Genomic DNA, 70,394 nt, shown 5'->3' on the forward strand with positions numbered 1-70,394 from the left:
AAAAGAGAGTTCTGCTTACACCATGGAAGGAGGGAAGACGTGAACTGAAATAATCAACAACCACCACCACGAATGCCCCAAGCCAGCCTGAATGGTGTAGCAGGCTGCTAACTTCACACACGGGCTGTATCCGGAACCTCGGCATGGCTGCGTCGGTGCCTACAACGCACATTCGCGTCGGGGTTTTTGATCAATAGTTTCAGGATCAGTAACAAATGCCCACCACTCCCCTCATTCTGGCTGGTCCAGAATTAATTACCATTTTAGAAGAGTGCAAATCAGAGCTGCGATCCTATTTTTTTTAAAGGGATTCTTTCCAAGTGCAGACACCCCGCCCCAGATTTAGCACGACCCTCTTCTACCCCTGGGGTGTCTGCGTCGCCCTTGAATGCTATGTTTGCCCTGAGAGAGCAGCCCAACCCTGTGCTCCCGCTGGGTTCAGCACAGACCTTCATCTCCCTGCCACAGGGTTCGGGAGAGCAGGAGAGACTCCGGGACATCCCAGGAGGACAGCTGAAACCACCCAGGGCAGCGGCGCCGCTTCCCACAGCTCCACCCGCGTTGAGTTTCTTGATACAAGGGAGCAGAGTATCGAAGACAGTCTTATCTGCTTTAAGCGTAAAAGGAAAAAAACGAAGGTTATTTTAAATTAGTATAGCTCAACGAATCTTAATTATTATTGTCAAGATTTTTTAATAACATATACAACTTATTTACCCACAAATTCTTTCTCCTGCCTATGCCGAATAGAATAAGAAATTACTTACTTTCACCAACATATTAGTCACTGCTTAATTATCGCTACAAAGCCTTATTAATATGTATGGTAAAGAGCTCGCTGGCAGGAATGCATTTTAATGAAGTCACTGAAAGGCAACAAGCAGTAATTTCTCGAAGGTTATGCCATGATTAACAATAGCAAACTGCCTGAGCAGCCCAGGGACAGGATGAGGTACGGAAGGAAAAAAATAAAATTCATTTAAATATTTTAATGATAAACTTAATTAGAGAGCGTTTAGGCATTTTGACTGAGCAGTTACAGCTTCGAGCAGCTTGCAGCTGCGCTTGAGGGCAATGGGGTCACTCCAAACGTCACCTGCCAGTGCCCGGCAGCGTTGTCCTGCAGGACACGTAACGCGCTGCATGAAGGGACGACGTTGAAACCGAGACATTTTGTGGCGGTGCTGCACTTAACAGCGGGCAAAGCCCCCGCGCGTTATTTTGAGGCTACAGTCGGGTCTGTAACATTCGATACCGCCCAACAACGTGTGATTTAGAGATCAAACACACATGCCGTGCATATAATCGGACTCATTTCCTAGCGCAGCCATTCGCTTTGCTCCTTGTGTTGCTTTCGTAACGCTTGCCCTTCCAAGGCGAAGCTCCCGCTTTCGCAGCGTCACCCCGGCCGCCCCTGAGGGCGCAGCCCCCGGGCACGCCATGGCGGGGCCCGAGAGGGGACCCGGGGCGGTGCGCGGCAGCACCTGAGGCGGGCACCGCCGGGGGACGCCTGGGACCCAGCGGGGCCCCGGCCAGCGCGCCTCCTTGGGAAGGCAGGGGAGGGGGCAGCCGGCGGTGCGACCTCGCTCCGGCTGCGGGCGGGAAGCCGCGGCGCGGCCAGGCCCGACCTCGGGGCACAGCAAGGCCCCGCCGGCCGGCCCAGCCCGCGCCCCCGGGGCAGAGGACGCCCGGGGCAGAGGACGCCCGGGGGCGGGCCGCCGCGCGGCTTGCGGAGCCGCCCCGAGGGGCGGGCCCGGCCCGGACGGCTGAGCGGCGGCTGCCCCAGTAAGGGTCGGCGGGGGCGCGGGGGAGGCCGCGGCGCGCGCGGGGAGAGGAGGGGGGAGCGGCGAGCGGCGGGCGGGCCGGGGAGGCGCGGGCCGGGGAGCCCCGCCGGAGCCCCCGCGCTTCCTGCCCCGGGAGCGGGCGCGGAGGGGCCGCCCGGCCCCGCGCCCCGCAGGCCCCGGCTGGGCCCGCGCCCGGCCCCGCGCCCGGCCCCGCGCCCGGCGGCTTCTCCTGCCCCGCTCGTCGCCGCCGCCTCAGGGGCCTCTCCTCCCCGGGCAGGGTGCGCGCCGCAGGGCGGGAAGCGGGGGGGTTCCCGCACGACCTCGGCCTGAGGTGTGGTGCCTGCTCAGCCCCGTCCGTCGAGGGAATCTGTGGTTCTAATTTTTGGCAGTAAATGCTGTTTTCTCTCCCGCCAGTTCGCAGGGTCATGTGGAACACCGTCACTTCGTGCTCCCTCGGCAGGCTGGCCCCCAACGCCGCGCCTCCGCTGCTCCCCAGGTTACAAACCTTGCATCGCGTGTTCGAAAGAAAGTATAAGGACTTGTGTCATGGTAAAGAACCCGCACACGTACTGCACAGTCAGGGGTTGAGGAGGACACGCGACGTGCTTCCCCGCCGTTTAGTAAGTAATAAAGCAAAATACAGGCGGTACGCAAAAACTTACCCCGTTTTAGATGGACGTATCCTGTCTGTGTATCGACACGTGTTTGAAGAAAATTTAAGGAACAGTGAGGCTGTTATTAAAAGGTAATGAACTGTTCTTGTGGTGTTCTAAAAATGTTGCAGCTTGTGAGATGATGTGAGAGTTCCTTAGAGGCACTTTTAGGAACTTTTAACACAGGAAGACCATTTTGACGCTTAAGCTAGTTTCCTTACTGCTATTTTCTTGGATAGCTTCTCTGTAGAGTGAATTTTGCAAGGATCAGCACTTAAAAATTTCAGCCCTCCCCAAGAGGTGCCTAAATGTTGACTGAAATGCCTAAACCTAGGTGCAGACTGTAGTTAAAATAGTGCCATGTGATGTTGTTTTGCGTATGTTGCCAAGAAGTATTTTTTCTAGACCTTCGTAAAATTTGTTTAATGTTTGAATGCAAAGACATAAACGGTGACTCACACGTTTACACATCCCTCCTGAAAGAATAGGTGACAGTTACTGCAATTAATCGTGATTCACTGATAAAAGCAGGAAAATGTATTTTATGTGTTTGTCCTTAAAGATCAGATGGCAAAAATTCAAAGGCCTTTGTTCAGAGGAATGATACATGAGCTGGAAGCAAAGCTACGGAAAACACACTGTGCCCTCCTGTGGCGGTATTTACGACATTGTTAAAAAGTCTTAGCTTTTTTCTCCTGAGGTTTTTCAATCTCTACAGTCTGCAGGAAGCCACAATAAGATAATGAAGTCACGTACAAAGTGGTGCGTAAATAGTTATGTCAAAGAGTATTTTTAGTGAAGGATGATGCATCTTGGCAAAAAATATTTTACTTTAAAGAAATTAAGAACCTGGTTTATTTAAGACCAAAATTATTCGAGATAACCACATTTGTTTACAGTTTTTTCAATTCTTTATCTGTACTTGCTGCTGCCCTGACAATAACCTTGGTAATCACTTCCTCTCTTGGTGCTTGTAGTGACACTGCAGTGTTCACTACTTTTAAAGTATGTCTTCTGTGCTGTAGAATGTGCATTTCTTCTAGATTTAGTAGTTTATTCTACTTACCAGTTACTGATTTTTGTCAGATAAACTTGTTGAGGAGAACTGAAGGAGGAAGCCCTTGACTGCATTCTTCCCTAGGGTAGTTGGAACATGGAGGCCAATGTCGATGCTGAATTACGACTAGCAGATTAGGATAGCCTTATTAATAGCTGCAAGGCTATAGGCCAATGTTGCTGGAGGGCAGTATCTCTCAAAGTCAGCTTTGGTCACTGATGATCAGCCTCAGGTTGCGCCAGGGGAGGTTCAGGCTGGATATTAGGAAAGATTTCTTTACTGAGAGAGTGGTAAAGCATCGGAACAGGCTGCCCAGGGAGGTGGTGGAGTCCCCATCCCTGGAGGTGTTCAAGGAACGTGTGGACGTGGCACTGCAGGACGTGGTTTAGTGGGCATGGGGGGGTTGGGTTGGTGGTTAGACTTGGTGATCTGACAGGTCTTTACCAACCTTAGTGATTCTGTGATTCTCAGTACTCTGCTCATGGGGTTGCTGGCAGAGATTAAGTACTGTTTTATATTGTGAAATACTGTGTGTTGGGTGTATATGGGCAACACCCAGGGGAGGGTACGGCCTTAATAATGTCTACTAGCTATGAACATAACCTACAGATAGAACATTTATATTATTTCACTCTTTTTTTGTCTTTATGAGACAATTTTTGAATAACGAAACTAAAATGCTTGCTTTAAATAACATACCTTTGCTTTTTATAACACTTGGTAAGCAACCATAATCTGAAAATGTGAATTCGTCTTCATTCTCATACCATTTATATGAAAACTGTGCAATACATTTAAGTACTGTGTTCAGTCTACTAAAGGGAAACTTGTAAGTGAAGGTGGTTTTCATGGATTGAAACTGTGTTTTTTAAATCAGATACTCGGAATTGCTAGAGGCGGTCAGTAAAGGAGGGGGAGAAGATGCCATCTTGCGTCATACTCAGAGAAACAAGAAGCTGTTTGTTCGTGAACGCCTGAAGTTGCTACTTGATGATGAGTCTTTTCTTGAGCTGTCTCCGCTGGCAGGCCTCAATATGCCGTACGGTGATGTCCCTGCCGCTGGGTGCCTTACTGGTAATTGCTAGCAAATGTAATGTTAGATGTAATGGGGAATTGATGAAGTTCATTTGTTTCATTGCTCATATCTTCAGGTATGATTCACATTAGGTCTAAAGATGGATATGGCTTGAGGATATTGTTTTGAGCAGCCCATGTTGGAGGTGCAGCCCAGAAGGAAGAAGGGTTTTGAATCAACATGATCCTTAATATAATTCAAGAGATGCTGTTTGGGTGCAGTGATGAGTAAGTGGTTGTAGGCAGTGTCCATTAGTTGTAGTCTGTGCTGCACACCTTCCTATACTAACCAGCCTTGCTCGCTGAAGTTAAGGTGTTTGTGCTTACTGGGAAAGAAAAAAGGATGCATGTAATCAGGTTTATGGGATATTTTAGTATCTTAAGAACATGCTTTCCTAGGAAGAGTGAACATCAGTTCTATCCAGTAGCAGCTCCCAATGTGGAAGAGTTCAGCCGCTGCTGTATTATTCTTCTGCGATCTTTGCTGGGTAATCTGGGAGAAGCTTTTAAAGAAAAGAAATTCTTTCATTTCTTCTAGAGTTAGTAATTTATTCTACTTACCAGTTACTGATTTTTGTCTCAAAAAATTGAGAATGATGTGTCAAATACACTGTTTGTTAAAGGAAAGGGGACAAAGTTACTGTGTGACACGTTTATTTTGTAATATTTTTCAAATTATCGACAAGTCTTCTCATGGCATTTTGAAGAGCAGTTTCAGTTTAAAAAGTAACTAGAACAATAGGGTATGAAATCCTATCCTTTGTCACAGATTGTTACACTTTTCAGTCGTATATAGCTAATTTTTAATTGCCTTCCCTGTTATATCAAGAGTTGGAAGTCAGACTGTGTATTTTTTTCTCTTATAAGTAAGTTTATTTCAAATTCTGTCTTCTGTCATTTAGATTTTTTAAAAATGTCATTGGCTTTCAGCTTGTTATTCCAGAGAAGCTATAGGTTTCTTCCCTGTGTGGTCTTTACAGCTTAATTTGCAGCTTCTTGATACAGCATTACTGAAAGAACATCCTAGCTATAATTTGGCCCCCTTGTTTCATCTGCGGTATTTCAGAGAGTCCTGATAAGTATCCGTGGTACCACTTACAGGAATTGGCAAGATCTGTGGGGTCTGGTGTGTCTTCATGGCAAATGATGCAACTGTAAAAGGAGGAACTATTTATCCAATTGGAGTGAAGAAGCAATTAAGAGCTCAAGAAATAGCCATGCAGAACAGATTGTTATCTGTGTACCTTACTGACAGCGGGGGAGCATTCCTACCACTACAGGTAATATTGGAACCACTTCATAGAAGAAAATACCTACGTTTATCTTAAATCATATTAATATTTAGCAATAAACCTCAGATTTATGTTGTGTTTTCTTGGCTGGCTGATTTTCATTGTCTGTTATACTTAAATTGAGTTTTGTCCACAAATCAGAGTCCAAGAGATCATTTGGAGATTTGTAACGGTGGTGACCACTTGGGCTAATCTGGCATCTAGCATCTAAACAAAGTTTAGAAACTTGAATATCAGTGGGGGGACAAAGTGCTGACCAAGCATGGGTATTCCTTAGTGTGCTGCAATGCTTTTCTGTCTTTAATAAACTAGTACAGTTTTGTTTGAGGTTTCTATTTGCAACTTCAGAATCTATAAAATTACTCTGTATTTTATTGTAATGTTTGTGATAGTAATGCAGTAGCCTCCATGGCCTTTAAAAATGCAGTTTTTAAAATTCTCGCTGTAAAAGGAGAATTTGCACAGGTTACTTTCCAATGTACAGAGGTTATATTATCACAGAGGCTATAGTTGTTCCCTCTGCAGACTGAAAGCAAACGCATAGAAAAAATTTTTACCTGACGTAAGGAATTGTATCAAAAACTAAGTAAAAAGGGAAACTGTGCTGAAGTCATTCCACAGATAAAGTATGAACAGGAGCTTCCCCTTCTCCATGTTTACAGTCTCGGTTTGTGTAGAATAAATTGGTTTCACAAAAAATTATGAAGCTTAACCTCTGCTTTCGAAACACACGGGTATTTTTGTGGAATTGCACAATGTGTAAGGGGAATAAATACTGTAGCGAATGCGGTGGATGAAAGTTTCAGGTATGATTGTTAGTGGTGACCTTCCCAGAGTTGGTTACAATGTGTTTGTGAATGAATGGAGGGAAGAGGAAGTATTGGCTTTCGTAGTTAATATTGAAACTCACTTTGTCTTTTCTCTGTCACGTTAGTCAGAGCTGTTTCCTGACAAGTCGCACGGTGGCAGAGTTTTCTACAATGAAGCAATAATGTCTGCCATGAGAATCCCGCAGGTACATTGTCATTTGGAGTGCGAGTAAGTGTAGTATATGTGGTCAGTAGAGTTCTGAAAAAAGTTTTGTTCTAATACAAGTTCTAGGAACAACTCTCAAACATGCAAAAAAATTCCTAAAGCTCACCTTTTCTGTTTGTGGGAAAGGGAGATTCAAATATATCTCACATAAGAGAATACTTCAGCCTTAAGGATCTTCTAAGTGTTTACCATCTGGTTGTGATGGAAAAGCATCAAATCACTAGGTTATTTCAGAGTAAACATTGAACTCTCTCAAAAGCAACCTTGTTCATGCTGGTATTTATATCTCTAGTTCATTGTTCCTCAAGCTACGATTTGGTCTCTTGAACATTTCTGAAATAAATGCAATGGGTTTGCCTTTCCATTCTCCCCTCTCCAGCTTCTTGGTTTGTTTTGGTTCTGCGTCCTTCAGGTGGCGGTGGTGTGCGGCTCCTGTGTGGCTGGAGGTGCCTATGTTCCAACCATGGCAGAAGAAGCTGTGATTATAGATAAAATCGGTACGCTGTTCCTCGCTGGCCCACCTCTGGTAAAAGCTGCTACAGGAGAATATGTCTCTCCCGAGGACCTAGGAGGAGCTAAACTTCACTCTAAGTACGTGAAATAGGTCTTAGAAATAGGAGAGAATTCAGCATACTTAACTTTAAAGAAACTGTCATTTTATCTTAAAATAATGTGAATGGAGCTACTCCAGTGTCAGAATACAATGTGGTCCTCAAGGACTGAAAAACATGCAGTGGAAAAAAACCCAGCAGAAATGGTACATGAATTATTATAAAGGTTGGTGGCATTCAGTTGTACACGTGGGAGTATCATGGGGCTAGATATAACTCTTTGAAATGAAAAAAGTAACATGGCATTGTAATTTCAGCTTTACTGCTGTCCACGGGAACTTTCCATTTCCACCGTGTGTGTATATATATACACACACACTCTGATAGAAATCTCACATAAGTACAGAGGTCAGGGTCAGGGCCAAAAGTGGAACCTGCTATTATGCTGCTTGCTTTCTTTCTCAGGTACGGGGTTTTTGTTAGATCAGCCAAATGGAAGTAAAATTAAGTGATGTTGTGGGGTGAAGCAGGGACTGGACAAATCTGGACTTGGTTCCCCATTCTTCCCCGTACGTTCTGAACAGCGTCAGGCAAGTCAGTTCCTCTGTGCCTCAGAGGGACCAGCCATAGAAGAGGGATGGTATCATTTCTTTTCCTAATCTAAACTTTGTCAGGATGCAAACATTAAAAAATAATGGTGAGTGTTCAGATACTGTGACGATGGGGAAAACGCCTAAGAAATTCTCTTTTCTTCCCTAAACTGATGTGTGGAGAGGTGGTATGACTTCTTCCCATTTGTCTGCTTCTGAAGACACAAGACTAGCTGCAGAGAAGAATCTGAATGCTTGTAGAAGTACCTGAAGCCAAGAAGAAAAATGGAAACCCTGCCTGCCTCTGCTGTTAATGAGGGCTTCATAGCAGGAGATGAGCAAACAGGAAAGAAACCTGATAGTAGTTATCTAACCACTTCCTTGATGCTACTTTTCTATGTCAGAAATTTCTGTAGTTGTCAAAATAGACATTTCCTTTTAGATAGGGGAAAAGGGTGGCTTTGTTTCTTTGTTCTTGGCATCTATGCTGTGTGTATGGTAACCAGATTCCATACCTTCCTCATAAAAACAAATACTAGTGTGACAGTCAGCTCACTGTGTTACACGTAATAAGTTACTGTCTTTATATCTGGGCTGGAAGGGCTTATTTTGAAATATTTTTTAAAGTTTGTTTTCCCTTTATTATATTGTTTGCAAGAACATCACCATGAAAATAAATTCAGAGGTCTCTTCTTTAATACAGGTAAACACAAAGGTCGCAGGGAAGAACTTCTTACTGTGAAATTGGTTTTGGGTTGGATTGCACAGAAATTCCACTGACTTATTGCTTCCAGCTCATTCATGCAAGAACAAAATCACACAATATTTTCGGGGAGTTTGGAGAGTCACAGTACAAATTAAGGTTTTTTCTTTAGTTTGGGTTTTCTATCAGAATTCAGATGTCATTAATTCAATACTAATTAATGTTGCTCTCTCTCCTAGAGTCAGTGGCTGTACTGACCATTTTGCATCTTCAGAAAAGGAAGCCTATGAATGTATTCGAAATGTTATCTCTACATTAAATTATGATCCACTGCCAGAGGAGGTCATAGAGCACGATGGTCCTCTGTATAGTTCTGATGAGCTCTTGGGATTGGCACCGCAAGATTATAGATGTACCCTTCCCGTAAAATTGGTAAGGTGACAGATACTGTATTCCTTCCTCCTTTCAGTCTGCTCTATCTAGTAGCTCCAGATTAACAGGCAACAGGCTGTTCTCTCTTGGAGAATCCTGAAGTACCTGAGATATTCTGTATTATTACCTAATCAGTTGTCACTCTGTCTCGAGTCTGCAACAAAGCAGAATGGCAGCAACAACTCTGTAGAATTATAGAAAGTATTTAAGCTGAAAACCTGCTAGAGATAAAATAATTACAGATTATGCCAGCTGATCCCCATCTGTTTCCATACACTGTTTGAGGTGCTGTTATGTCAGTATGTCTTGTACTGTGTTGGTTGCCTTGAGAATGTGCGCCCCTTTAGTGCCCTCTTTTCCCTTTCCCCTGCCTTTCCGCGCCCCCCCCAGTCGTCAAGACTTTATCTTGTAACTTAAATGCCTAATGAAAACACCGACTGAAAAAACAACAGAGCTCAAATTAAACTTGTTTGAGGCTGGGACAGACGCTAATACATAACCAGAGACATGCAGAACTGCCCACGTTATTTTCATTGTGGTGTTCTAGAAGAGATTTAGTTTCCAAGGATGTGAATCCAGTATCTTTTCCAGGGGTAAATTCCTACAGTTAAGGGGATTGACTGTAGAAAGCAGTGTGGCTTTGAAGGCAGCTTTTAAACTGTGTTTGAAAAAAGCATGAACAATATGCTGCTGAATGTTTCTTCTGCACATGAGCTGTAACTGCACATGCTGGGTTTTTTACAACATTTTGATGCACATGAACAACTGTGCTCTGCAACACTGAAATAATTTCGGAGTTGAACTTTGGCTCAAAATTTGTGGTTGGTAATCAAACATAAAAACAAATTTGATGAATTTGATGTTTCGTGCATGTTGAGTATTTAGCAGAGTGTAAGACATAAAAGGGCCTCTACGCTCATTTAGGTTGACTTCTTGCATTATGCAGGTATCCTTACTATTTGAACAGGGCATATCTTTTAGCAGAGCTATCCTATTTTCACTTAAATTTCTGTAGTAAAGACTGTATATTTCTTTGCAGATTCTGAGCCGTCTGATGGATGGAAGCAGATTCCAGGAATTCAAGGCTAATTATGGAACAACGTTAGTAACAGGATTTGGCCATGTGGAAGGGTAAGGCTATAAGATTTCACTATCAAAATGTACAGACATATTTGTCTAAATAGCTTTCATATCATTATCAGGTTTTACAGTATTCCAATAACAATGTTTATGAAGTTCGGAGTCAGGCAAGAATTAGTAATAAAATACTTTTAGAAAGCCTGATCTATCTCTGAGCTCTGAATTCATCGTACCTCAGGCCAAATAGCAGCAGAGAGTGATTACAAATGAGTGGTTTTCATGACTTTGAAATGATTTGTTTGCTTACAAAAACTACTAGCCAGACAGTTGGAATAGTGAAGTCTCAGCAGATTCCTTAAGAAATAAGAAACAGCATCTTTAAAAGTGTTCCTTCCCAAACTGAAAGCTATCATCCCTTCTCCCATGTGATGGAGATGAGATAATACCCCTACAATAAAATCTTGCATAATTCAGATCAGACTGTATTATTAACACATTCATGAAGCATACAACATCCCAGTCAAATCACATTTAAAATAAAAAAGGTAGTAAAATATATTTTTAGAGCTTCTTTAGGTTGAAAGTATAAACTTTTCAGATTGACTGTAACATTGTATGTTACAGGAATTAGATAGAGCCCAGACTCCTGGCATCTTGTATGTTGTCTTGCAGTGTAAACTCTTCGACAGGTCATCTATAGCTTTACCTGCCCTTTGGGTATTAATCCATGTTAATACTTCCATGCTTTACACAGAAGTGCTGTAAGACTGCTTGTTTGTTAGGTATGTGAGGGTCCTTGAATGAAATGACACGTGTAAGTGCATCCTTTTACATTCTGAGTTTCTGTAAAGGGCAGATCTCTGTGTGTGAACGGATATTTATGTTTCCATCCTTCGGAACATTATGAGCTACACAATTTCTGGGGTTCAAAAGTGAAAATGCTGATGTGTCTGTTTTGTAGGCACTTGGTGGGGATAGTGGCTAACAATGGGGAGCTGTCTCATGATGCTTCTCTCAAGGGTAGCCATTTCGTACAGCTGTGCAGTCAGCGGAGCATTCCCATCCTCTTCTTCCAAAATACTGCCCCACATACAGCAGAGCCAACAAGCATCTCACAGGTATGGCGGTTTTAGTTCAACAGGCTTAATTCAAGCAATTCCTAGTTCTTTTGTTTAAGATGACATTTTGAAAATTATTAATTGTTAGGAAAATAATTTTTTTAAACCACTTTTGATGGTTTAAATCAAGAAGCTTCATAATTACTTTGCTCTTAAATCTTTCCGTTAGCATTCTCACTTCGTTCTAATTTTAAGCAGGCCTCTATGCTTATCTAAAATGGTACTGTCCAGCTGGCATGCAAGCTGTAAAACTTGGAATTTATAGTTCTTTTTACATTGAAATACAGCCTATCTATTCTTCTGATACCACTGTGCTCCACAGAAAAAATAGATATTTCTCTTTTAGAAAAGTGAAGGCATTAAGGTACAGTATGTTTTGTCCTGGGCTACAGAGAGCCTCATAGTAAAACCTGCGTTAGCTTCTCTGAGCAGAGACTGTTTCTGCTGCCCTGTTCCTCCCAGCTGTCACCAGCACTTAAGACAAAGCCTGGCATAATTGCGTTGTATCTGAGCTTTGCTAATGCCTGAGAGAGCTGGGGTTGCACTGTATCGTAGGTTTGTGCACACTGGTTATAATTGTTTTGCTGATTTACGTTGTAAAATAAGTGCATAGTGGGCTATGGTTGTTAATGTTGCTGCCTTACTGTTGTGGAAGAAATGATCGCACAGAATTGTAAAGAAATAAATGTTTCGGAAATACAGGTTTGTTGGAAGCAGAGGGAAACTAGAAGAAAGACTTGAAAGATCTAAAATCTTTATTTTCATTTCAGGCAGAGGCTCACTCCAACAGATTAAAAGCCCAGGCCTCCATGATGGCTGCTGTTGCTTGTGCTGCTGTTCCCAAAATAACCATTGTAATTGGTGGCTGTTACGGGAGCGAAAGTTATATTATGGTACGGGTAGCATAAATGTTAATGGGTTTGGTGATAGACTTCTTACACTTCACCAAAATTTCACAGCACTTTGTTTTAAAAACAGTGTCAGCTGTTGTTACAGACATTTAATGCAATTTGTTATTTTAACTACTTTTAAAGTAAGAAATGCGTCATGAGATGTGATTACAGAAAATTGGGTCTGCATCTAAGAACCTAGAGCCAGTTCTAAAAAAACAGGTTATCCGAAAATGTCCCTACTCAGAGCCAATCCTGCCTTTCTCTCAGCACGTGCTGTTTGTTTTCAGTGATCAAGGAGCACGTCTCCTTTAGTTGTGCTACTGTGTGTGCCGTTCATGCTGCTATTAAGTGCGATAGGGCTCTTCATTTGCTCAGAATTAAACATGTTAAGTGCTTGGAGGAAAAATTAAATCATAAAATAGCAATATTGCTGGCAGTGGGGATTGTGATGGTTGCTACCACAGGGTGTCTGGACTGGTACAGGAGCTGTAGCTGTAATGGTAAAGGAGCTGTATCATTAATGCTTTACAAATTAAACTGTATTACGTTCTGCCTTGAACTTGATTGTGTCACTCGAGTCATCTTTTTGTGATTAATTTCAGTGACTTTGTACTGTGCATTTTTTTGTAGTGCGGGAGATCGTTCAGTCCAAACTTTCTGTTCTTGTGGCCTAATGCAAGAGTTGCTATTGTGGATTCAAGACATTTCTCCACGGTCCCACAAGCTGGGGACAATGACTGTACAGGAGATGAATCAGAGCTAAAACATCTGAAAGAAAAGTAAGGATATTAAATATAAACCCTTGCAGTTACACTGGGATTTAATTAGTTAAATTACCTACTTCTATTCCTCTTATAGATCAACACATCCCAAACAAATAAAGCAAACCTGAATCTACTGAAAAAATATTTTAAATTTCCATGTAATTCCATGTCTGCTCTTAGGATCTTCTCAAGGAAACACAAATGTTTGGCTTGACTTAAAAAAAAAAAAAAAAAACAACCCCAAAAAAACAACGCCGAAACCATACAACGCAAAATCAAGATATTCTGCTGTATATTAAACAATGGCAATCTTCTGAATGTGGAGGATGGTCTGTACTGTGGAATGATCAGATCTGTTATGTATTATTTACTGGATTCTAATTACTTTTAACAGTAGTACTGCATATTCACTTGAGACTGAAGTATATGCCTTTTTAATCTATGATTTTGTTTTACTGGCCTGATGTTTTTTATTGCATTTTTGTGCTTCTAAGCTTGTTTAATACTCTGTCTTCTCCAGGCTAGAGGAAGAAAGCAGTGCATTTTACTCTTCTGCCAGACTCTGGGATGATGGTGTAATTCTACCTCAAAATACTAGGAAGGTAGGGTTTTTGCTTATACATTCTTTACAGTACACTTTATCCTCGGATCTCAAAAGGATCTTGCAGCGAATGCGCAAGCCTGTGACTTGCTTAAGGTCAGTGGCCTGCTGATTCCCAGAACTGGGTCTCCCACTTCTCACGCCATTTTCTGTGGCATTTAACTTTGCACTTCTCATCTTTTCTCTTCCCTGTTAGTCTAGCCAGAAAGTTTCTGTTGAATTCTGGTTACGTTCTGATACTTGACTACAGCATTTCCTCATTGAACCTCTTAATTGACTTTACCATTTGATTCTGTATCTGAATCCTTTCTTTTTCGGTGTCGCATAATCACCCATATCTTCACTCTTTTAAGTTCAGGCTCTTCACTGTTCATATTGTTTCCATTCTTTCGTCCTAGGATGTTTCTTTTTGCTACTTTCTTTTCGTGCTTCTGATTTGCTGCTTACGTTTGGGATGCCCCCTGCCTTTTTATTTATTTTTTAAGTTGGCAGACATCCACTCCATTAGATTCTCCCTGAAAGCTGCTGCCTTTGTTCTTCTATTTTTCCTTGTTATGTTGTTTATTAGCAATACTTAAAATGTTCTTTGCACTTCTGAAGCTTGTTTACTTAAGGACAACAATTACAGCCTGCTATCAATTAATCCTTCTAAAAATGCTACATATTTATGGTACTACGTAAAGGTTAAATATTTTCTGTGGAGTTTATGGGAGCTTTGATAATGAGAGAGCACCAAGAAGTATTTTCTAGTACTAGAGCCCAGAGACTACCTCTTTAGGAACTACAAATGAAAACAAAGTATGTGACAGTTGAAATGAATCACTGTTACTCTCAGGTAATTTTCACCAGCACACCACAATTCATGTGTGCATGTTTAGCTGTTTGTTTGGTTTTTTTTTAAATATTGTTTTGCTACTTTATCCCAGTTCTTGCTAACAGATGGAATTTATGTTTAGCTTTGTCTGAACTGACAGCATGTGCTCATTCAGATCCTTAATGTGCTTTTTTTTAATAGCCTTTAAAAGACAATGTGTGCTCCAGGAGCAGTGGAATACGCACAGTGAAATTAGGAAAATGCTTACCATGACTCTTGATTTCCAACAAGATACACAAAAGGTTTTGGCAAAGGAGACTATTATATGCACCACATGATAAAAGTTAACAAAATCTTAATGGAGAATTATCTTGTTTTTAGAGACCAGAACTCTGTGTTTTCAGTCCGTGTTGTCACAAGACACCAAGAAAGATGACTTCTTAGAAAAAGATGGAGGTGGAAGAGCAGGATGTTCTGCTAATTTTTGATATGCGATTGGGAATCCTAGGAGCATAGCTATGTAATAACAGGACTGGATTATTACATGATATATTTTCATCGGAGTTTTACAGCAAAACAGCTTCCCAGTGTTCCAAAAGTAATTCTCTTGTCACCACAATGACTTTAAAATGGTTTAGGGGTCTCTGTATGCGATGCATAAACTTTGGGATCCTGAGGACATTTCTTCCCCTGCCCCAGCGGAACATTACACTGACATCTGTTTCCCCTAGTGCTACAGCCGACAACGGTTCATTTTAAATGTTCATTGTTTTGCAGACTAGTAGGAAGAACAAATACATTACAGAATGAGTGCATAACTACTAAGTTTTACTAATTTTTTTTTTTCGGAGACCCATGGCTCATATTGTCTTTTGTTTTTAATTAGGTAATTGCACAGTGCTTAGAGATTATAGAACAGCAGAAGTACCAGGTCGTATCTCCGTGTCAATATCCTGTCATCAGAATGTGACTGCAGCCACTGTCAAATAATCAGCCTTTTAAAGTTAGCACCGTGTACTAGAAATCTTTAATGCCAATGATTTTCTCATTCTTTGATACCATTAATAAAAATGCTAAACCATTGCAGACAAACAAGAACCCTGGATTTTAAGTCTATTAGCAGTAAGTTTGTATTTTGAACCATTAGTTGAAAATTTATTTTGTGAGAAGGAAGGATTAAGCTGAGAGTCTATAGCACACCAAGGGAGCAAATTCATCCCAAGCCATAACAATTGCTTGATTTTTTCCACATCCATGTTTTAGTATGAAATCCAGAACTCAAGAAACTGCACTTTGACAAAAGAAATGGGAAAGAGAAAACACATAAGCTCGTGCGTGCAGTTTTCAACCTTAGTGAAGGACAAAGTGCTGCCTGCCACACAGCCTGGGGCCTGCCAGTTCCGATTTCCAAGGCAGCTGTGGAAAGACTCCACTCGGAGTGCTCTGGGGATACTGAAAGAGTGACCAGGAGGTGATTTAAATTCGCAATACTTCAGTATAGGCTAAAAATCGCCTCTTCTCAAGGCGTGTAACAGAGCACAGAGGCTGTTCTACAGAACGTTACCGTGCGTACTGTGCTGTTTTGTGCCTCTTTAACTGTCGCAGCTGCAAAGTTTAATTTTGGAAAAAACAGAAAACCTCCTCCCCACCACTGCAAACTTGTGATGTTTTAACTGTATAGTTCTTAGCGCTGTACATCTTGAAATTGTGCCAAAGGGTGTATTTGAAAAATACCTGGTTAAGTATTTTGAAGAATCATCAACAAAACTGAAATGCTCATTCTTAATTAAGTAGCCATAGAAATACAAAGTGATGTTGAAGGAATTTAGGTCATTGTAAACGGAGACGGCACCTTCTCAGAGCTGGAAGAAACCTAACGTGACACATTGCAGGCAGCGGTCACGCTCGTTTGAAGTATCCGTGGAAAGTCACAGGGATGTTCGCCTCTACTTCGGCCCTGGCAACCTCGCTCATGTCTTTGGCGTTCAGGATCAGGAGGTAAGCGGGCTTCGGCCCCGCTCCCGGGCTGACCACGATGCTCAGCACAACCCCTGGTAGGTGAGAAAAACAGCAAGTCTGTCCCAGGTGTGCGCTTGCTGTACCCTTCCCTTGGGCTGGTCGAGGTAAGGGTCGCCGCTCGCACACAGGACACCAGTAGATCCCGTTATTAGTGCATGATCAGCGGTTCTGAGGTAGACCGAGATTATTTACTTATTTCTCATGCTGTTTTGGGTTCTTGCCATCATCAGCTTGCCCGCCTGCGGTGCTGTGGCACAGTAGCTCTTACAGACTTTCTTTTTAAAACCCTGAGAAATGCTTTTATTCTAAAAGGGACTGTGAAAAGCTATTGCAGGGGCTGATGACAAACGTCACTGACTGGAATATATATCAAATTTGTCCATTAATCTTTTCAACGTTGTGAATTACTTCATAAATTTATAAATTACTTTCTAATTCTGCTTCTGAGGTTTAATGCGACAAGATACCCATTTCTGGATCCTGGTATCCCTGCGTGGAACGGATGGGACGTCCTAGCTCTTAGGCTGGTTGTTCATTTGTGTACTCTGTGGGTCAGTCATTGCAGGAGAACATGGGAACAACCACAGTCCCTGACAGCAGCAAACACAGCCTTGGGGAAGGTGACAGAAACGTGGAGCCCACTGTTAACTCAGCTTTTGGAGAGTGCTTCTGCACGGGCTCAAGTCCCAGGAGGTGAGAGAGACTTCAACATATTCCTAAAATGCACATTGTCTACTTCAGTTAAAGAAAGCTTTTAAGAACAAGCTTAAAACCTTTTTGTTTCACCGGGACTTAAGCCCCTGCATAAGCACTTTCCTGAACTGGAAACAGATAATACGAAGTTTCACTCTGAAATATGAAATATTTTGGCTATGAAATACGAAACTCTTACTATAAACCAGTGAGAGTTGGCTCTTAAATTCAGCAGAGCCAAGACTTCTCCCAGCTTCACCTAATCCTTCTGGGAGATGAGGAATTCAGGGAATAAGTGTACACCCTCTCACCTTCAAAAGTAGGTACAGGGCTGGGGATGGGTGAAGAAACGCATACAGTGCTTGGCATGAATACAACTACATGTCCTCGAGTGACAAAGCCTGAATTCACTCCTCTCCTGCAGGAGGAGGATGGGTTAGAAATAGAAAACATGCTTGGTTTAAGAGAGGTTTAGTTTTACAAAGTTCTGCCACCTGGAATTCTTTAAATATTGCAATTCCTGATGGAAAAAGGCTAGGAAATGAGGACAACAAATCATCTAAACCTAGAGGGTCTTTGCACAGCCTTGCAGACAGCCCCCAAGGTCAGCAGACACAAGCTTTTCAAATCACGATGCCATTGACCAAAATAAAATCAGCATTACCATCATCTTCCTCCAGGGCATCTGGACTGGAAACGAAGATCGGCTCCGATGGGTACGAATCCGGCTCCTGCCACACCCAGGTCTCCTTTGTTTTAACATTCAGCTTGCAAAGCTAAAGGTGGGGAAAAAACCAAAACCCCCACGTCTCAGAAATACTCTTTCTTATCCTTAAACCGAAAGCTCATGGTGGCTCACCCGTTTGTTGATAATTACCCTGTCTGGGACAAAGTGATTCAGCCCCAGCCCATACGTGTATGTGTAAGGTTTCCCACAGTATTTCTTGTAATTGATCTGTGGAAATTCAAAGGCTACAATAAAAAAAAAAAACAAACATATATGCGTGAGGATTAGTGGGATGCGGAGTGCAGGGGGTGCTCGCGTTGCTGCCGGCTGTGCTTCGGGGTTGTGATCTTACCGTGGCGTGGCCCTGAGAAAATAACTTCTGGCTCCAGCCAGATGGTCTCGTCGCTGCGCAGGGTTGCCGTAGCTGTTGTGTAGGGGAGGGTGACCAAGTTCTTGCCCGTGTCAGCCTGGGACAAAGGAAAATACCCAAGAGAAATGGAGAAACAGATTTCTTAGTCTGTTTGCAGAGATCCACGCAAACTGCATTGAACAGCGAAGGCAGCGATGTGCAGCAGAGCCTCATCCATGAGCTGGGGCTGGAGGATTTAACTACATGCGCTCAGGGTGCGGCTGCTCCCTCTGCCGCTCCCGGCAGCGGCACCCTCCGGGATTAACTGCTGCCCCACAGTCTCTGCTTTGAACACTAACGTACAGAAAATAAAATAGAATAACATTAATCAAATAAAGAAAATGTTTCTCTGAAGACCCATACTTTAAGTTCCCCCCCTCCCATTAAAATATTTAATTTAAATTAAATGGGGTCAGGCAGAGCACTAGTGATGCTCAGCCATAAGCCTTGTAGAGGAGTGAGGCAGACAGCGGCACAGAGCCGCACCAGTACCTTGTCGATATTCAGGGGCAGCACGTATCTGCGAGCTTCGGGCTGCGGGGCTTTCTCTGCGTGTCGCTTCACTTCATCCCAGTTTGCTCGTAAGTTGGCTAAGTAGAGGTAATTGTAAACAAACTCGAACCTGCAGAAAAACGGCATCACAGACAGAAACAAAGGTGGCATTTGCAAGTGTGGGGTGGTCCCATGCAGCTGTTTTTTTCCTAAAATTCAATGGAGTACGACGAGTCCTGGTCCAGCTCCTTGGCAGAAGGGAGCTGTGCGTGCGCACCACTTCCCCGGGAGGAAAACCCGGCAACTGCTCGTGTTCACCGCAAGCGCCCTGCGGCAGCGGCCAGGATAAGCTCAGCTCAGGATGTCCTGGCTACGCGGCCAGTGTCACATTTGAAAAGCAGCGTTCAAACCTCAACCAGATCCTGCTCATGGCAGCCCCAGGAGCTGAAATAGCATTGACCCTTGGGTAGTCACTAACATTTATTAAAGGCAAATTAAAAATAAAAATCAAATTTTTCTTGGAAAACGAGTTTCAAACAGGCTGTCTGCACCTCTGGGTGACTTCCACGCTGTCTAGTCTACGTGTCTCCACGTGTGACTATTTAGCTGGGTTGGAGGGAGTGGGTGTGAGTGCCAGAGGTGATTCCATCGGGAAAGGGACGTGCCAGCGCAGGGACCGGCGTGTCTGGTGCTGGGGCTCTGCTGGCCCCCACCAGCTCGTGCAGGGGGACGCATGATGCCGCGGGGACCCTCAGCCGCCTCCAGACTTGGCACTGCCGACTCACCCCTTCCAGGTGCAGAGGTCGACAATCAGAAATCCGTTATCTTCGTAGGTGTTAATGTGATGGAAGAGGTTGAAGGCCGAGGTGCGGTACTTGATGTTGAGGAGCCTGCCCTTCTTTTTCTCTGCCACGTGAAGCCAGACCTGAAAAGCAAGCAGCTGCTTGGTGTAGGCTCAGAGAAATGAAGGTGAAACGGATACGATGGGCCTCCCAGTGCAGGGCTGGCCACCCAGTACAGCCCAGTTCGGTACAACCTGCTGCTTACCCCCATGGTTTCGTTGGACTCGAAGCAGTCCATGTAGTTGGCTCCCCAAAGGCTCCAGGAGGAGAGGAACTTGAGGAGGTTGATTTTCACCGGTGTTTCAACAAACACTATGTAGTTTGAGGTCAGCCCAAAGCTGTTTGGAAACGTATGGGGAGCACATGAAGCTCGTTGTAGTTAATTCGGACAAAAACCATGTAGCCGTTTGTCTTAAGCACTGAATATAGCACGCAGATCATCGCTTAAAACGACAGGAATATAAGCATCCCCGGTTTGGTAAATGACCTAATTTTAGTTGCTGGTTACATGCAAGAACAAGCCCCATGTGCCGTTTCTGTGGAGCACGCAACGCCAGCGATGCTGTACACGCGTACCCCACCTTTGTGTGCTGGCAGAAATAAAAGGCGACCCTGTGAGCATCCACTTGCTCGTTGGAGCGGCTGCTTTGCCGCGGGACCACGCTGCGTGGCAGGCGTGAGCGGCATCTCCCGATCCGGCCAGCAGACCTACGCTGTCGGTCTACGGACCCCACGAAACGTTACCTGTGAACGTAAGAGGGCTTAAACCTGTCGCTGCAAGGGAACTGCACCACCACCTGCGACTTGTTCATCGGGTCTTCCTTGTCTGGAATGGGACAGTCGAAGGGTTATGGAGGGGTTCACCCACGTTTAGTCTGTATTTGTAGCATTTACCCAGCAAGTGTCTGCCTTCACCACAAAGGCAGTTCATGATTTAGAAACCACGTAAATAATTGTTTTAAAGGTAACATTTCTGTTACTTAAAAAAGCTAATAAAATCTAAAAAGGATTTAAAAAAAGTAACTTGATGACAAAATTCATTTGAAGGATTAAAAAAAATTATTTATGGGACAAGATTTTCTCAGTTTGCTCAGAGGCGGGATTAACTGACCTGCCTGAAGCGGAGGAATCCGTATGATGTTGTAAGCGATCGCAAAGTTTTTTCCAAAGCAATTGCCGATGTTGTAAACCGTCCCGTCGTTTTCAATGTGGGGGTGAGCCGTTGCCCCATTGATGGAGACGTATTTACAGAGATCCACCTGGAGCAGAAGATGCAGAAAGTCAGGAGCTTTCTTGGCAGGAGATGGGAAGTCACCAGCTCTGCAAGGTGTCTCAGGTCAATACGACCTTGCTCCAGGCACGGGAAGTTCTTCTCTAAGGCCATATCACCGTCTGTTTTGTGAAAAGGAGAAGAAGAGCAGCAAAGCCAAGCCATTGGAGACGGTCAGGTGAGCTGACGTAGTTACAGGGAGAGTTTCGGGATCCTGGGGTCCAAAAGGAAAGGCTCCACAGGCTGGACGTTGGTAACACAGCAAAGAAAAACATCGAAACACGCGTTCTGCCTTACATCAGCTCTGCAGGCTGAATGTTGCTCGGCTCCGATGTCAACGAAGGCAGCAGTAAAGCTCTGGTAGGAGCCCTCCGGTGACGGTCCCCTCTGGGCAGGCTGCAACGTAGCTCCGGTTTGCCAACCCCAACCCAAGCACGAGGATACGGACCACGGGCCCCCATCACCTTCTAGTTCAATACTACTCAGAGCAGCAGCAGTGGGTTCATCTACAAGCTCGTTCCGACTCTGCTCCCATTAACCCTCACAGCTGGCTTCGTTTCTGCGTCATCTCCCTGACAAACCCCAACTCTTGTCTTGTTGTAAGAGGCTGTTATTAAACATTCCCGTTGTAGTTATACACCTCCACGTATTTAGAAACACAGTACAAAGACCCACCTGCTTAATTGTCTCTAACGTATCTGGGTTAATTTTGGTTATAAAGTTGGTCTCAGTACAGGCATAGTAATCTTCGCCGACGGGGTAGACGTTAACGAGGGCGTTATCAGTGACCTCCACGCCTTTGAAGTACGAAAAAAACCTGAGCAGAGAAAATGGACAGGCAGTCAGTGGCTTCTTGGAAGTGGAAGCACCCTAGGACATCGCTGCAACGTCTACAATGCCGAGGTACCTGGAAAAGATGTTCTTGCATGGGTCTGGGTACGCGTAGGTGCCAAATTCTGTTATCACGATCCTTTTCTCGGTCATCGCTCTCACGTAAGCATCAGTCCTGACAAACCTGGGGAGGGCGAGAAGGCACATTGAAGGTGTAGCCTTAAAAAAGCAATGGGCCATGTAATTATAATATGAATATTCTTGCAACGAGCCTCATGAGCCCTCTGAAAGCCTGACGTTGCATCTGGAGCACGTGGGCTCCAGCAACTGCCCCCACCCCGGCAGCACCGGGAAGGGACGGCCGGCGGAGAGCTGAAGCTGACAAGAAACACAGCGCTTTGAATGTTCTGCACCAAACACCTGAAAGCCGACAGCTCGGCAGCTGCTAGCTGAAAACATCTCATTTTTCAGAGATGTTGTAATTCGGTCACTGGCTGCAGCTACATCCAGCCCTCCCTCCCCTCCCCTTCCAGACGTTTTGTAATCTGTACAAAAAGTTGCATTTCTGCTAACTATGAGCAAGTTTCAGTTATTTTCAGCTGGTTTTAGTGATCTCACCGTTAGAGCTCTTCCAATAACCGCATGGACTTGAAATAACTGGAGCCTCCCACGTGCTGGGCAGCAAAGCCCGTCCCCAGCGCTTACAGTCGAGCAAATCCTTCCTTATATTTTTTTTTTTTGCTTGGAAAATTGCCACGTACCTTCGGTGATAGGTAACGTGCCCCTCCTTGAAGTCAAACTTGTGGAGGAGAGCCTGGCCATCAAAGAGGTGATAGAAGGGCTCCGCGCCCACCTCGAACAAGCCGGGACCACATCTCAGGAGGCTTCCTCGCAGCCAGGTGGGAATCCTGCCTGCGGAAGACGCAGCGTTGGTACGTGTGCAGCCCATGGCAAATCAGACCAAGTAATAACACACGATCTCTTTGAACTATGCTTTTTTCTTCCTCTACAGACCGACCAGACAAAGACGGTGAGTATTGATATGTCCCCCATCCAATCTGCACTTCCTCTACCCCAAAATACGCCAGCCCCGCTAGGTCCTTTACCTGTGACCCTGTGCTCCAGCCCTCGTAAAGCCCCCGAGATCTGGTGCCTCACGAGCCCCCGAGAACACAAGCTGGGCAGGAGGAGATCAGGGAGCCCACACCAACCTGTGACGTGGGTGGTCACCGGAGAGGACAGCTCCTCCACGGTCTCGAAGAGCTTCTTGTAGCCTCCGGCGGGATGCTCGACTCTGAAAGGGCCAGCAGACCTGGGGTTAGCCCGGTTTTGGGGTAGCTTTGGAACCCCCCCTGCCGAGAGAGGGGGGTTTGTTTCTGGATGGACTGATCTGCGACTTGCGAATAACTTGAGAGCTCAGGAGGGAGAAGCACCAGCCTTCGTGGGGGGAAAGGCTTCGACAGCTCTGACCAGCTACCGCAGCCGCCGGCAAACCATCTGGACCCCAAGCCTGCGCGCACGATGGAGGTATAGGGAATCCCAACGGGACAGCCTGTGCTGCAGCTCTGCAGGCAAACACCCTCACCCGACAAATAAACTCAGGATATCCTGAATCGTCAGGAAGCAAAATCCAACTTGTCTCTCCCAGGTCTTGGATAAGCAATTTTTTTCCTTTTTTTCCTTTAAGCAAAGCATACTTGAGGGCGTAGCCGAGAATTATTCGCTAGGTTCCAATTTTGATCTACTGCGGAGCCCGTGAAGACACACTAGCCACGGGCTGCGCGGGGCACTGTCCTTCCCCTCCAAAGTACGGACTACCCTCTGGTTCCCAGGGGTGAGCCTGTCCCCCCGGACCAGAATCGCGCCTCGGCACGGGACGTACCAGCACGGACACCCACACACAGAGAACCCCCCCTCCTCCTCCCCTCCGGGCTGCGCTGACCCCCAGCCTCGCAGCACCCCCCCAGCCAACGCTGCACCGTGACGGTGATCGGTGACTTGCTCCTGCAAGAGGAAAGCCCGTAGGAATACTCACTGGCTGTACATTCTCTCCCCGACAAAGGACCTGAGCCTCCGGCAGCCAAGTGCGCAGCGAGAGCCGTGCGCTGGGTATTTATGGGGCGCTGAGCCCTGCTGAGCGGAGCCCCGCGCCTGAAACTGCCCCCACCAATGAGCGCACCCCGGGAACAGAGCCGGCTTTCACCACCGAAATCCTCCCTGGGCTTTGAGAGGTTTTGTCTTGCCATTCACACAAAAAAGGGCTTTGAATGTTTTTCTGAGACCTAAATTCTTATCAAGCAGAAGTGATTACAAAGGAAAAAAAAAAAAAACCAAACCAGAAAGGAGTGAAACGGAGCGCGCTGGGCGCTTGGCACGGCCACTCGGCGCTTCACCGGTGGGCACAACGCTGGCCCTGTGCCACGGGGAGACCTTCCCAAGTTGGGTCTCTTCTCCCAAGTGATAGGACAAGAGGAAATGGCCTCAAGTTGCACCAGGGGAGGTTCAGGCTGGATATTAGGAGAAATGTCTTTCCTGAGAGAGTGGTGAAGCACTGGAAGAGGCTGCCCAGGGAGGTGGTGGAGTCACCATCCCTGGAGGTGTTCAAGGAAGGTGTGGACGTGGCACTGTGGGACATGGTTTAGTGGGCATGGTGAGGTTGGGGTGGTGGTTGGACTCGATGATCTTACCGGTCTTTTCCAACCATGGTGATTCTGTGATTCTGTGAAAACAAGGATCAGTGCTTCCCCTAGAAATGACACACTAGACATACTAAGAAATAAGATGTCAGTCTCAAATATTATCATTCTAACATCCCATATGCATCAGCCACCAGCTTCTTCCTCTGTCCTGGGCTTCTGTGGAAGACTGTCTTTGCAAGCTTCAACGCGTTGGTACAAGTACAGCAAGACTAAACCCCTGCCCACCAGCCAGGAGGGCATCCGGGAGCGTCATCGCCCACAATGGCTGCTCTTAGTGTCACTGCACATGGCCGTCTGCTTACAGCCATCGTTTCCCCTCTCCCTCTTGCTTTACTTCAGTGTGTTTCAGCATGGCAGCAGATGCCAGCAGCTCCAGGCGCTGCATAAGGCAGATTTCTGAAGTCTAATGCACGTAAAGTAGTATTTTTACACGGGGTGTTAACAACCCTACACAGTCAGAAAGACGTCAGGCTTGATCATCATTTCTTTTATATGCAGCACAGCAGCTGCTGTCAGAGACGGCCCGAAGATCGCTTTAAAAAACCTCCTCTAGTAAGGGTAGATGTTTATGAAAACAATGGTGCTGTAAGGAGTAATTTTAAAGATTAACGAGATTAGAAAGATTACTGCTCTCCCCCTCACGAGTAGCCTGTGGTACAGGATGAAGACATTTCATAGTACCCCGTACCTTTGGGCACTCGTCCCATACAAACACAAGTGATCAAAACAGCGGTGAAAGGAGAAAATTAGACATTAAACAGTCCCCATGTTAGATCTGCTACTACAAGCATTAAGTGAAAGGTTGGCTTCCTTCTCTTGTGGTCTGTCTTTCCTTCTCTTCTGTCTTTCTTTCTCCTCTTTACAAGACAGGATATTTCCTTTTGGACTGAGGGTTTATCTAAGGCTTCTAACCGAAAAATAAGATACTGAGTTGAGCCTTCGTGAGCTCTTTGACTGAGGCCTCCCATTAACCTTTCATATTAAACAACCTTAATTATACGGTAATTTGGCTGTGGAAGCAGCCTAGCAATAAATAGATTCGATATAAACTTCAGTGCAAACTCAATGCCTCTTAGCAGTGCAAATAACAGGGAGATTTTTAATTAACCCCAAGATAAGGACTCAAAACAGTGTCCTAATCTTCGACGTCATGAAAATTCAGTGTTTCCATGGTGACAGCCTCTTCCCAGGCCCCATCCTCCTCCAGCGGCTCGGGAGGCAGAGATCCAAAAAGGTCCCTGGCCCCACGCAGCAGCAGCCAAGTTTTCCTCCTGCACCTTCCCAGCACTGCGCACGCTCCCGCCCTGCGGACTTGGTGGCGAGAGTTAGAAGGCGGATGGCCACCACGGGCAGCCTCCACCCAGCCCCTGCGGCTCCCCTCCCTTTTCACTCACCGTTGCCCGGATGGCATCTGCCTGCCAGGACCCCCTCCCCAGGAGCCGGGGCCAGAGGTGATGAGCCAGCTCGGCTGCTCGGATAGCTTTGGTCTTGATGCTTTAGACTGGGACGGGAAGATAAAATTGAAAGAGCACGACGCTATTATATTTTGTGCTGCTGAGCTTGGAGGTGTTCAAGACTCAGCATGGCCCTGAGTAACCCAGTTTAGTGAGACCCATTTTAAACAGGGTTTGGACTAAATCAGACTAGATATAAGGAAGAAATTTTTTACGATGAGGGTAGCGGAACACTGGCACACATTGCCCAGAGAGGTGGTAGATGCTCCATCCCTGGAAACATTCAAGGTCGGGTTGGACGGGGCTCTGAGCAACGTGGTCTGGTTGGAGATGTCCCTGCTCATGGCAGGAGGGTTGGACTAGATGACCTTTAAAGCTCCCTCCCACCCCAAACCATTCTATGATTCTATGATAAAAGAGCTCCAAAGGTCCCTTTCCCACCAAAATTATGACCCTGTGATTTTCAGTCTTTCCCCCCCTCCCCTTAAAGTATTAATTTTGCCACTTCTATCTGTCTGCTGCCCACATGCAGTTAAATTTGGAGCACACAGTTGCATCATGACTCAACGCTGAGATTCACCATTAACATTTTATCTGCGTAACCTCCTGGCTGTTTTCTACCAGTTGCTTTCTTGGAATCACCAGGTGCCTCTGCACACCAGCCAGCACTAGACCAGGTGGCTTCTGGTTTGATGCCAACACCAAGAACAGCGTAAGACAGCACCTTTGTACTCAGCCCCGGTGAGGCCGCACCTCAAATGCTGTGTTCAGTGTTGGGCTCCTCACTCCAAGAAGGACATTGAGGTGCTGGAGCGTGTCCAGAGAAGGGCGACGGAGCTGGTGAGGGGTCTGGAGCACAAGTCTGATGAGGAGCGGCTGAGGGAGCTGGGGTTGTTCAGTCTGGAGGAGAGAAGGCTGAGGGGAGACCTCATCGCTCTCTGCAACTCCCTGAAAGGGGGTTGTGGGGAGGTGGGTGTTGGTCTCTTCTCCCAAGTGACAAGTGATAGGACAAGAGGAGATGGCCTCAAGTTGCGCCAGGGGAGGTTCAGGCTGGATATTAGGAAAACCAACTTCACCAAAAGGGTTGTCAGACACTGGAAGAGGCTGCCCAGGGAGGTGGTGGAGTCACCATCCCTGAAGGTATTTAAAAGACGTGTGGATGAGGCACTTAGGGACATGGTTTAGTGGTGGACTTAGCAGGCTTAGACTTGATGGTTAGACAGTTGGACTTGATGATCTTAAAGGTCTTTTCCAACCTAAACGATTCTATGATTCTATAACCTACCAAAGTATTATAAAACTGTTCTTCCTCACAACTAATACAACTAAAAAGGAGTTATTGGCACTGATTAGCAAAAAAGATGTTGCTAAGCTCAAGTAGCAGCATCTCATCCTGCCTTTCTCTGCAGGAAAGGGAGGCAACAACTTGATTTACCTCCGATTGCCAGCAGCCCGGGTGGTATTGCAGATGGCAATCACAAACAACAGCTCTAAAACACTTCAGCGAAAGAGAAGAGTTTTGGATCTGCGTATGCAAAACAGTCAGTACATATTCAAAACTCAAACAGCCAAACGTGACTGCACCTGCATCGGCCACGTGATGAGCGAACAGCTGCTGATTTGCCCAAGACAGTATTTAGGAGAGCTAACCGGTGTTGGAAATCGCATCTCTGCTGAACATGTTTTTAAATAACGTAGTCCATTTCAAGCGAACTAAAATACTCAAACCAAAATAGGAGTTTTTTTTTAAAAAAAGTCTAAATGGTTTATATGAGCTTGATTCCTGCATAATGGAAGTTAAAAAGCCACAGTACGCACAGCCTTTTGTAAGTGAGAAACTGGAAACGGAGAACCAGACCCTAAGCCCTCACCCAGCCCACCACCTCAGGGCCGAGAAAGGGAGCAAATCCCGGTAAAACCCTTGCCTTAGTCCCCAGCGCCGAATCCTCACGAGCACCACGTATGGGTCGGTGCTGGACCGGGACAACGCGTTCTCCTCTCGAGTCAGCATAAGACAACCGTGAATCCTACTTGCAGTGCCAGTTTTCAGAACAAAACTCTACTGCGGGGAACAGGCAGTTCCGCTACACCACGTTGTACACAGCTGAGAGATTACAGGCAATAGCGAATTCCCTTCGGATGAACTGCTCCCCATGCGGAATTGTAGTTTTTTCAATGTAATACTTAAAGGAAAAAAAAATATAAAAGTCTTCCAGTAAAAACTTTCACTCAAGAGAAAATGATAACTCAAAGAAAGGTTTAGATTAAAATTAGATTTGTATCTGTCATTCATTTGGAACGTTTTCATTGTCCCACAGCTAGTCGATTTGTCTATTTATTCACATTTTTGTTAAGTTCTGTCAAAGCCTTAGAAGGGAACATTAAATAACACGGATCAAGAACTCTGAATAATGAGGGCAGCCCTTTGAAAGCTAAATCCTAAGAAATGTGAGCTTCTCGCCTAGTAAGTCGCTTAACTGGAACACATAAATAAATAAAGCATTTCTGCAACACTTAACAGGTTGGGAATAACTAGAAGCAAGTTTAGGCAGGTACGGGATTTTTCAGAGTAGTTGATTACAGGCGTTACAGAGGATGAACATCTGTCACCTGCTACGCAAGCGTCAAGTTACCTACGGGACGCTAAAGCATTGCTAATCTTGGCCAAAACTGGGCTAATCATGGTTTCTCATTTACAAAGCCTTCCTCCTCATGCCGAAAAGAGCAATACGATGTATTGCAAAATAGGTATTGTGCCAGATATACCCCCGTTATCAGAAAGAAAATCTCTGCACCAACCCCCCACCCCTCTAAAGCTAACATCAGACTAGTTTAGTATATATGTAATTTTGTGTGTGTATAGATATGTGTACAATTAAGTGTCAGATGCAGAATAGAAAGGTGCTTTTGCCTCCTTTTTCCAGGGAGAACAACCTGAGAGAACTGAAGTACAGCCTCATGGTTGCAGACCATAGCAGTTATGTACGAAGATGTCAAATATAAAAGTGCCGATCCTCAACCAAGACCCTCCTTTGCAACACCAAAGCATCTGATGCAGCGTACGAACTCCTACAAGGTTGTTACGGAGCCTCCCCTTGAGATGCCAAAAAAACTCCCAAAGCAGGTAACAAGATGAGTAGTTGAGATTTGCTTTAATTTTAATTTTGATGACTGGTTTTATGACAATTACGGTAACAGGCTGTGTGTGCAGGCACAACGGCAATTCAGTTTCACAGAACGGGCAAGACATGAGAAAACAAAATGGATATGCCTACACTGCACAGCTCGGAACTGTGTAAGGTAACCGAGCAAGATAACGGACGACCAAACAGCTGGCACAAGGGAAAAGCACTCATCCCTCTCAAATATCCAATTCCATAAAGCACACAACTGCTTAATAAAAAACCCCTTAAAGTGAAAACAAAGTTGGACTTCAAACATACCTTCTCCTGCGGTCTGATGCTTGCAGTGCATCCCTTCTATTCTTCTGCAAATACAGCCAAAATAAGCAGATGGTTTAAGATTTATCTAGAAGCAATATTACAACTGAAACGTAACACAGACACAAATTCCTCACAAAAAGAAATTTCGACTCTGTTCCAAGTGCAGAACGGTTTCAGCGTATGGCACATTGATTGCGGTATCATGAGCTTAAAGAAACCTTTAACTGAAAAGCGCCGTGAAAGCATTGTGCAGCGAGAAGTCCACCTGGATAGCAGCTAAGGTTAGGCGAGGGACAGGCCACAGCTCGGACTGTGGGCCTGAGAAGCGATCAGACCGATTTGAGACGCCCAGGCACAGCAACACGCGAGACCCTGAATTGCCTATAAATGGCTAACAAAGTCCTGTGCAACCAACACTTACCTCAAGGAGATATACGTTGTTCCTTACTTTGGCACAGTATTGGAATACACAAAAAATACTGGATACTAGCAAGAGAATTTACAGAAATTGTATTTTACATGGTGGCCTCATTTCCTCCAAGGACCTTCACCTGCTCTGTATCAAATCAATTTAGTCAGTTCAGCTGCGTTACTTATCAAGCGACCTGCCCATGGACACAGCTACACCCTCCCCAGCAGCGTTTCTAACACCCCTCGTCACGTTCTCCTCTCCTCGGAAGGAGATGACAAGGTGATGGGAGAGCTGCGTTCAGGCTGAGAGGCAGATCCGCTCGTGCTCCTACCTGCAGGACCTGTTCTACAAAAACCTTACCCTACACATAACTTGAAATCATCGCAGTACGTAATGGTCCTGTTTCCAGATTACAAGCAGCATTACCCATAGGACTCACGGTGGAGCTCGTGCTTGGCATGTCCTCTGATTACAGGTCCAAATCACATCTTTCCAAAATGACAATATTTTTAATATAAACAATATTTCATTGACTCCTTAAAGGTTCATCCATCTTGTTGCTGTACTACACTATTTTTACCCTGTTAAGAGGAACAGGTTTTTTTTTAAATGAAATCTTATTTAGAATTCCCTTGACTGCCCAGGCTTTACCCCGACACGCGATCAGTGTCTGTTTGGGAAAACAAAAGTATTTCGGGCTTCTTTTTTGATGGATACAAAGATGGGGAAGAAAAGCACCCATTTCTCTCCAAGCCCGGTACTGAACACTAACATCATTCACCACTTGTGACTTTTTAGCTTTTTGCCTTGGAGCATATCTATCTAAATATCAAGCTGGGATCTCCTTTATGAAAACACTTGCTTGAAATTGTTCTCTCACAGAAATAATCACGCAGATTTATATTCTTGAATTAATCAGAATTAATAAGCAAACCCCTCACTCTGGAAACAAAATAGGGAAGTTCAGTGTATTCTGGTTCTATTCATTGTCACTTCACGGATCATACATCACTTCTATTACTTTGAGAAGTATACTAATATAGCCAAAGTAAGTTTTCCATGAAAACACCAGAAATATACCTAAGACTTTTAATATAAATAAATATACAAAAGCTTATGTGAATTTTACAGATAAGATGAACAGAAGTATTTTATGGAGCCAGATAATCATTTACTTACGGTGAATTTCTGGCTCCCTTGGAAACAACAGAACCAACTTTTAAATTAGTCCCAAACTCAAAAGAACATTGTTTTGTTTAAAGACAAATATTTTCAGAATACATGGAAGGCACTTATTCACAACATACAGACATTTGAAAACGTACCCGAACTATAATAAAAGGCACGAATTCCTGAACAGACATTAAAAAAGTTACAATATGCGTATCATTAGTTTCCCATACGAAAACCATATATAAATTTTTGGTTACTAATAGCTTCATGATTATTTTCACATTTATTTTACTGAGCACAATATACTGTAATAATTTGTAAACAGATAAATATTTATTTCTCTCTTAGCAGTCATTCAAAAGTTATCTGCACAAAAAAAAAGAAAGATATTTTGGCACCTTTCAACATAGTGTCCATGTAAACATTTCTTCCTTCTACACAGAGCCACCACCAAATTTCTGTAGCAAGAGCCCTTTGGTAAATCATTCATGCATACATCCATCAAATAATAAAGCAGCTGAAGTGCGATGAAATTAATATCTTAGGCTACGAAATCTTGGTTTTCTTAGGCTAAGCATCGGTTGTTTGATGGTAGGTTTGTTCTCAAACAGCATTGCTTCATTTTCTGTGGTTGGAAATCTGTTCTGGTAGATGAGAGGGTACTCCTTCTGAAACTAGAAAACACAAAAGCAAAAATTCAAATAGAATAGCGGACTCCACCAAAAACTCCAGCTGTGCAGGGCTTGCACATGAATCACCTTGTAAGGATGCGTATCAGCTGGAAGAGCAAGGCTATCAACACATTAAGTAACTCTGCTGTGACACTTGACCAAAGCTGTAGCCCTTTGTGCTTAGGAGGTCACAGCTGATAAACAACCAGTCAAATAGAAATTCTGTCAGGCATTTCCTCTTCTGTTGAAGTGAGAAAAGCTTCTAATTGCATTTTATTCCCAAGGATTTTTAGCTGTTGTGACTGAATAGCGCTGTGAGCAAACACCGCACTGTTCTAACCGCCTGGATCTCCATTTGCAACGACAGTCTGCAGTCGCTCACCACGTTGTTTGTCAGCTAGTAGCAATGCTGCGTGGTGTTTGGACAGCATGACCAGGACAGCACGGCCAGCTTTCCAGCCCCAAAGCAAGGCATGGTAGCCAGCCACGTGAAGCCACGCTGTCCAGCCAGCACTGGTATCTGTTCTCTTCATACTTGGAAAGCTGTCTTTCAAGAATCACAGTAATGGAATGTTTTACCTCAACGGAATTAAGATTCAGCAGATTTTGAAGGTATTCTCTCAGGAAAGCTTACTACTTAACCAAGGGAGTTATTTTTCAATTCCTGCAGATATACAACTAAACAAAAGTGTCTGCCTTCAGAGACATATTTTTGCCATTTTGCCTGTTTCCTGTGGAAGGCCTCAGGAAGGAATGAATAATGGTAAACACATCTGTGAGCCAGCCAAAGCTTTCTGCTGATTGATTCAACCTACGGAAAATGACATCATTTGTAACTTCTGCTGTTGGTACGAGTTGGACCTAACCCCCTAGTAAGTGCCATGTATTTGGCTTTCCCCAATTCAAGGTATCAAAACTGAGTAATTGCTCCAAAAAGCTGCTATTTATCACGCCACTAGCTATCCCAGCACCAATGGCAAGACTATAATGATACAGCTCTGTGAATTTTAAAAATAAACTTTGCTAACACGCAGCCCTTACAGTACAAGCTGCTTCTGGACTTTGGTGGGAGCTCATCAAATATTTAAGTAGGTACTTCAAGTTTTACTATTAGAGGATTTTAGCTTACGTCCTTCCTACCCGCTTCACCTGCTTAAAGTGCTGCTGGGTGTCACTTCTTACAGCTTGCTTACTCCAAGTTTTAATTGACTGTAATTAACTACCCTTCTTTACATGCAGGAAGTTTTAATGAACTGGAACAGAAGTCCAGCCTTCACTTTTACAGGACTGGGAAGTTTTCACAACACATGAAAGTCAGTGTTGCAGAAGTTGGGGGTAGGGCACCAAAGAGAAAGAAATGTGCTTGCTCTGAAAAGCTGCTTTTTCAAATTTCAGTCACAAGACTCACTTAGGAGATTCTAGGACAAGCACACTAGTATTCAATTGGTCAGAAATACTTGCCAAAGGTTTTCCGAAAAAAGAAAAAACCCTCCAGTATTAAATCCTGCCAGAAATGCTGTATTTTAGCTTTAGTATTAGGCAATATGTTAGCAGCCATAGAAGTGCCAGATAACCTTGAGCAATATACCGGTTACAAAACACAAAGCTAAGTCCTCAGAAAAGAATGTTTCAGAACTGTGAACAGATAGAGCTTGACCTTTTAAAGCAAAAAATCACTGCTTTTATCACCTACTGATTTTAAGCCCACCTATGGCACTTTAAGGGTAACTTGTATAGCCAGTGCACCACAAGAAACCACGCTATAATTTCATCACGTATTATTTAATAGAGAGCAGTATCTCAGAATGACTTTATACTGGTTTTAAACCACCATTTGCACACCACTGCTGCCAGACAGTATCAAATGCTGTATTAGACGCTGTCTTTAAAATCCCAATCAGAGCAGGCGATCAAAAACCATTCAACAGCTCTCTTCCACACAAGAAGCATTTCTCTCTCTACAGTCTGCTCTTGTTCTGTACCAAGGCCTAGTGACCGAGAGCCTTCCCTCACAAAGGTGTTTTCAGAAGAAGATGTAATATCCACCAAGTTTCTTACCTGTTTTAACTTTTTCTTTTTGTCTTTCACAGACAAGTTTTTATCTTTGATAATGCTCTCTAAGAGCTCTGCCACTGCAGCTTGAGAGGTCAAAACCTTCTGTTCTTCAAACTCCTGAGGAGTTATTTGTTTGCAGTATGAATAGGTTGGCAATATGGCACAAATTTCTTCCCTTGGGTATTTGCACTGAAACAAGAGTTGAAGAAGGGGTCTGCGTATACTGAAATGATTATGCATTATTTCAGTAAGAAGGTACCTAACAAACATCCAAGCCTACTAACTTACAGCAACATCACAAGTTGCAAAACTTTATAACGTAGCTAGTATCTATGAGCTCACCAACACTTTAATAAAAGTTTGCATTCAAAATATAGTGGTTTTATTTGCAGTTTTCCCATCCCACCTTCAGAAGTAACAAATCCTCTGCAATTAGCAAACGAACTTAAACTTCTATCATGCCACCAACCTGAGTCATCTTCATGTACTCTAAGTGATCTCGCACTGCAACCTGCAGGTAAGTTGGTACTTTAAATATTTCTTGTTGATGGTCCATTAGAAATGAAACTAATCGTGTAGAAAGTAGCTCATCGAGATCTACTTCTTCTGCACAGCATAGCACGCATCGAGAAAAAGTCTGTATCATCTAGAAGTGTTTAGCAGATCATTAGTACGTGAAGTTGAGGGATTTGCCTTCTTTCCAGTCTACACAGTGGCACAATGAATTCTCCAATACCAACTTTCATCGCAATCTCTCTTGCCTGCACCACTGGTCAAGAGAGGAGGAAAACTGATTATAATCTTTTCCTCATCTGAAATGAAGTAACTTCTTTTAACATTAGACTTCTACTTTTTTTCTAATTGAACAGTACTTTCAATTAAGAAATACATATTTTAAAGATGTAATAATAAGTCTTCCCCTGTAGAAAAGCGTACATCTTCAATTAGCCATCTTGAGACAAGCGAGATGATAAAAAAACCCCCGCAGAGCCAACCTAACCAAGATCTAATGCACACCAAGATCCAGTTTTAAATAGCTTTAAAAAACCCGTTTTTTACAGCTTTCATATTTCCACCTTTTAGTGGGCTTATTTTAAATTAGCATGTGCAGGTACTTTGTTTTACCTAACCTTGTTTGACAAAAGTCTTCAGTCATTCCAATGAAAGCTTGAATTCAGACCTTGAAGCTAGTCTTTAAACTCACTAGGCAGTCAATTTACTTCTTTGGAACTGTTTGTGTCATAACTTCACATACACAAATGTCTAGCCCAAGAAAGGTTTTCTACAGACACTTTGCCAACACCTTTTAAAGTTAAATAGCAGTTAGGTGAGAAATCAGACTAAACAATAATTTGCATTATTTTAAGAAATTATTTCCCTTCTCCTCCTGAAGTAAACAAAAGCAACACCAATATTTGAAATACATTAGGATGGAGACAAGAAAGCGCTTGCTTCAAGTCAGATTTTTGTAAATATTCTGGAGATGAATAATCTGCCCGTTAATCACTATTTAATTGCAATGAGACAAGAACCTCAAGTACAGAATACTGCTAGTATTCTCAGCATTACTTCAGCCACGTTCTTAAAACAATAAATATGCTGCATTTATGAGTCTCTTACCAAAGAACGCGTTCCCATCGCGTCATGCAGTCGTGGCATATCAACATTTTCACTGATCCGAGAGATCATACGCATTAGGAGCTGAATCTTTCTACGATTTGGTGGTGGAAGCAACAAACAACATATCTGTAGTGCTTCAACAGCAATTCTTTCTAAATGAGGCTGAAGGAGATCTACAAGTTAATTGTAAACACAGCTGTCATCAAGATTCGTACCAAGTTTCAGGATATTTTTATCTCAGTACAAGAAATTTCATTTTTGTCAATGACGATAATCTATGTTTCATAGAAATAAGCTGTAACACAGTAGATAATGTTATGTAGCCTTTTTTGGTGTGGTCGTCTTCAACTTGCTTCATTATGATAAACTGCTGGTACAATTAAGACCATAATAAAATTAAGAAATGACACTAATGTTCTTCTGGGCTCGCCGGTTCAAAGACAGGGAGCTGCTGGAGAGGGGACAGCAAAGGGCTACAAAGATGATTAGGGGACTGGAACATCTTTCTTATGAGGACAGGCTGAGGGACTTGGGTCTTGTTAGTCTGGAGAAGAGAAGACTGAGGGGGATCTTATCAATGCTTATCAATACCTAAGGGGTGGGTGCCAGCAGGATGGGGCCAGTCTTTTTTCAGTGGTGCCCAGTGACAGGATGAGAGGTGATGGGCACAAACCTGGTCATAGGTCGTTCCACCTAAACATGAGGAGGAACTTCCTCACTTTGAGGGTGGCAGAGCACTGGAACAGGCTGCCCAGAGAGGTTGTGGAGTCTCCTTCTCTGGAGATACTCAAAACTCGCCTGGACACATTCCTGTGTGATCTGCTCTAGGTGAACCTGCTCTAGCAGGGGGGTTGGACTAAATGATCTCCAGAGGTCCCTTCCAGCCCCTTTCATTCTGTGATTCCCAAAAGTATTTCTAGAAAATTGTTTCAAAGACCAGAAAAGATATCTCCTCCAACAGGCAGGTCTGTGCTAATTCCCTGCCTCACTCTTAGACAGTGTCTAGGTCAGAATTACTTATCACTTACCTGAGCAGAAAGGTGAATTACTGACGCATCAAGTTTAAGACTCCAATGATACTACACGCTACTATTTGTTAGTGGAGGTATGAAAGGCTACCTTTAGACAGTGCAATTTAGCAACCAGAAATTTTTTTTAAAACCCACAGATCATGTTATATGCATATCAAAAAACCTAGCAACAGTGCCAAAGATTAAGGAAGCAGAGATTAGTTAGTCAACACAATAAGCCAATACAACATGCTTTAGAAAGCCATCTTACTTTGCGTGCCAGTCAACATATAAGAAGAGTGAGTGAAAGAGTATTCTGAGAGTTCTATGGTACTTTTGCAGAGTCTCTTTTTGACGGTGATGTCAGAAACCTCAGTCCTGATGTCCACTGAAGAAGCCACACCAGAGGTATTTGGTTTTCCTTGCCCACAAAGCTGAGACCTTGGCTTTACTGTGATTTCAGCAACTGGTATATTAACACTAGCACAACTTCTGGAGTTCCTCTTGCCAAGTAAACTCAGAGACCTGCATATTTGTTTCGACCCGTGATTTTCAGTAAACAGCTCTTTATCCTGAAGAATTGAGGCAGACGCTCTCTTGATACCATGGGTTTGGTTTTGACGTGTGTTATCAAAACCAAGCTCCAATACAGAATTAGCTTTATGCTGAAATGGTAGTGATTGTTTTCCATTTCTTGTGCCCAGGATGGTGTTCACATCGCTTTGCCTGAGGGAATCAGATTCTCCTTTATTACATACACTTGAAGTAGTATCTCCAATTCTTTCTAAAGAGTAACATCTTGTCCTAAATTTTAGAGGTGGATCTTGTTCATTCCTGAAACCTGCAAGATTTTGACAACTTCCTCCTATTAGATTATCAGCACTGCCTTGTTTACAAGTCAGTTCATATTGCTGCAATTTCTTTGCACATAGTTTTTTAATAGTTAGCTCTTCTGAAGAAAACTTCCTGGAAGCTTCATATTCTTTCTTTTTTTTGTCAGGCTCTTTGCAAAGTAGGCTTAGAAGAAGACATTCAGTTGACTTGAAAGAGTTCAAGTGAAGAATTTTTGAAGGTTGTGGGTCACATTTCTCATCTTGGACAGAATGTTTTCCACTGCATATATCTGGAATTGTGATGTAGCCACACATAACTATCAGAAAATGAAATATAAATTAAGATGCAAGTGGTATGAAAATGAACAAGTTCAGAAAGAAATAAAGTTGCTAACTGAACAGAGAAGACAACAAATATAAGACGCTAATTTATAGTTGACTCAGTTAGTAAAATTAAGAAAAAATTAGCTCAGTCCAAAAGCAATCTAACATGATAACTGCAACCAACATGCAAGAATAAAGAAAGTTAACACACTGCAATAGTGAGGAACAGAGAGGAACAAGCACATATTTTTATATTATGGTTATGGCATGTTTAGAATGTTAGCTCAGACAGCAATTTATATAGGATACTATGAGACAGAACTGCATTTCAATTAATATTGTAATACAGAATGATAGCATTGATGATCTTCCTCAGATTCAAGCTGCCATACAAATTAGGGGGTCAAGGTCTACTTTGAATTACTGACTTGTTCCCCAGTTGATATAAACTTATAGCTTGCACTAATTATTTCTAAATTCATACATACCTAAAATATTAACAAAAAGTTCATAGTATTCAAAAGTAAGTAATGGTTCAGGGAGACTGAGAAAGTAATCAGCAACCGTTCTGAATACATCCCGTTCAAACCCACTGTAAGTTGGTTGGCTCATGTCATTATTTCTAGGCCCTAAAAAGAGGTGAAGAAAGAAAATTCACAAAAAACTTTTTCACAATTCCATTATAAGAGAAATTTTTAAAAATAAACATAAGTTTATTCTTGCAGAAATGACTGTTTCAAAGAGAAGAATCATGTCAGCAATATACAAATATTTTGTTTAGTTCAGCACTGTGCCATTTGTAAGCAAAAACAGCGTAAAATATTCTATGTAGCCACTGAGGAGTTGTGCTCAGTTTCAACAAGCCGTTCCATGCCAAGAAAATAAATGAAAACTCATTTATGACCTTTATCGGTTCCTCAGCAAAATAATAACAAACTCTTAGTATTTTCCTTCATTTCCAAACTACAGTAATCCCAGTTCTCCCATGGGGAGCTCTAGCTTCTAGCTTAAGAACAAACTCATCCTATAACCAACCTGGAAGAACGTGCAAGCTGAGAAGCCAGCCAACATGTACACGTTGCTTTGCGCATAGGCCAAACAGAGGTGGTCAGTGGCTTGTCTTTGTGGGGACCTCCTCTTTTCAAATGGTTCACCAAGAGAAAGTTTTGCTCACCACTACTCCCATGGTGAATCACAGCTACACACGACTAATTTTCTTCAGAAGTAGACAAATGAGCAATCCAATAATCTAAGAGATGAGGGGACCGAGTGTTCCCTCAGTGAGTTTGCAGACGACATCACATTGGGTGGGAGGGTTGATCTGCTGAAGAGTAGGAAGGCTCTGCAGAGGGATCTGGACAGGCTGGATCAATGGGCTGAGGCCAATTGTATGAGGTTCAACAAGGCCAAGTGCCGGGTCCTGCACTTGGGTCACAAGAACCCCATGCAACACTACAGGCTTGGGGACGAGTGGCTGGAAAGCTGCCCAGCAGAAAAGGACCTGGGGGGTGTTGATCAACAGCTGGCTGAAGATGAGCCGGCAGTGTGCCCAGGTGGCCAAGAAGGCCAACAGCATCCTGGCCTGTATCAGAAATGGTGTGGGCAGCAGGAGCAGGGAGGGGATCGTGCCTCTACTCGGCGCTGGTGAGGCCGCACCTCAAAAGCTGTGTTCAGTTTTGGGCCCCTCACTCCAAGAAGGACACTGAGGTGCTGGAGCGTGTCCAGAGAAGGGCGACGGAGCTGGTGAGGGGTCTGGAGCACAAGTCTGATGAGGAGCGGCTGAGGGAGCTGGGGTTGTTCAGTCTGGAGGAGAGGAGGCTGAGGGGAGACCTCATCGCTCTCTACAACTCCCTGAAAAGGGGTTGTGGGGAGGTGGGTGTTGGTCTCTTCTCCCAAGTGATAGGACAGGAGGAGATGGCCTCAAGTTGTGCCAGGGGAGGTTCAGGCTGGATATTAGGAGAAATGTCTTCCCTGAGAGAGTGGTGAAGCACTGGAGCAGGCTGCCCAGGGAGGTGGTGGAGTCCCCATCCCTGGAGGTGTTCAAGGAAGGTGTGGACGTGGCACTGCGGGACATGGTTTAGTGGGCATGGTGGGGTTGGGTTGGTGGTTGGACTTGATGATCTGACAGGTCTCTTCCAACCTTAATGATTCTGTGAGGTCTGTTTAATAAACCTTGCCATGTTGCTACAGACAAGAAAGGGAATGAGTGAAAGTGGTCCTGGTATGAATAAAATTTGATATTGCGTAAATCTTTTAACCCTAATGTTATCATACTCCACTGAACTCCTACAAATGAAATAAGCTACCTTACAAAGCCAAGTCTAATGAATTAGGAGATGGCAGTTTTAATTACACATAAAACCAGGGAAAATTTAACTTTTGATATGACCAAACTTTATAATCATAATCACATTATCACACACTACACTAAAAATATAGTGGACCAGTATTCCCCCTACCAGTGTAAGTATTTTTAGTTTTCACTGTGCAAAGTTATTACTGCCTTAATCATTTGGTTACAGTATAGCTAGCAGATGCAGAGATAAAATCTCCACTTGAACTAATTAAATCAAATTAGAAATTGAGAATTCAAAAAACCAGAAAGCTTGCTTGCAGTTTTCGTCTCGTGAATACAAAGACCTATTAGTTCTAAATACAGGACTGATGTGGGAATTAAGGTATTGAAACGCTCAAAGACGAGTGCTCAGCTCTATTCTCCACTTTGGTTTAAATCCACTCACCAAGCTCTTCCCTGTCCTGCTTTTCCTAATAGCACTCTTCATGTAAGAGGCTCTGTGTATTTGGGAATGCAGTTGAAGGAAAAGGGTCATTTTCACAAGAGTGTGTGCTGCAAACTGAACTTCTGAAGCCACATTAACCCTGCACGAACCCCTACCACAGTTCCACTGAGCAGCTACAGATATGCACAGATGTGTAAACACACACCATCCAACCACGTTATAGCTAGTATAGCTCTGAGGAGAGCTAATGAAGGAGATTGCCAGGAATAGGGGCAAGAGTTAAACAGCAGGGCAGGCACACATACAAAAAGAACTCCTCATCTCCCATTTCATTTGAGAGGCACTCATCTAACTCTAGCATGCCCTGTTAGCCATTTAAAGAGGCAGTTTTATAAGAAAAGAAAAAAAAAAAACAAAAAAGTCAGTCTGTCAGTCTAATTGTCCTCTGCTTCTCCAGAATCTTTTCAAAGCCTGCTTCGTAAAGATGCAAAGCTTACACAATCGCGATCTGTATGTGTTTGTAACACAATTTCAAACACATCTGACAAATGAAGCTTAAAGACAGTTAGATTCTGTGAAGTTTCACAAAAATCCATGGCACTGTAAAGGAGAAAAATTATTAGTACCACACAGGTCTGCTACAGCACATGCTGAAGAACAAAACCACTCCTTTATTAGCAAGGGAATCCACAACAGACTGAGCCATTAGAAACTGAACTTCATTAGGTTCACTGTGAAAGTACTTTTTTTTTTCCCCCTCAATGTGTGAAAACCTGTGTTAATTGTATTACTCCACAGTAAATACTTTCCCAGTAGTTCCAAGGCAGCTGCTCAAGTACACATAACACTGACGCCTTAGGTAACTGATTCTTCTTTTCTGAAGTTTAAGATTTGACATCATGCCTTTCTAAATTTTACATTAAGCAAATACACAGAGAAAACAAAACAGAAGCACTAAGTTTTCTGTAAGCTATAACCACTTTCAGTTTTGTGGCTTGGTATTTCATACTTTAATACCAAAACAAGGGATGACTGCAGACTGACTCTCAGCCTGCAGACAATGAAGGTTCAGTTGGCACAAAACATGTTTACCAGCTAAAATATCTGACTTTAAAATTCCATCTCATCTACTATGCAGTGAAGCATAAGACATTGAAGACCTTCATTCTCCACAGCTGAACTGTAACTATAAAAGGTGTCTTACAGGGTTTTATGGATAAGTTTTTTCTGAAGACAGTTTGGAGAAAAAGGTGGGGAAGGAGATAAGGAGGTACCAGAGGAGCTATACTCCAAGTCCAGGATCCAGGAACACATGAGCAGAACTCTTCCTTCTGTTGTCATGACAAATTTAGTAGACTATAAAGCTGACTGTAGAAGCATGCTTTTATCTCAAACCCTTTGCAAAATTTTGTTTGATTTCTTCTAAGACAAAAGAAAAACTAACTGGTTTTCTGTGAATTGGCCTCCCCAGTTTAATATGAAATGTCGGAACTGTTTTAGTCCAGCTCAAAGCCAGTAACTGGAAAAGGAAAGTCCCTTTGCTTCTGGAAGACTGCATTAGAAGAAACCACACACAGGTTTTGCCCAAGCACTTCAGTTTTCTCCCTGCCTGACTCTTTGTTAATAGGAATTATTTCTGTAAAAAAAATAAACAAAAAACAGTCCCTAACTTTTTCATGGCCTTGGACAGCACGCTTCCACTGAAAGCTTACAGAGTTTAGTTAATTCTCCTTTACATTTCATGGACTAAGGAACACTGAAGCCTCCCTTCTTCCACTAATTTAATCTGTTCATGCTGCCAAAAATTCATATACAGAATTAGATAATGCAGCCTAAAAAGCAGGATAACCAGCTAGACTACTAAAGGACTGATATCTTGATTACCTGAAATATAACATCTTTAACACATGTTAACTCTTTTAGGTTACATTTCTGTGCAATAATTTGATATGGATTGCTGTCATTGCTTCTTAGTATATCAATTTGAATTTCCAAAACAAAACATCACAATTCATCTTAACATGCAAGTATATTTCACTTTCAACTCTCAAAATAGGTTTCTGGAACTTAAAAGCTATTCAGTGACTTACAGTATGCGAGGCATTTCATAGCTGACAACACCCAGTGAGGGAGGTCTTCTAAAATAAACAAACAAGTACATTATTTGTACATTAAGTCCAAAGACTGAATAACCAACACAAATAGTGGCACACATGTATTAAATAATACCTTAAATACAAGAGATCAAATTTAAAACGGATTTTAAATATTGCTACATGTGTAATTTAAAAGTGAATGCCATATACCTACAAAACCTTCTAGACAAATACACTGAACTGTAACTTGAGAAAAAAGCGTAAAAGACAGACTACGAAACATATTACTTTATTATTTACTGTTTGTTGTAATTACACCATACAGAATCTTTCTTTAAGCAAAATCAGAAAAAAAAAAAGTGTCTTACCCGATTTGTTCTGCAAAATAACAACACCATGTTTGCTCGTGTTAGTCATGTTGTATATGACATACTCAGGAACTATCTGTGTTGGCTGCAAAACTTCTTCCAAAGAGGGGAGGCCTAAAATGGTTTGCAAACTGGGGGGAAGAAAAGAGCAGATGTTGTCTAAAAGGTTTGCTAGTAATGAATGAAAACAAGTTCTTTCCATATCTATTCAAACACCAGTTACTTGATAAGCTAGTTTGCTGTTTAATAAATTCTCACTTCCAGAAGGACCATTTGAAGACACACTTCTTCCAGCGACAAACACCAAAAACCAGTAAGAAAGAGTATCTATGGTACTTAAATACACTTCAACACCAGCAATAGTAAGTTTCAATGAATTTCTTAAATACAACAATCCAACATTAATAATTATATTAGAAAACATACGTAAACAATAGTTAGTAAAAAATATTAAACTTAAAACACGATTTAAAAAAATTCAAAAAAATTTGCAAGCCAAAAGCTTGATGGGGCCATTACATACCCAAAGCACATAGGCAAGAAGGTACTTTTTACAATGCATTACTTACTGTATTATAATGATATTTCTCCAAGTTTCTTGCACATATTCCTGGCTTATTTCCTTCCTATGCAGTGTGTCTTCCTTGTTTTCCTCTATTATACCTGGGTTTGTTTTTTCTAAATTTTCCTGAAAATGAGTGGTTTATACCGTAAGATAAACAAGCCTGTTAAGATAATTCAAAATCAAGTAAAAATTGTTCTCAAAAATACAGGGCATTCTGCAGGACATTAAATTCCAAACCACGATCCAGGGAGTAACCTTAACAGTCTCAGCACTGAAATGTAAGCATACCCAACTAAAAAGCAAAAAAAGAACACTATGAAAAAAGACCTAATCAACTCACAAGTCAGCAATTTAAAAGACAGAAACACATAAAATCCAAATGTATCAGTAGGTGAAGTATTCTCCTTCAGGATCACAATCTACATTCAGAAAGTATGCACACACACGCAAATCTCAAAAGAATAAAGGGCCAAACACTCACATTCAGTATTTTTCAAAAAGTAAGCAGAACAGTTAAATAATTTGTGCCTTTTACTTGTCCTAAATGAAAAAAATATATTAAGTTTCAACAAGAACATATCGTCCAGATCATCTCTAGAACTCCACCTTCCAGCCCTCCCAATACTTTAAAATACTGTAGCAGGGATAATTCTGCACTGAAGGAAACAAAACAATCCAGAAGAAAACAAAAAACCTCCCATACTGATGACATGAGATGCTCAATTGCTTACACATATATACACAATTAAAACTCTCGGTAATCCCAGATCATACTGATGCAAAATTAGCCCTATACTGCAATGGTTGGGGGGTCAAATGACCCTTCTTTCTGCTTAGGTAACATGGCTGCATTAATAACGCTTTACCTACCCCCCCCCCCCATTTCCCCTCCCAACAAACCTATTGTCAGTATGAAGTTTAGAAAACAGCTTCTTGTAGATTTAAGAGCATACTTAATTTCTTCTGTCAAATGCATAATCCCTTTCACTTGCTGACAGCATTTCAAAAATGCCATGTTACAGATTTGTTTGAATGTTTATGGGCTATTTAATAAAATTTCTTTTTGTACATGCAAGAAGAGAAACAGCACATGTCACCAAGACACTTCATTATAAAATATAGCTGCATCTTTCTATTATACCTATATAAATGTTCTATTTCACTATCTAGAAGAACCTACCAATTCATTTTTTCATCTAGGAGGGAAGATGACACAACAGAACAGTGTCCCTGAAAATGATTTCTTCTAGGTGTTTTGGGTTTTTTTAAGCATAAAGAAATTACATGGCAACTACAATTATGTAAGAAACGTAAGTTATTACCAAAGACTGCAGTAACTCATGTTTTTTAAAAGTTCTCCTGGATAAATGTGGCAGTTTAAAAAGTCTTTCTTTGTCTCTAGAGAAGTTTTCCAAGTTCTCTTTTGGTGGACATGAGCTTGGTAGAGGTTTAACTGGAGATGTTGAAGGAAATCTGTAATGAATAGGCCAGATGTTAAAATAGATTTAGAATAGATTAAAAATATAAGTCGTCACTTAACCAAAACCATACCCTATCAGTGTGATTCCATAAGATTCTGAAAAGATTCAGGAAAGGAAGAAGAAAAACGCTGACATTTTCTGTTTAGAACACTGTTTAACATTATCATACTCTAAACTAGCTTTGAGCTACTTTTCTTGATTCCAAAGTCAAGTTGAAGATACTCAGATATTTATCCAGCACTGAGAGCAGAATTTGAGAAGTGAGGGCTATTAACACCTTTAAATTAAGAACTTAGGAAAGACCGTTTCCCACTTAGACTTTCTGAAAAATGTACGAGAAGTAAACACAGGACTGGTAGCACAGCACAGAGCTACTACAATAAATTTTCTTTGGCTCCCCTCCAAAGCACTTGAGCGCAGCACACCTGCCAGTGAAAAACTTGACTAGAGAAAAACCTGGAAACAGCCCTCAGCACACAGGATGTAGGGTCTATGCTGCAAGTCAGAGGAAAGTAAAACAGTGAGTGGAGTGAAATGGAGCTAATAATTAATTTTTGGCCCAACTGCTCAACCCAAAGCAAGATATTTTTGAGAATCTGAACATTAACATTTTTAAATAAAGGTCTCAGCCCAAAAAGCTCTGTTAACTGGTCTTCATTTCAGTACCTGTATAGTGCACTGTTGTCTTCTAAATTTTCAGATCCCCATCTCCCTTTTATATCTTCAATTACATGATTCTTGAGAAACTTTCTTAATAACTGAACAGTCTGCTGCCTAGTAACTTCGGGACCAAAGTTACTGTTATTCCTTAATACTTCATGGAGCCAGTCTACAGCTTCTGACGCCGTGAAACAGCTTCCATGTTTTTTGAAATGTTGCCTGTGTTTCCTTAATGGCATGCCTGCTCGGAAATATTTCGTAATTTCATTCCACTGCATGGGAAACAAACCAGCAAAGAACGTAGATTAAAGCCTGAAGTTGATCATTGGAAGTTATCGAGTAAACCAATATTATATTAATAAGTATATAAATGAAATCACAACATTAATATGAACAAATATGGATAGTTATACTAAACAATGTAGTAGTATCAATATAGAAACGTTAAAATTCAGATTAAAAAGATACATAAACATTTCATTTAGGTTTTTATCTCATTCTTTTATAACTGAAAATAAGGTTGGAGTTTCATGAACACGGCAAGTTTTATTGACCTGGTCTGCACAGGCCCAGCATTTACATCCACTCAGTTTCCTGAGGCACCGTCAAACCTTCACCTTTGAGGCAGCTCTCGGACACGAGACGAATTTTAAAGTATTTTCTTCCTATTTACTCGCACAAAGTTAGATGACACGCTGTGATTAGCAGGCTCCTCTTACTGAGTTGCCACCCAGTTTTCAAGGAGCAAGGCCGCAGGCCCTTCCTAGGGAGGGCCGCAGGGCGCCTAACGTTGCGTGACAGCGGTCACGGGTGGGGGGGACACAGAGAGCCACCTCCCGTCCCGCAGCACCCCGCTCCCACGCGTCGCATTCAGGCAGCAGCGAGCGCCGCCACCCCGAAAGCCCAACGGCCACACGCTGCTCCGGGCCCGCCGGAAAGCCGCCTGACCGCGGGGGTCCGGGAGGGTTCGTAGTCAGCTGGGCTTTAGGCGTGAGGCGGAGGCCCGGGCTGAGGGGAGGCCCGGGCTGAGGGGAGGCCCGGCCGCCGCGGCAACAGCCGACTTTCCTCCTCCCGCCCCACCGACCCGCTCCGAGGCAGCCCCGAAAACCAGAGCCCGCGGCCCCGGCCCGGCGTCCTCACCAGCTTGGTGGCGCGGTAGGGCCCCGGGGCGGCCGGGCGGCCCTCCATCTCGCTCGGCGCAGCCCCTCCGGCCACCGGGGCGGACACACCCACCCCAACGGCCGCACCGCCGTTTGAATTCGCGGCGCGAGCCGCCCGCGGAAGCGGATTGGGCGAGCGGGGCGGGCACGTGCCGCCTCACGTGACGCAGGCGGTGGGGCGGGCGGCGGAGGCGGCGGCCTGAGGGGAAGGGCGGGTGTGTTGTCGGTCCCGGGGCCTCTGCCCTCCGAACGGGGAGATAAACGTCTCCCAGGCAGCGGCAGAGTACTGCGGCATTCGTCAGCCCTTCGCAGGTGGACGTTTTAAGTCACCGCTTTCTCCCTGCGACACCGACTGACGCAAGCTGTCCCTCAGAGGGACGGGCCGCTTCCCCCCCCCCGGGTTTGGCCTTGCCAATGGCAGCAGCACTATCCCAAACTTGGGTTCGTCACCCACGGCGCAAAAAGGCAACTGCTACCCTGGTGTCGAGCTACCTGCTTTATTGGGAATCTGTGCGCAGTTAGGGTGCCAGGCAGCTAACGCAGCCAGCGCACCTCCTTGTCTTAATCACACAATTGATGAGCATATTTTGTAATGATGGGTTGGAAAAATTGCTGGCTTTAACAACATAAAACTTATGCACATGCTCTAATTCACATATAATATAGAAGTGGGCTAGGATTTTTCTGTTCTAATCCGCTAAGTTCACCTCCGGATACTATTTGGCTCTCTATTTTGTTTTCCTAGAATTCATCCTTGTGTTAATCCTCATCATTGATTAGCAGAGACCACTTCTAATATGTCTAATACCAGGTGCATTTATTACAAAATATTTCTTTTCATATTCTTTCCACTTATTTTTCCACCTTGTATTCTAGCTGTTCTATAACAATGTCACAGCCTGCATGGGAGATGTTCAGGTGACAGCTGTATCCCTTGGCTGAGATACCTGCCTTCCCAGCAGGCATGGAGTAGCGGAGTGTGGTAGAAGCCACGTACAAGCACATACAACAGCCACAGGTCAGTCCTGAACAGAGGTTTAAAAGCTTGCATCTTCTCAGAAACTCACCTTGGTTATTTGTTAAGATGAGGGAAAAAAGCTAACGTGTGTTACATGACTTAACTTGGTTTTTAGAGTGTTTTCACAGAGAGCACTTCAAGAGGCAGGTGTGGCTTATGCATTCCTTAGGTCCTGTGAGACGAGCACATACCTTACACACAACTGCCTGAACACATACACTAACTGCTTTCAGAAGCAAGCGCATTCTTTCAACTGCCCTGTCACATCCTGTGGATTTCCTACAGATACAGGTATAATAGAGGACCCCTCTCACCCCACCAAAAAAAAAAAAAACCAACCAAGAAAACCCCCTAACAAACATTCCAATAGCATACCTTTTTTAGGCTGTTTTTTCCCCCCAAACATTCCCTTTCTCAGGACCTGTAGACCAAGCATACTTGTAACCTGGGACCTATAAATACCCCACAAGTGTTTTATCTCACTTTGATATAGCTATCCATTGCTCAGACATTTTAGGCTCATCACTTAAACTTCTTTTATAGTCAATAAAGACACACAAATACCTCAGACACTTTTATAAGAAGGGATAAAAACATCACTGCTGGGAGAAAACACACCAGCACATCAAGAGGATTTAAGCAGTAAGACCTAAAGCTGCAACGCAGGAAAAAAAGAACAGAACTAGAAAGCTAAAGCACAAAACCTGCAGCAACCTAGATAGTGCCACCCAATATGCCTAGGACTAGAGCAGTACTGAGGAAACCCATTTCTCAGCCACATACCCTGCCAAGGGAGGGCTGGCTGTTCTGCTTTTATATGCTTAAGTAATGAGTAGCAGCAGCCAGTCAAAGCTGGCTCCTAGAAACTTCTGTGAGATCTGTGAGGTGTAGCACCTGCTGGTAAGCCAGCAGTTGTTGACTTAGTGAGTCAGTATAGCAAACAATTCAAAATTCAGTGAAGCTGTGTTATTTCACTTACATTTTGCATCTGATTAGAAGATGATGTGGATCCTCTCACTATATTCAAAAACTTCACAGATGCTCTTCATCACTTACATATTTCAACAACTCACCTCCTGTTTTCCTTTCTAACAAAATTGCTTGATGAGTGGTGGCCAAGATAGAAAGTGGTATTGATTTTTCCAGTGACCCAGGCTCTGAACCAGTTCAAAAGTATAAATCAATTTACTGATTATCTTCGGGAAATTTCCATGAGTAAAACCTGCAGAAAGTGATGACTACAACTGTTTCACTATGGATTACTTCCCATACTCCCTCTCTCAGGTCATTTAAAAAAATATAATGCTTTATGTATTTGCATTCAACCCACTGCCTAGAGGTGATCTAATACATTTTGTAAAACTTTATATCTTAGATCAAGTAAAGAGATTTTAGGGATGTGTCTGGCAAATACAGTAAAAGTGATAACTGGAGTAGTCTGGGAAACATTACAGTCAATCTTCTTCATACTAGTGTAAGCAGTGTTATACTGTTGTAGCCTAGAGTGTTTTAATTAATTTCCTAGGAGACAAAAGCTAGAGTTCTTTCTGCTTTTACAATTCAATTTCAATTCTATTCTTGCTTGTAGGTTTCCCTACTGAAAGAAAAATGACTACACAGAGGCACGTGTTCTGTACTTTTATCACTACGCAGTTGTGAATAGATGCAATCAACTGGAAATACAAGCAGTCTTTTAAAATGATTGGAGAGTACCTTCAGGTCACTAAAATTATTCTTAGAGCCAGTTTTATAGCTTTACAATGAGATTTCCTTATCTTTCAGCGTTTTTCTTTCCTTTATTCTCATTAGAGAATACTAAATACCTAGTGCATACCTGTACAAATACCAACCCAGCTTAGCTATAGGAGAGCATCAGTGTAACTCTTCACATACAAAGTTCTGCAAAACACATGAAGAAAAGTAATGGGAAAAGTAAAGCATTATTTTTTGTTTCTCCTTTGGGATTGTTTGATGTTGGTGTCTGCTACTAGAAACAGTAGAAGGTAAGATAAATAGAGATCAATAGAGTTCATTTAAAATATCAAGGTTATGTCTGTCCCTCTGGATTGTTTTTCACTGTGTGTGTTACTAAACAGAAGAGGAGTGCGCTGTATATGCTGTAGTCTTTGTTTTACTAGTTTTAGACATAGGAATAAAGCTAATTTGAAGTACTTAATATTGATCTCCTGATGTTTAGTGCAGCTGAATTAACATTCTTGCCCTTAAGTTCAAATAGAAGGTGACTTTAAAACATAAGGCAATAGATTGTGGAGGCTGCTAGTGATAACATAAGCTTTCTGTATTTGTCATTAAGGAATACAAATACGTATACATTTACAAATATGTATTCCACTTGGTTTGGGAGGATGATGCCGTGAATGCGGTGCGCGTCCCCTTGGAAGTGTTGCAGTGACCGGAGCCTGGAGCCTTGGCAGGACTTGGCGTGCCAGCCCTGCACAGGCTGCACGCTTTGAGCTTCCAGTGAAAGAAAATTCAGTAGCCTGTGTCCAAACCAACACAGATACCAGGCCCCCATCCCGAAACAGACGCAACAGTTGACCCCGCAGGACTTTTCTTTGGTCCCTGTGTTTATGACTTTACCACAGCTAAGTTTTGTTTTTAATCTCTGGTGAGGTAAAGCATATACGATTGTAATAGCAGCCATGACAATACTGCTGCTGGGACAATTGGGAGCAGTGATGAAGAATCGAAGTCTTTGAATTTGCTGGTGTAAGCACAGTCAGCAGGAGAGCTAAGAGTGGGGCCCAGCGCAGTGTTTGTAAAGTGCTGTGAACATTTCAGAAGCATGCTTTGCTAATGCACTGCTGCTATTCTTTCATGCGCCTCTGTTTAAATTTTGATTTTAGGGTGATAGCTTCTGTATTTACAGTAGGTGAAACAAATTGCCTGGTATTTAGTGAAAGGAAACAAGAAGCATGAAAATGCGTAACAGTTGAAAGATACGTGTGTCCTTAATGCAAAGTTCTCATTGTGTCTGTCATTGAGAGAACAAGGTAAGAACTCAGCTGTTCACATTTCCAGATGAAACATTTAAGCAATTTTGTTTTTTTCCCCAAGAACATTATGCATCATTCTTTGAGGATATTAAACAGTGAGGGCTGGCTTTTTTTTTTTTTTTTTAATGTGTAGTGCAGACTTTATAAGAGCAACATATTATAGACAAAGAATCTAATCCAGGCAGAATGCGCCTGGGGGAAAAATCCACACTGAAGACAAACTGTGGCAATTACCATCATTTCATTACAATAAATTTTTTCTTAGAAAAGCAATTGTGTGGAATTCACTAGCTTTCAGATAACAACATTTCAGCTGATTTGCTGCTTTCTGGAGGTGGAATGACTGTACTTTTACAGTGACAGTACAGACACTTTTCAGAAGGATTAGCATGGGAAGAATAGAGGAGAATGCCTGTGAAGGTTATAATAAAAATGTGCATGTGAGAATTTGAGAGAAAAGAATAATCTTGGTTTTTCTACTGCTGCTGAACTTTACCCCATGTAGAGTCAGTAGGTTGTACAAAAAGCCACTTAGAGGGGAGGTTTTATGCAGTAGTGTACAAAAACCAAACAAGTAGGATAAATCCTGCTCTTACTTGAGATCCCCTGCTCTACCCCTCAGTAACTCAGGATCCCCAAGCACTTTCCTCTCTCCCACAAACATTGAGGAATTCTGTGTACCATCACCCTCTAAACACAAGCAACCTGAGCACTGTATTATTTTCTTTCCTCTGAATGATGATGGATCAGCATCCTGTTCTGCTTGTGCCTTGCAAATACTGAGAAATACCCTGCACCTGTTCTCACTAAATGTTCTCATCATCCAAGGCATTTACCTAGCTGCCTGCCTTCTTAATGAGTTAACAAGAGCCCCGTGAGCTGCTCAGGACTCTGCCCTTCATCCCCATCTTCTGCTAAATACAGTTTGGATCCCATCTGCGGAGGGGTGGGGTCACTTCCCCGCTGGTGGGTTGGTTGTCGGAAGTAATGCATGGTCTATAAAGCATAGCATCTGCTCTCAGACCTGCTTGAGGTGTTTCCTGATGGAGTTTTTCTAGCAGTGTGTCTGATTGTGGTCCCTGAGATTACTAAGCTATTGTGATACCAGGTAGGAAAATGTTACTCAGTTCCCTCATTAGTCTTAGTCCTGTTTCTCTAGCTCAAGGTTCTATATAGCTCTTCTGCAGTGGTTTGTGAAAATGTGCTGATGTTTTTTACAAGTAATAAAGAAAAACTTTGGAGTCTTTAATAATATCAGTTTTTATGGACATATGATCCCTTAACCTTGTAGGAGTTCAATTTGTGTTTATATTATTTCTTCAAGAATGTAGATGCCTCTTAAAATAGCTCTGAATTTTGAACTGAATAAAAATGTTAAGAAGGCATGTTTGGAACACTGTTAATGTAGAAATAACAATCAATTAACAGCCATCTATTTGTTGTTATTAATTGTTATAGAAGAAAAAATCTATCAAGGGGATGAGAGAATTGTGTGTAACAGTATAGGTAGCTATAGCAGGAATAGTTGTAAGATGAGTGTTATACTACTATAGGGTGATGTGACGGAGAGCCCTTTTGCAAGAGAAAACTAATGTAATGTTAAATATGTGCAAACAATTAAAATGTGTATGAAGTTGTGTGATCTTTGAATTTTCAGAAATAGTGAGCTTAGAGCTCAGTTTATTTGGGTTAGTTTCAAAGTCTTGCAGAAATGTTTAATCTATAATTAACAACTAGTGCTTGCAACCATCTTAGACGAAGGCTGCAGCTTTAATGAAAACCTGCTTCATTTTTAATAGGCTACAAAGATATTGCATACAAAAATGACATAGCAGTATCTATTTCAGCTGCTATACCTGAGATTGTTAAGTATTGGTAACTAACTATGTATCTGAATTTTTAGCTGTAAATAAAGCCTTTGCATGTATAGACATGAGAAGTCCTGGCTTCAAACACACTTAATTAATACAGATGGTGTGAGGCTTGAGGTATTTTTGAACCAATCCTAAATTAAAGCCCTTTTGCTTTGCCTTTCATATATTATTTGTTGTCCTGTCAAAGGGTTTCTTATATACTGCATCATGATATGTTAAATAACTTGTGCTTTTTCTTCCCCAGTCATTTGGCTTAAGACTTAATTAAATAGTGGATAAGTATAGGTCAGTCAAGGGATTCAGCTGAGTTTGCTTCTTGCTAGCTCAGGTGTGCAGGATGAGCACCAAAGCTGCTTGCTCACTCTGCTGTGTTGGTAGTATGTACTTCCTTGGTGTGGGATCCAGCCCATTCACTGAAGCACAGATCTATCTGGGTGCTCTCTTCCCTCCAGAGGAATTTCCTCCTGTTTGGGTATTTATCTTCCCTCTGAAAAGCATTTCTCAAATAATCTTGGTTACAGCTATAATAATTAAAAAAAATCCCTTGTTATTTGGATTTATGAAACTGTCAGCGCCTTTTGCTATTCTTGCTTATGCTAATCTATTACTCTTTGAAAATATGTGATGAAATGAAAAACTGGTGATACCTCAAATTATCCAACAACTTCATCTAGGAAGGCTGGACATCCTTTTACTTTCTGAGTAAAAGAAAACAGGTGAAAATAGAGGGAAAACAGCTAATTACATGGGTTTTTAATCAGCTTTTTTCTGGAAAGGGAGTAAGGATGAGTAGAGAATTGTAGCTCCTTATAAAGTGAAGAAAGGAAGGAAACAATGCAGAGTCCTGCTGCTCAAATGGGCTGACCCCATACATCAGTACGGTGCGGGGGCTGCTAGCTAGGCAGCCTCCCAGCACAGGGGAGGTGGCCTCATTCATATGGCAAGCTGTAGTTAAGGGGTGATGCTATAAAGTGATAATCGGTGCTGTTTCAATTCACCAAGGCCTCTTTCTATGGAATTTATTTTTAAGCTCATCTTATAATTTCTATTGATCCAATATCATGTGTGTCTGTGTAATTTGGTTTTGGCTTTGCTTAGTGGAAATGTACTCCTGATGAAACAATATTATTTCAACTCTAACTTTTTAAAAGATAGTTTTAATTGTATGCTACTTTACTGATAACTTTCGGTGCAGTTACGTTTATATGGCACTGAATCTGTAATAATCCATTGGCACATGCTTCTCTAATGGCTTTGTGCAAATCTTGTGACTCCTGTATTGTGTGACATCCACTCTTGAGATGATTTTTAGAAGGCCGGGTGGGAAGGTGCAAACTGTAGCTTCCTTTTGGGTGTAACAGCAAATGGAAGTTTGCCCTGATAACTTAATATCTGTACTTAGTATGCTAAGAATTCTGATCTATGGTGTTTCTCTGGAAAAACGCAGAATTTGCCTTCAATGTGTCTATTTGTTCACATGGTTTTTATTGAACTCGATTGAATTACTCCTGTACTTTAAAAGAAAACTGATTTGCTGACTCTGCTACATACTTTTAAATAGCAGTTATTTCAGATATAGGCATTTTCTCCCTGGTTTCCTTGTCCACCAAACTATTTAATTAAAAAAAAAAACAAAACCCCAAACCAACTACATGCTGTTTGAGTGAAGTTGGTCTGAAAAACAATCCTTTTATGCAGTTGCTTACAATTTGTTGCTTTTCATATGTGAGCTGCATCACAGCTGTGCCCAGTTTTTCTCACAAATTAGTTCATCAGATCTATTATTCTACAAATGTGTAGCAGCTGTTGCTCAAATCTAGCCTGATTGCACATGCCCTCTGCAGTTTTACTCAATTGGTTTACTCCAAACACTCTGTTACTAAATCATTCATTTGGTCGTAACCATCTGTACAAAGTATACATTAAAATGCTTCATAGTCTGGCAATTTGGAAGCCAGTTGCTCAAAAGATCAAAGGATGGGATCACATATGGAGTATGGTTGACTTACCATATGTATTCATGACTCCTGGCTGTTAGGAAAAGGCAGGTACTTATATCACAAGGGGAGAATGCTCAGACTATAGTTTTCATTGTGATGGTATTTGGAAGCAGTGGGGAACCATGAATATCGTACATGTTTTCAGGCATTCATCTCGATGATTCTTGGTGCTTCACTCATTCCCCCCAAGTCTCTGAAATGCAGATGTTCCTTGAGTGGAAGGTGGCAGCTGTCAGGCATGTTAAACAGCAGTCGGGAAAAGGGGATGTTGGCAGAAACCAAGGAAGAAACTGTCTTGATCACTAGAAATATAACTAAATATTTACAAAGATTTTTCAGGATTTTCCTAGATCTCCTGGAGTGTCTAAAGGACTCCAGCACAAAGTGAGTAGCTTTTGCAAGCACACAGCCTTAAGGTTGTTACTGCTGGCCTTAGTTGTGCTGCTTCCATCATCTGAGGCTGTGCTGTTTTAATTAAAAATTTGAAATACAGTTATCTCTTGACCTAGTAAAAAGACTCGGAAGATCCAAACAGCTTGAAAAAGCCAATAAGAGAACATATCAAGAAAATACAAAGCACAAATTGTTCTTGCGAATAGCCCGTGGTCTTTTCAAATACTACAGATTTCTGTGGAGATGTTTGGGAAGTTCATGCATGAGATAGGAAATCACTAGGATTTACTGCCTGGTTAGTCTCCTGGATCAAAGCACATCGGGATATGTTTCACACTGGTGAGTAATCACTAGGCCTGAGATGAGGTAAATGTACATTTTAGCATATGAGGGCTCAAGGAGTTGCATGCAGGCAGCTTTGCTGTGAGCTCTGGCTGGAGGGGAGATATGTGCCTGGACAGACAGACGGTCCTCTGTTGGGGAGGGGAAATTGCAGTGCTGGGACCCCCTGGAGTAGGTGGAGCTCCTTGGAAGCTGACCCAGAGCAAGCCTTCTGCCTGGGACTGCTGCAGCTAGGAAAGCTCATTTCCTAATTACTGTGTGTGAGTTGTTGTTTCCATCCTGTTCAGAGAATGCTTTATTGTAATTTGAAGCAAAGCTTTGAAAAGAGCCTGTTTCTACCCAGCTTCTTGGAAGAATGTGGTCAATATTAAAACCAACTGGTGAACTGTAGGGCCACAGTCTATCCCTGCTCCAACCTTAAAATTCCACTGGTGGCTGGTTGATAGTGTATGTTCCCCATTTCCCCCAAAGGTACGGGTGTAGCTTTGTATGGTAGCTGTAGTCTTGTATCTGTTAATACCTGAAAAATGTAATGAGGTTTGGGGATGACTGCAATGTAGTCTAGAAAGTCAAAGCAGACAGGTAATCCATGACTCTGGGTTTAAAGTATGATGACCTGTACTGCACAGGGAGAAAATAGAAGTCTGTATATATCCATATGAAACCTTGCTTGCTTCAAGTGTATTCGGGAACCTGCTGTAGGATGTCTGATTAATTAAAAAGAAAATGGAGCAAGCCCTTGCTATTCTGGATTCAAGGACTGCTTTTCTTGGTCACGTTTTTGTGATATGGTTGATTTCTGCCACACGGTGGTGGTGTTGCTTTTTTCTTAATCCGGAAAAGTTGTTCCTAAGACCAGCTGGAGCAATGAAAACGGCTTTATTTGTTAAATGCAACATAATGATAACATGTTGATTTTTAATAATGTTCGTGCAGTTTTCTTGTTACTTTTGCAGCCGGGATGTAATAGTACTTTGTTGCCAATATACGACAGATCCATTGTACAGTAGCAAGGCTATTATTGCCAGCTTCCCATCCTTTGTGTCTAGTATTTTCACTGTATTTGGTGGTCTATTGCTACTTTGTGGGAGGCATTGTGGGACATGGTTTAGTGGGCATGGTGGTGTTAGTTGATGGTTGGACTTGATGATCTGACAGGTCTTTTCCAACCTTAGTGATTCTGTGATTTGTCCCCATAGGGGAAAAAGAGATGAGCCCGTCTTTTTTTTCAAAGGTAACTTATGATCACTTTGAGTCATTAGGCATAGTTTTATAAAATTAAAGTTTTTGCTTGTAAAAAGGTGGTTTAAGCATCATGTTATGAGGAACGTATTAGTTCAAATTCCTGTTGGCACAGGCTGAAATCTGCAAAGATATCTTACTTGGCAGCCTGGTAACAGTCTTGCTCAGGGAGAGTGATTCATGCAGTGATGCTCAGTAGCAGACAGAGGTAGTAGTAGCTGCTGAGTGTGGTCTCTGAGCTCCTGAAGTAGGCTGATATGGTCCAGATCTCCTTGGCCAAATATCTTGCAGGCCCTGTAAGGATATGAAAGCCTTCCTGAAAGTGTGGGAAGTAGCCAAAGATGACTATGAGGAAAAAGAGGTAATTGAAAAGTCTTTGAAATCCAGAAGTCCTTAGCTGTCTGTGTTTACAGGCTGGGATTTAGAGCAGGAGCTCAAGTAGGAATTCAGATTTTTAAAAACGCTTGATTCTAGTCACTTTTACAGTTTTTTCCACTGACGTGGCATGTGCTCTTCCATCCCTTGTTAGTCTTGCTCTGAAAGCTTCCTGTGTGCTGTAGCTTAGTGGTAAGAGCAGGTGCCACCTCTAGTTGGGTTTCTCATGAACACTGTAAAACTGTTGACCTTGAAATAATCCTCTGATTTTTGTCCTACTTGAAAACAGAGTACCCCCTTGGGCAAAAGGAGGAAGCAATAGCCACAATGACAGCCCTTGCCTGCTTCTGTCCCCTCCCTGGTTCTCTGGTCCCCTCCCTTGCCTCTTGGCAAGGAGAATGGGTGGCCAGGCATGTTGAGACCATGTGGAGGGAGTCCCGGAGCATCTGCGCAAGTAGCTGCCTGGGCTGGCAGCACTGGCAGAAGATAAGGGACAATACAAAAAGTCTATTCTGTAGCAACCAGCTCTGTTCATCTCCTTCCTCTGTGATTTTGGTGTCCCTATTACTATATTTCTTCCTGATCCGTAGGTGATGTATATGCAGAAAGCTTCCAGAAGGTAGACCTCATTTATGTGAGTATTTTTTGAGGGTTAGTGCAGAAAAAATGAAATCTCCTAAATAAAAGGAAACCACTTGAAAATCACCATGATTTGATTAGGAACAACAGGCTCTAAGAAAAATCCTGGCAGGAAGATGGTAGGAACAAATTGGCCATGTGAAACAAGGACAGGATTAATGCGCTGAGGAAGTGAGAGGCTTGATAGATATTCACACAATTAACATGCTGGTACCCCTGCTTCTGACAAGAGAGAGGGCTGCTGTTGAGGCCTTTGCTGCTGTCCCTCCCTTGCCTCATTGCCCCAAGGAAGCTGTTCACTTGTGCTTTAATTACATTGCCTAATGATTCTGATCTTCATAGCATATGTGCTAGTTCTTGTAAAGCTAAAATAAAGCACTGTGCAGTTGATGATACTGCTTGTCATGTGTACTCTGTTGCATTAATATGAAAGTTCATTTCAATATGCATTCAAAAAGAAGGCATTTTTGTAACTGTTCCCTCTTTGGGGTCAGGGACAGCATTATCCTCACTGTGCAGGCTCTAGCACTGACAGTACTTTTTCATGAGCATTCTGTCAATGCAACTCTTGCATACTTGCCACAGACTCATAGCAACGCTGCGGTGTAATTTGCTATGAGTGGGGTTTGAATTAGTTGCATGGAGTTAAACTTTTCAAATTTTTGTCCTTAATTTGCTTGTAAGCTATGGACAAAAATATCAGTCTTTAATTTTTTTCTAGGTCACTGTACACTATTATCAGCTGGTATCCTTTATATCAGATTACAACTACTCAGTTTCTAGCCAATGATTTTTTAAAATATTCACTGACTCAAAAAGGGGAGATGCTATTCTAAAATTGTTGGAGCTTGTTGTTAAAAATGACCTTCATGCAATAGTAGGTTATTTTGTTTAAATAGAAGGCTAAATATAAGTTCTCCATTTCAGCAGAGCAGATTTTGATAGACCGAAAGAATTGCTTGACCATTAACTGAGCTGATGAGCTTGAGAATGTGAAGACATTCTAGGACTGCTCCAGGTTTAGTGCCAGCTGTTGGGGCGGCTGAGAAGAGAGGATGAAGGACTTGGCCCTATCTGTGTGAATAATTGGTTTAGGAAGACTCCTGTGAGTTACCAGAGCGCCTAGGAAGGATGAAGGAGGACAAATCTGCAAAGAGATCAACATGATGGAGCTGGGAACTGCTCCAGAGGACAGCAGGGAACTTGTAGTAGTCTCACGTTGGACCCCATTTGATAGTGTACCCTAATAAATACAAACCTTTGTGTCCATTTCTGAAGTCTGGCTCTTCTCACCTTAGGCATATGCCTCAAGTGTAACTTTCCTTCAAAATTCTGTTGTTCTAATCTCTTTGTCTAGCCAGTCTGAGATATTCATGCCTTGGCTTCTCCTCAGCTTCTGTTTCTGGCCTGGTGAGTATTTGAGCAGTAGAACAGTCCAACAGGAATGACTTGGAGACATCCTGTCCAGAATAGTTAGTAGTGTAGAGATTCTAGTAGATGGAGGTTATGTCCTTGTCCACCTAGGAGCTCTCATCTGTCTTGTACAAGTGCCTGAACTCCAGGTTAAATGCTGCTTTAGGAGAGTGAAGTTTTTCCCTCTGGGCTTGTATTTAAAAATTATAGGCACTCTCTTTTCCATGTGAAGTAGAATGTTTGCTATTTCATCACTGTTCCCATTTTCTGATGGACCTCTTTCTTAAAAAGACCCAGTCTCTAGTGTTGAGCAATCTCTGTAACAGGAAATACAACCAGCCCCATCTGTAATTAGCTCAGTACCTGTTCTTGTCAGCCCATTTCCCCCTCCACCCCTGATAACGCACTTCCAACCACTCTAATTTTAGATGAAATACACGTATGCAGATCAGCAATGCCAGAAGTGGTATAGTAATATGCTGAAAACTTATTTGATTTAAACTTGAATGATGCTGGTGGAAATGTGCCCAACTACGCACATTTATATATTCAAAGAGCAATCTGAGGGAGTCACGCTTCTGCATTGCCAGTTATGTGTATTTTCAGCTTCATGTGTGTGGAACAAATGTCTGCTTTGCCCGACTATTTGTCATAGATGTCCACAGGCTAATCACTGCACTGAGCTCTGCTTTTCACCCAAAGGGGTCTGTTTCTCCATTTGTGCAATAATTTTTCATTAATGTTAGCATTATTGTTTGCAGGGCGTTAACATTGCTGTTAATGGAGGTTGTGCAAAGGAGCTGACAGAATGCTCCTTAAATCTGTAATCTGAATTCAGGTTGGAGAGAAGCTATACAGTGTTAAACACTTTTCTACTTGAGATCAGACAAAGCTGTGCAGTATTTACATTAATCCTGCACTTTCAAAGCACGCGCAAGGATTTAGCTTCACAGTTACTCTTGATTTCAATGCAAGTTAAACACTGTGCAACACTTTGAACATTTCTTCTTAGAAGTGCCAGATTTGGGCAGTTCAGCTTCTGAAGCCTTTAGATCATGACTCTTCTGTCCTCATATAGATGAAATTTTTAAGAAAATAGGAAACTATTATTCTGGGGAGGCTTCCCCCACAGGAGAGTGACAATTCCTAAATACATGTTTACCTACAATCCTGTAAATGCAGGAGAAATGGCTGCAGTTTAACTAATGATAGAACTTGCTTGTTGGGCTCATGAAAAGCTTTTCTTCTGCTTGGGCCATAACTCTCATGGTAAATCAAACTCTTCCCTCAGCAGATGAGCATTTTAAAGGTAGTTTAATGTGTTTTAAAAATATAGATAATGGTGTCACTTTCTTAATAACTGTAGAGAATAAAAGGATGTATTATGAAATTATCATGGCCATGTTTAGCTCTTGCTTTACTGAATTTAGCTGTTTTTCAAATGCTGTCTTGTTGTTTTCAAAGGAAAGCATGCAGGAACCAGATGTGGGAGAGTGTGATCTCCAGGACTGCTGGCAGCAGGAATGCATGCAGCTCTCGCAGGGGGCTGGAGACCCTTGGTCAATAGGCAGCTGGGCTGCGTTGCTGTCACTTGTGCCTTCCTGCGGCCGGAGAGCCTGTGCCATTTGTGCAGCTCCATGTAAATCTAGCTGCAGTAAACGTGTGTGTGTTTGTGTATGGGGCACCTGTGATAGAAAATACAGGCCTGTTGCCTTTGGCTCTCTAGAAGCCAAGAGTGTGAGGATCCAGCAGCACTGGATCTGAGTGTGTTTTTACTAATCTAATTGTGCTGTTGTATCACCAGTGCAAAAAGGAGGAGTATTATGGAAGTAGGCAACCTGGACTATGTCCTGCTACCACTGGGGTCAGCAGCACCTGTAGGACAGTGTCCTGCCTCCTCTAGATGGAGAGGTGGATGCTGTTCCTGCTCTAGTCTGTAAGGAGCTGCCTGGTGATGTGGGGAATGGAGGGAGGAATGGATATACAGTAGTCTACTTTTCCTAAAGGCTTTGTTTAGATGCTCTCCCTCACTGGTAGCAGAGATGAGTTCAGAGTGGCTCAAACCTGGATTTTGGAACACTAGAAATTTGAAGTCCTGAGTAGATCCAGGCTTTACCACTGCATATTTAAAAAAGCGCACAGAGATAAAATTGGATCTAAACCCAAGGTGAGAACTGGAATTGCACTGGTTTTCAGAAAGGCCTCATTTAAAATCTAGCATTTGGCTCAAATCCATCTCATTTAAAAACCAAAACCAAAGAAGTTTTACTGGAAGCTTCTAGTGGCATATTGTATTAATGATAAATGGCATAATATAATTTGGTTTCTTATATAAGGACTCCTTGAGTCTCTGTCAGAGATGGTGAAACAAGTGGGCACAATGACCAAACAATCTCCCAGCTTTCAAACTTGCCCCTTTATCATGTGTGCTCTGTTTCTCTACTCTTATATGGGCAGGGTGAATAAAAGTCTGTTGATCCCTTCCAGACTATTGGTCTGTCACCTATAGACAGAGTTCAGTTTCTCCATATGTGCTCTGATTAAAATCAGGGAAGTATTTTGAAAATACTTTAGAGCTTGGTATGTTTTTGAAGTGCCAAGAAAAGTTTTGAGGAGCAGTGGATCCTTGAAACAGTATATGGGTGCAGGTTAGATTCAGAGTATGGATTTAGACTGGTGTTTAATTGGGGGCTAAGACTCAGCCACAGCTTTGGTGATATAACACTTAATGCTCTGTTCTTACAAAATGGCAAAAACTTTATGCAATTTAGCAGAATTCATTACATGATTTCTGATGTCTTAAGGAATATAACTTCCTGGTTACATGAGATTCCTGTGAAAATTAATTAAAACTAAAACCAATCCACAAACCAGTTGTTTCTTGTTCTGATTCTGATAGACACCAGTCCAATCAACTCCAAGAGCAGGCTAAACTCTCTAGTCCCAAACCCAGAGGTGACAAGCTGAAGCAAGCATACTTCAGGAAAATGCTGCTGTATTTGTGAGTGGAAGGTGCTCTGGGGAGCTTGCTGTCCGTGTATCATCAGCCTTCCAGCGCACTGTGACGCTTGTCTATTCAACTGCAAGTGCTGGCAGTAGATATTTGTTGGGGCATTGGAAAGGGATTGTTGCTGTGCTTAGTTTTGATACTATATGTCAACTCATTTGCAGAATGCAGTTGCCTTTTGTTTGTATTGTTAGGGATAATTACTACAATTTGTTATCATAGAATTGGTAAGGTTGGAAAGCTCCTTTAAGGTCATCGAGTCCAACTGTTAACCTAACCCTGCCAAGTCCACCACTAAACCGTGTCCCGCAGTGCCACGTCCACACCTTCCTTGAACACCTCCAGCGATGGTGACTCCACCACCTCCCTGGGCAGCCTCTTCCAGTGCTTCACCACTCTCTCAGGAAAGACATTTCTCCTAATATCCAGCCTGAACCTCCCCTGGAGCAACTAGAGGCCATCTCCTCCTGTCCTATCACTTGTCACTTGGGAGAAGAGACCAACACCCACCTCCCCACAACCCCCTTTCAGGCAGTTGTAGAGAGCGATGAGGTCTCCCCTCAGCCTCCTCTTCTCCAGACTGAACAACCCCAGCTCCCTCAGCCGCTCCTCATCAGACTTGTGCTCCAGACCCCTCACCAGCTCCGTCGCCCTTCTCTGGACACGCTCCAGCACCTCAAGGTCCTTCTTGGAGTGAGGGGCCCAAAACTGAACACAGCATTCGAGGTGTGGCCTCACCAGCGCCGAGTACAGGGGCACGATCCCCTCCCTGCTCCTGCTGCCCACACCATTTCTGATACAGGCCAGGATGCCGTTGGCCTTCTTGGCCACCTGGGCACACTGCTGGCTCATATTCATCAAAGTCACAGGATGTGGGGCAAATGTACATGGGATACTTCAGCAACACCCTGTAAGTGGTGCAGAGAAAGGGCAGATGAAATATTTTTGCGAAGATGTAGTATGCATCCTGAACAGTTACAGTAGGGTGAATCATGCAGCACAAACTATGCTTAAAACAAAAAAGGCACTCTGTGAAACTGCTTCATTATATAATAATGCTCAGTGATTTCTAGAGCTCTGTCCTACAAGATATTGAGCAATTCTAACCTGAGAAATACAAAAAGTTGATTTATAACCAGCTACCTGACAATAGTTATAACCAATACCTGACAATTTGCTGACAGTAGTTTTGAATAATAGTGCTTAAACAGTATTTTCTTGACAATTCTAAATAACCCCTTGGTTTTAGAGAATTAGCCTTGCCATAAAAATACAAATTAAAAGGAAAAGAGCATTTCATTAGAGTTTTTGATCACTCGAGATTTTTATTCTTTTCTTTCTTAACTGAAATTCTCTTTTAGGTTTAAAGGGTTCACCTCTGAGTTGTAGTTGTGGTAATTATATGCTACCTGTCATACAGATACATTACCTACTGACATTAAAGCTTTCAGAAATTATAATGGACAAAGACAGATGTTGCCAGGTTTAAAAATAAAATTAAAACAACAGAAACAGTGTAGCAGCTCATCAGAATTCATCAGCAATCGGGTCTTAATTCCATGGTACTGTACTGTTATCTGTCAACCATTCATGCAATTAAGAGAAAATATCTCCCAACGTTTCCATGGTACTAAAGCACTCCAGGAGAACAGCCAGCCCACACAGGACCCAGGAGCGATAAAATATTAATTCAGTACAAGCACATGTTCAATAATCTCAACATTTAATACAGGCTATAGTAATTCAGTCCTAGCAAATTATGCAGTTAAACAGAGCAGAGCCAGATAGTATGCTACTTGGCAATGACTTTATTTGCAAAAAAGCCTATTTATTGTGGGATTAGGACTGTGGATGTGAAAGCGGTGCTTTGCTGTTAGCAATGCAGATATTGTGGGTGATGAGTGCAGGCTCAGGCTGAACAGCTCCAGCCGAGGTGAGGATGGGAAACTCAGTTTTCAAGGTGTGTAGCTGTTTGCCAGATGAAGCCCAAAAGAAAAGGGAGTTTGAAATGCTGCATCAAGCAGAGAATAATTAATCGACTGCACAGCTCGGAGATGACAAATGAAACTGGTCTCGATGTCTGTTGCGAGGAATTGCATGTCGCAGAGTGGATTTTGGGGAGAGTTGTGCCTCCTCCATCAGCACCAGCACCCATCCTGTACAGCACAGCCGCAGCAGCAGGCTGCGTCCACCTCTGGCGTGTGCCGAACTTGTGCTTACAATTAGAAAAAACATTTTCTGACACTGGAAATGCCCAATAAGGGCACTGGGGAAGTTGTGTTTGGTAGTAGCATCTTGTAAGTATGGGTTTAACACTCATGAGCCCTGCGGAGCCGAGGCTGGAGCCAGGGGCACGGGAAGGGCTCCAGCCAGGCTTCTGCCTCCTCTCTGTTTTTGGGTCCCTGCCTGCCTTTGCCGTTTGCTTTCTGCAGGCAGTGCAAGGTGCAGGCGTAGCTGGGATAAATTTGGATTAGCTGGAGTTGGTTACGCCGGGGTTGCTGTCTTCTCTCTTGAAAAGAAATCCTGTCCCGATGTAAACTTCTCAGAAGAAAACTTCCCTTAAAAAGTTTCAAGTGGGATGCAATAGCTTCCAAACTCCAGCCCAAGGTACTGCCAGGTCTCTGCTGCTGCTCTTGTTTACCGCACAGAGCTGCTGCTGGGACTCAGTTGCTTCAGGAGGAATCGGAAGTATTTGCCCTACAGATATTTTTTTGAAGACCTGCAGATGAAAGGGCTGTTACAGCCCCTCGGTTTTCCTTTCATCTCTTCTTTATAACATGATGCTTTTTTTTTTTTGTTCAAGTTGTTGCTGGAAAGGGAGAGGAAGCTGGAAGCTGTTAAGGGAAAGTCCCACACTGAGGTTTTAGAATATGATTGTACAATTAGCTGAATGACTTTACTGGTTATCAGTTGCTTTGTACTAAAAAGGACAGGCTCCCAGCTTGTCTGGAAAAACTGTCAGTCAAGGTCGTTTTCCCAGAATTGATGGTACATTTCCAACATGAGCAGTGAGAATGGATGTTTATAATGACAAATCGTAGGGAAATTGAGCATTATGTTCTCTTGCTTATTTAATTTCTAAATATCTTGAAAATAGGGTTCTGTCGGCTCCCTTAATAAGCTAGACCATGTAATCAGTTAGATATTGGTAGCTGAAAAAAGACTTTAAGGGCCTGAAGTGCATTTATTTTAAACTTCTTATCCAGGTGTCTGGTCTACAAAAACCTGAGAAAGCATGTGAAGATAAATTTTCAAGAAGAAAGGAAGTGAAAACTCTGTGCTTAAAAGGGGAAGGTTGAGAGGGAAATATTGTAAATTTCTGCTTTTTGCTTTTTTCCTAATTTTTCCACTTCAGTGGCTAATTAACATTTCAGAGAAAGGAAGACTTTGCTAAAAATCCAGCATCTCTCCTTAAGGCTTGGCTTAAAAATACATCCTTGGGATCTTCAAGAGTTGTGTAGAAAATGGGCTGATATTGGCATTCCTAATATTTTAAGGATAAAACAAAGAATAAATCCAGCTAAAGCTATTCTAGACAGTCTTTCAAGGCCTCATAAAGAAACAAATTCAGGCAAAAGAAGAGTGTTTTTAAAATACTTGGCAGCTCATCTTTAATATTAATGCCAGTACTCTTCCCTTACTTTTCTGAATAATGCATCCTGGGTATTTAGTCTCTTCAGATATTTTTAGAGTGACTTCCCCTTTGCTGTTCAGACAAGTTAGTATACACAATGGTGGCAGCTAAAATTACTTAATTTTTTTAATACGCTAACTCCATCTCTTAAATAATTTCATTTTATTTCCTCTGAACCCCACAGTTTCTCTCTGGCGAGGTACAGTAACCAGGAGGTAGGTGAGTGCGGGTCTGGAGGCAGAAGAGGCAATTAAACAGGTCGGGCTCAGAGCAGAATTTGGGGCTTGGGTCTGGAAATGTCTCGGAAATCTCCTGTTTCAAAGATTGAATTGGAAAAAAGAACCCAGCTTTCTGATGCTTGGATCCGACATAACATAGACTGATAGGACAGATCAGCGGAGGTACAAACCCATCCGGAACTAGAACTATAACACATTCAAAACCTGAATTCTGGACTTTAACAACTGCAGTTCCCACTTTGTCCAACATGGATCAATAATCTTGCTGCTTCTCCAGTGATCCCCCATGGCATTAGTCATCACATAATGAACAGTTTTTGCCTGACGCCGGCTGTTCAGTATGGCTTGTTGCACTGCTGATTTCTGCCAGTTGCATTTGATAATTGCAACCCATAGCCGTATATGGGAGAAGGAAGTACATAAAATCAGGTAAATGTTTTTCAGTAGAAAAATCGGCTACTGTTTTGTTGTCCAGATTACCTTTTGCTTGATTTAGTCACGAGCGAAATCTTATTAGACAATTTATCCATCTTTGTTTACATGCCTCTAGTATGACACAGAAATAGAAGTAATTATTTACATTAATAACTAAAGGAACGGTCTCAAACAGGATTAACTGATACGGTGTTCCCATTTTCCTTGCTTTAGTGAGAATACTTACTACTTGTTAGGATGGGGAATGTAATCCTACGAAGAGTTATTTTTCCCATCACGTCTCACTGCTAAAACAAAACAAATCTCAAATGAAAAAGCCTCCACAAGACAAATACGGTATTCATTGACATACTCTGGTGTGAGACTGACAGCACTGCTGAAAAATGGCGACTTTAAGCTTATTTATGTGAAACTTTTCAGAAACCATTTATCACCAGTTATCTGCAGAATATTTTTTCTTGTGTTGCTAATAAGATATTTCACCCTTAAGACCTTTCAAGCCTTCAGTCGTATGTTAATATGGCAGCTGGTTGTAAACTTCCTATGTGACACTAAATTAATTTTGCTTGTGACAGCACAGAGATCCATAACGGTGTTCTGGATTTCCATCTTCTGGCCTCACTTTCCTCTACAACACTAAAGTTTGTGCTCTTCCTTCATTCTCCTCATGGAAAACGACTCCCAGGCCCTGAATTCCCAGTTGTGGACACTGGTCTGTCCCACTGTGTGTAATTGCCTGGACTGGGGAGGAGGCTGCCGGTTTCTGCTGTGGCACCGAATTGCTTTCTGGATCCTTGTTCGTGCTGTGGAGCTTGGATGCTGAACTGCCTAAGGAGTGATCCAGAACATTGGTATTAAGTTGGATTGCAGCTGGAAGTGTTACCTGATAGCTGCTTGTCTCCACACATGGGTCTGCACCGACCCTGAATGTCGGGGATTGGAGCCTGAAGGATGGCGAGTACGCTTACTCTGCTTCCTTCTTGAAGCAGCATTTCCTCCTTCTAGCAGTGCCACGGCACCAATGGCGAGGGAGCAGGATTATCACATTATCAGCAACTCCCACCAGATTACATTGTATGAGATTTTTACATTATATTATTTCTGTAATTCTACAGTCAGTTTTGCCTATTATTGTATCTCCTCAGTTTTTTTTTTCAGATAGGGTCTAAAAACATTTTACTGATGAAACAAAATGGATTTTCATACCTCTTGGGGGAAAAACTTCATCCTTCTGGGAGGTGATAGTGATCTGAATATTTAGGATCTTATGCTAGGATTTTGCATGTTGTCTTTCTCTTAGCATGATCTGGGCTGTGCAGTTTCCTAGTTACTCGAAGTCAAAGCATGAGGTCTACTGATTTTTTTGGTCCTCTATTTCCGGCTTCCAGCTTTCTTTACGGAGACTAATTCCACTGTCTTTTTCTGCTAAGGGCAAACCTCTCTTTTTTTGGCTCCTGTTGTAGCTCAGTGCTGCTTGGCCAGGACTTCAGAGTGCACAGAGGAAAACCTGGCTTTCTGAGGAGACAGCTGCCTTCACCAAGTTCATGGAGGTCACAGCAGAGCTGGAAGACCATACAGATGAGGATTACTGTCAATACAGTTGCTATGCTAAAGTCACTGATACATAAAGGACTTTAAAGATAAAACTGTGTACGCTGGCTTAGCTATAAGAACTCATCTGTGGTGGTTTTGGTTTTGTTTTCCCCAGCTAATCCACTCCTAGGGCCAAGGCAAAATCGGGTGTCCTTGGGCTCTTTGTAGAGTTTGGCCAAACTGCTGAAAGCAGTCCTGAGTCCAGGGCACCGCTCCTGATATGCTGACCTCATTTAACCCAAATACTCTCTGGATTTCAACCGTTCAGCCCCTTTTATGCTATTTTTCTGCTTTGCTTTTGTTCCCTTGCTCCTTCCATCTCCATTCTCTGCCTCATCAGGGAGAAGCTATGGGTCACAACCAAAGGCCACTTACCTACCTACTGAAGCTCTCTGGTGGGCTCCCTCTTTTTGCCTTCAGCTTCTACAAAGGCTTCAGGTCAGGGACTCTGAGAATTGACCCACATTTCCTTGCTGGAGTTGCCATGCTCTCGGTTGAGCTTTCCAAGCCGTTAATATCAAAGCAGCATCACTTCTCTTACAGCACAGTCTGGAGAGAAAAGAGGTCTTGGAGCCGCTTTGAATGTCTGTACTTGCTGGAAAGCGAGGCTTCTCTCCTTTTTCAGTCACCACACATCTGGGACTGGTGTTGGCTTCAGTAGGGAATATCCATATTACTGGACTTTACCTGCGATAATCCAATTTTTTAGGTTCCTGGCCAAGCCAGCTATTCCCAGTGATCGTTACAGCACAGCGAAGGTGCCAAGTATGTGACACAATATATGAGATTTCCATTATTTAGCTTTACCTCTTGTCCTGTGTGCTGTGAAAAAGGGGGAGGCTGGGGGCAATGTTGCCTTCATCGTTACCTTCCTCTTGGGAAGCAAGGAGCTGTGTGAGGCTCCCACCGAGCAGAGGAGCTGGCAGGGATGGATGCGTGCGGGTACCTGACGCTTGCATCGTTTTGTGCCTGCCGGCTGCTCCTCAGCTGTGGGTGACTCCGGCAGCCCTGCTTAGTGACTGTGTGGGAAAAACAGTGGCAGCGCTTGTGTCAAATTAAATACAGTATCGGGGCTAGATATCCTCCCCGGCTGGAAAAACAAACCCCTTCAGGTGCAGTTTGTGTGAAGGCTGTAAGTGCCCCCGGGCTCCCTCTTCAAGTTGCTTTGCAGTGTGTTGTCAGGAGAGTGTGGGTGCAGGTAGCACTTGGTGACGTCCTGCTATCTCCGAAGATGACTCTTCTGAAAGCCTGTGCTTGTGCAGGTGTCTGCTGCTCCCTCCTGCGTAGCTTGCTGTCTTCTCGCGCTGCACGCGTCTTTCTGGACCTTCCTGCTGGCTACTCGATATTATCGTAACAGCTGAAGGCCCTCGGTGACTCTCAGTAAACGGGGTTGGAACAAGGAAGCCCTTGTTTAATATATACCTAGAACTTCTTGTTTTCCCTAGAGTGTCTCCTGTTCCTTGTAGTGAAGTTTGCGTGTACCTTGTCCTGGTATATTGTGGGGTTGGGAGTGTATTGCATCTCTGTGCATTTATACTGAACAGAATTTGTTTTAGCCTACATAATGGCCTCCACAGCAGTTTTCAGACTTGCCTCTGGCTTCTTTTCTGTAAAGAAATAATTCTGATGGATCATGCTAATTCTCCCTGCGATGGGGTTTCGGTATGGAGCACCCCGGCAGCGCAGGGCCCGCAGTGGAGAGGGGCTCCTGTGCGGCAGCTGGAGCCTGCGAGCCCTTGCCCTGAAAGGGGCCGCTGCTCTCGGGGCTTTTTGCATGGGTGGAAGTGGTTTTCCTTCCCTTTGTGCCTTTTTGTAAGGTGTGGCGTGGGGCTGTACGTGGTGGTTTCGAAGGCTTCCAGCTCTTATTCATCGTGAGATTTTTGGGATAGTTTTAAAGACAATCTTGGAGTAAGGGGATCCATCTTCAAAGGTGTTTGCAGTATGTTGAAGCAAGCAAGCTTCGGGACGTGGTTCAGTGGCCATGGTGGGGTTGGGTTGATGGTTGGACTTGATGACCTTATAGGTCTTTTCCAACCGTAGTGATTCTGTGAATGTCAAATCTCCCTCGTGCTCGTGGATGCTGCTCGCTGATGGTCGTGAGAGAGTCTTGCCAGCCCGCGGGTTCCTTAGCTGGGTTTCTTCAGTGCCGGGGGGCGGTGGGAGCGAGCAGACAGCTCCCCCGGCTTTTTGCAGCCCCCTGGGCGTTTTGCATCTTGTATTTGTATGTTTGGTTTTATCGTCACTGCTTCTGTTGTGCCCAAGCTCATCTGTAAACATACCACCCTGGCTCTTAATTAGGTGTATTAATTCTATATTTATAGGTCACTTAAGGCTTACTTGGATATTTAAGATCACTAAATAATACTTAACAGAATGTGAATAAAGAAAACTTATTTAAAGGCCATGTATTTCTTTTTCCTGATGGTCTAGGGTTTATTTTTGCTTGCACATGCAGGCCGTTGTTTCTCTGACTTCTTCTATAGTCTATTCAGTATCGTGTTGCAGTCTGAAATGTCGCATATTAGGGCTGTATCTTATGGTGTAAACATGACATAAGTGATATTTTACAGATTAAATGGAGAAGAGACTGGCCATTTGAGTACCCGCTGGCTTAGGGGCCCAGCCCACCTCACTGATTTAATTGAGGAAAATGGATTATCAAGATGTTTTAAATTGCACTTTCA

At 42.8% G+C, this 70,394-nt stretch overlaps 3 protein-coding genes across 6 annotated transcripts; 1 reads left to right on the top strand and 2 right to left on the bottom strand.

The window, feature by feature from the left end:
* Positions 1-1,759: 1,759 nt before the first annotated feature.
* Positions 1,760-15,579, top strand: LOC104261563 (biotin-dependent 3-methylcrotonyl-coenzyme A carboxylase beta1 subunit). 2 transcript variants are annotated; one of them, XM_059821637.1, is made up of 13 exons: positions 1,760-1,785; positions 2,199-2,529; positions 4,372-4,568; positions 5,670-5,848; positions 6,795-6,875; positions 7,308-7,486; positions 8,979-9,171; positions 10,211-10,302; positions 11,213-11,369; positions 12,140-12,262; positions 12,893-13,041; positions 13,547-13,628; positions 15,328-15,579. In XM_059821637.1, the coding sequence occupies exons 2-13, from the start codon at positions 2,210-2,212 to the stop codon at positions 15,409-15,411; spliced, it is 1,836 nt and encodes a 611-aa protein (XP_059677620.1). In that variant the 5' UTR covers positions 1,760-1,785; positions 2,199-2,209; the 3' UTR covers positions 15,412-15,579. The 2 variants fall into 2 exon arrangements, with proteins under 2 accessions (XP_059677620.1, XP_059677619.1); XM_059821636.1 differs by lacking the exon at positions 1,760-1,785 and adding an exon at positions 2,072-2,115.
* Positions 15,580-15,588: 9 nt separating this feature from the next.
* On the bottom strand, positions 15,589-23,770 carry RPE65 (retinoid isomerohydrolase RPE65). Of its 2 annotated transcripts, XM_059821638.1 has the most exons (13): positions 23,760-23,770; positions 22,936-23,018; positions 22,486-22,636; positions 21,569-21,710; positions 20,735-20,882; positions 20,368-20,449; positions 19,829-19,961; positions 19,567-19,706; positions 18,782-18,911; positions 18,233-18,347; positions 18,031-18,125; positions 17,818-17,929; positions 15,589-16,492 (listed from the first exon to the last, which is right to left on the bottom strand). In XM_059821638.1, the coding sequence occupies exons 1-13, from the start codon at positions 23,768-23,770 to the stop codon at positions 16,341-16,343; spliced, it is 1,494 nt and encodes a 497-aa protein (XP_059677621.1). In that variant the 3' UTR covers positions 15,589-16,340. The 2 variants fall into 2 exon arrangements, with proteins under 2 accessions (XP_059677621.1, XP_009815953.2); XM_009817651.2 differs by lacking the exons at positions 22,486-22,636; positions 22,936-23,018; positions 23,760-23,770 and adding an exon at positions 21,801-21,892.
* A 7,520-nt stretch (positions 23,771-31,290) lies between these two features.
* On the bottom strand, positions 31,291-46,517 carry DEPDC1 (DEP domain containing 1). Of its 2 annotated transcripts, XM_059821992.1 has the most exons (12): positions 46,470-46,517; positions 45,336-45,601; positions 44,511-44,661; positions 43,193-43,311; positions 42,624-42,754; positions 42,250-42,297; positions 37,907-38,047; positions 36,533-37,411; positions 35,252-35,424; positions 34,101-34,277; positions 33,635-33,820; positions 31,291-31,579 (listed from the first exon to the last, which is right to left on the bottom strand). In XM_059821992.1, the coding sequence occupies exons 1-12, from the start codon at positions 46,515-46,517 to the stop codon at positions 31,439-31,441; spliced, it is 2,460 nt and encodes an 819-aa protein (XP_059677975.1). In that variant the 3' UTR covers positions 31,291-31,438. The 2 variants fall into 2 exon arrangements, with proteins under 2 accessions (XP_059677975.1, XP_059677976.1); XM_059821993.1 differs by lacking the exon at positions 36,533-37,411.
* Between the last annotated feature and the right edge of the window lie 23,877 nt (positions 46,518-70,394).

The sequence above is a fragment of the Gavia stellata genome, chromosome 10 (assembly GCF_030936135.1).
Source record: "Gavia stellata isolate bGavSte3 chromosome 10, bGavSte3.hap2, whole genome shotgun sequence".
NCBI lineage: Eukaryota > Metazoa > Chordata > Aves > Gaviiformes > Gaviidae > Gavia > Gavia stellata.

What these genes read in the sequence shown, in the direction of transcription:
- DEPDC1 (XM_059821992.1), bottom strand. Translation starts at nt 46,517, where the DNA reads ATGGAGGGCCGCCCGGCCGCCCCGGGGCCCTACCGCGCCACCAAGCTG. An exon ending in TATGAAATGCCTCGCATACT is followed by an intron (nt 38,048 to 42,249) that starts GTAAGTCACTGA and finishes ACCTCTTTTTAG; the next exon opens with GGCCTAGAAATAATGACATG. An exon ending in AGTACATGAAGATGACTCAG is followed by an intron (nt 33,821 to 34,100) that starts GTTGGTGGCATG and finishes CTCTTGTTTCAG; the next exon opens with TGCAAATACCCAAGGGAAGA.
- LOC104261563 (XM_059821637.1), top strand. Translation starts at nt 2,210, where the DNA reads ATGTGGAACACCGTCACTTCGTGCTCCCTCGGCAGGCTGGCCCCCAAC. An exon ending in GGATTTGGCCATGTGGAAGG is followed by an intron (nt 10,303 to 11,212) that starts GTAAGGCTATAA and finishes TCTGTTTTGTAG; the next exon opens with GCACTTGGTGGGGATAGTGG. An exon ending in CTAAAACATCTGAAAGAAAA is followed by an intron (nt 13,042 to 13,546) that starts GTAAGGATATTA and finishes TGTCTTCTCCAG; the next exon opens with GCTAGAGGAAGAAAGCAGTG.
- RPE65 (XM_059821638.1), bottom strand. An exon ending in TGCCCCTGAATATCGACAAG is followed by an intron (nt 18,348 to 18,781) that starts GTACTGGTGCGG and finishes CCTTTGTCCCAG; the next exon opens with GCTGACACGGGCAAGAACTT. An exon ending in ATCACTTTGTCCCAGACAGG is followed by an intron (nt 17,930 to 18,030) that starts GTAATTATCAAC and finishes CCCCACCTTTAG; the next exon opens with CTTTGCAAGCTGAATGTTAA.